At 31.0% G+C, this 61,614-nt stretch overlaps 6 protein-coding genes, 1 long non-coding RNA gene and 1 pseudogene across 19 annotated transcripts; 3 read left to right on the forward strand and 5 right to left on the reverse strand.

The window, feature by feature from the left end:
* LOC141697455 (oxoglutarate-dependent flavonoid 7-O-demethylase 1-like) overlaps positions 1–16 on the reverse strand; it is a 1,664-nt pseudogene extending 1,648 nt beyond the window's left edge.
* An 11,883-nt stretch (positions 17–11,899) lies between these two features.
* Positions 11,900–15,119, reverse strand: LOC141697458 (kinesin-like protein KIN-5A). 13 transcript variants are annotated; one of them, XR_012564730.1, is made up of 8 exons: positions 14,819–15,115; positions 14,583–14,623; positions 14,167–14,394; positions 13,969–14,022; positions 13,449–13,874; positions 13,258–13,359; positions 12,232–12,276; positions 11,900–12,155 (listed from the first exon to the last, which is right to left on the reverse strand). XR_012564730.1 is itself a non-coding variant. In XM_074501848.1 (8 exons), exons 1-5 carry the CDS (start codon positions 14,859–14,861, stop codon positions 13,615–13,617), a joined length of 243 nt encoding a protein of 80 aa, XP_074357949.1. In that variant the 5' UTR covers positions 14,862–15,119; the 3' UTR covers positions 11,900–12,155; positions 12,232–12,276; positions 13,268–13,359; positions 13,449–13,614. The 13 variants fall into 13 exon arrangements, 7 of the variants coding, with proteins under 7 accessions (XP_074357949.1, XP_074357946.1, XP_074357947.1 ...); XR_012564729.1 differs by having other exon boundaries at positions 14,583–14,633; XR_012564728.1 differs by having other exon boundaries at positions 14,583–14,671.
* Positions 15,120–17,674: 2,555 nt separating this feature from the next.
* LOC141697460 (uncharacterized) lies at positions 17,675–21,123 on the reverse strand. Its single transcript, XR_012564733.1, has 3 exons — positions 20,988–21,123; positions 20,102–20,205; positions 17,675–17,927 (listed from the first exon to the last, which is right to left on the reverse strand). It is a non-coding gene; the product is annotated as an uncharacterized LOC141697460 (long non-coding RNA).
* A 2,149-nt stretch (positions 21,124–23,272) lies between these two features.
* On the reverse strand, positions 23,273–24,816 carry LOC141697456 (oxoglutarate-dependent flavonoid 7-O-demethylase 1-like). The gene is made up of 4 exons (XM_074501842.1): positions 24,474–24,816; positions 24,120–24,367; positions 23,714–24,038; positions 23,273–23,612 (listed from the first exon to the last, which is right to left on the reverse strand). Exons 1-4 carry the CDS (start codon positions 24,714–24,716, stop codon positions 23,370–23,372), a joined length of 1,059 nt encoding a protein of 352 aa, XP_074357943.1. The 5' UTR covers positions 24,717–24,816; the 3' UTR covers positions 23,273–23,369.
* A 2,931-nt stretch (positions 24,817–27,747) lies between these two features.
* Positions 27,748–30,027, reverse strand: LOC141697453 (oxoglutarate-dependent flavonoid 7-O-demethylase 1-like). The gene is made up of 4 exons (XM_074501841.1): positions 28,960–30,027; positions 28,619–28,866; positions 28,215–28,539; positions 27,748–28,118 (listed from the first exon to the last, which is right to left on the reverse strand). Exons 1-4 carry the CDS (start codon positions 29,206–29,208, stop codon positions 27,876–27,878), a joined length of 1,065 nt encoding a protein of 354 aa, XP_074357942.1. The 5' UTR covers positions 29,209–30,027; the 3' UTR covers positions 27,748–27,875.
* Positions 30,028–31,835: 1,808 nt separating this feature from the next.
* On the forward strand, positions 31,836–33,663 carry LOC141696563 (putative disease resistance protein At1g50180). Its single transcript, XM_074500689.1, has 2 exons — positions 31,836–32,802; positions 32,888–33,663. Exons 1-2 carry the CDS (start codon positions 31,836–31,838, stop codon positions 33,661–33,663), a joined length of 1,743 nt encoding a protein of 580 aa, XP_074356790.1.
* Positions 33,664–33,893: 230 nt separating this feature from the next.
* LOC141696565 (putative disease resistance protein RF9) lies at positions 33,894–34,736 on the forward strand. The gene has a single exon (XM_074500690.1). It carries the CDS (start codon positions 33,894–33,896, stop codon positions 34,734–34,736), a length of 843 nt encoding a protein of 280 aa, XP_074356791.1.
* A 2,987-nt stretch (positions 34,737–37,723) lies between these two features.
* LOC141696566 (putative disease resistance protein RXW24L) lies at positions 37,724–42,447 on the forward strand. The gene is made up of 4 exons (XM_074500691.1): positions 37,724–37,843; positions 38,325–38,445; positions 39,123–39,992; positions 40,527–42,447. The coding sequence occupies exons 1-4, from the start codon at positions 37,724–37,726 to the stop codon at positions 42,398–42,400; spliced, it is 2,985 nt and encodes a 994-aa protein (XP_074356792.1). The 3' UTR covers positions 42,401–42,447.
* The last annotated feature ends 19,167 nt before the right edge of the window (positions 42,448–61,614 follow it).

Raw genomic sequence — 61,614 nt, forward strand, 5'->3', positions numbered from 1 at the left:
ATCTTATGACTTATGAGGGACATCAAACGGGTTACTATATATAGTAAAATGAGTAAATAAATATTCTTTAATTTGGTTCTGATAGCATACAAAAGAAACGTGTAAAACTGACTAAAAGTCTATATTTTCCAATTTACTTAAGATTTATCACGACTTCAATGATTTGGGTTGTTAGAATTGATGAACAAAATGACATCTGCATGTGATACAGACAACTGGTCTAAAGATTACAAATATTGATAACTGGTTTAGAGGCTACAATTATATATTCAACACATTCACCACTTGCTCACACTGGATCTTTTGGTTTTATACGGAGAGCCATTCATCTGCATTTCAACTACTAAATTTGTGCTTGGTTGTATTCAATCATCACTACAAGAAATCGGGCCATTTACGACGGTTTTTCAACGATCCAACCGTATGGATGTCAATAGATATATATTAGTGATATAGCCAAAATTTCATATCAAAATTATTTTATTTGGTTTGACATTTTAATAGTCAAGTATCAGTTTGACTAGTACATCTACCTAATATTGAATCCTGAATTGGTGTTTCGATTATTTAAAAAACAATCAACAATCCAACCGTATGGATGTCAATAGATATATATTAGTGATATAACCAAAATTTCATATCAAAATAATTTAATTTGGTTTGACATTTTAACAGTCAAGCTTCAGTTTGACTAGTACAGCTAACTAGTGTTGAATCCTAAATTAGTGTTTCGATTATTTAAAAAATATTTTTAAACGATCCAACCGTATGGATGTCAATAGATATATATTAGTGATATAACCAAAATTTCATATGAAAATAATTTTATTTGATTTGACATTTTAACAGTCAAACTTCAGTTTGACAATTACAACTAACTAGTGTTGAATCTTGAATTACTATTTCGATTATTTTAAAAATATTTTTCAACGATCCAACCGTATGAATTTCAATAGATATATATATTAGTGATATAACCAAAATTTTATATCAAAATATTTTTATTTGGTTTGACATTTTAATAGTCAAGTATCGGTTTGACTAGTACAGCTAACTGGTGTTGAATCCTGAATTACTGTTTCGGTTATTTTAAAAATAGTTTTCAACGATCCAACCGTATGGATGTCAATAGATATATATTAGTGATATAACCAAAATTTTATATCAAAATAATTTTATTTCGTTTGATATTTTAACATTCAAGCTTCAGTTTGACTAATACAGCTAACTAGTGTTATATCCTGAATTGGTGTTTCGATTATTTTAAAAATATTTTTCAACTATCCAACTGTATGGATGTCAATAGGTATATATATTAGTGATGTAACCGAAACTTCATATCAAAATAATTTTATTTGGTTTGACATTTTAACAGTTAAGCATCAGTTCGACTAGTACAACTAACTAGTAAATATTATATATTGACATTAATATGGTATATATATGGTTTGATTATTCATCGATACAACTGTATGGATGACAATATATATATATATATATTAGTGATATAATCAATGTTTCATAGTAAATTATTTTATCCAAATATTTAATTTTTTCTGAAATTCTTGAAATGTTACCCAAATAAATAAATGTTGACATTAATATGGCTGGATCATGAAATAATATTTTTTAAAATTGAAATTATCAAAAATCATGTTCTAATTTGAGAAAAGTCAAATTTACCGCCAATTTTTTTAGAAAAGTCAAATTTACCGCCAAAATTTTGGGGAAAAAGTTCAATTTCCTTCTTTGATAACTTACGACGAATTTTAATTTCCGTCGTAAATTGGTTGTTTCAATATTTTCCGTCACAAATATTTCGTCGTAAATTTAGATGAAATAATTTTTTATTTAATTTCACGTTAAAATTTTAATAAAAATATTAAACTTACGACGAAATGTTCAAATCGTCGTAAATTCAAATGATTTTTATTTCCCCGCCAAAATTTTTGGGAAAAAGTTAAATTTCCCTCTTTGATAACTTACGACGAATTTTAATTTCCTTCGTAAATTTGACGATCTGATTTTTTCCGTGGAAAATATTTCGTTGTAAATTTAGATAAAATATTTTTTTATTCAATTTCAATTTAAAATTTTAATAGAAATAATTAACTTACGACGAAATGTTTAAATCGTCTTAAATTCAAATAATTTTCATTTTTGTTTAATCGTGTCGTGCATAATTTTATTAATAAAATACTAAACTTACGACGGTTTTGGGTTTTGTCGTAAATATTTACGACGTTTTTGTCATTTTAACAGTCAAGCATCAGTTTGACTAGTACAACTAACTAGTGTTTAATCCTGAATTTATGTTTCGATTATTTTAAAAATATTTTTGAACAATCCAACTGTATGGATGTCAATAGATATATATATATATATATATTAGTGTAATAACCAAAATTTCATATCAAAATAATTTTATTTAGTTTGTTATTTTAATAGTCAAGCATCAGTTTGACTAGTACAACTAACTAATGTTTAATCCTGAATTGATGTTTCGACTATTTTAAAAATATTTTTGAACGATCCAACCGTATGGATGTCAATACATATATATATTAGTGATATGACCAAAATTTAATGTCAAAATAATTTTATCTGATTTGCCATTTTACCAGTCAAGCATCAGTTTGACTAGTACTGTTAACTAGTGTTTAATCCTGAATTTATGTTTCGACTATTTTCAAAATATTTTTCAACGATCCAACCGTATGGATGTCAATAGATATATATATTAGTGATATAGCCAAAATTTCATATCAAAATTATTTTATTTGGTTTGACATTTTAATAGTCAAGTATCAGTTTGACTAGTACATCTACCTAATATTGAATCCTGAATTGGTGTTTCGATTATTTAAAAAACAAATAAACAATCCAACCGTATGAATGTCAATATATATATATATATATATATATTAGTAATATAACCAAAATTTCATATCAAAATAATTTTATTTGGTTTGATATTTTAACAGTCAAGCTTCAGTTTGATTAGTACAGCTAACTAGTGTTGAATCCTGAATTAGTGTTTCGATTATTTAAAAAATATTTTTAAACGATCCAACCATATGGATGTCAATAGATATATATATATTAGTGATATAACTAAAATTTCATATAAAAATAATTTTATTTGGTTTGACATTTTAACAGTCAAGCATAAGTTCGACCAGTACAACTAACTAGTTTTGAATCCTGAATTACTGTTTCGATTATTTTAAAAATATTTTTCAACGATCCAACCGTATGGATGTCAATAGATATATATATATTAGTGATATAACCAAAATTTCATATCAAAATAATTTTATTTGATTTGATATTTTAACAGTCAAACTTCAGTTTGACTATTACAACTAACTAGTGTTGAATCTTGAATTAGTGTTTCGATTATTTTAAAAATATTTTTCAACAATCCAATCGTATAGTTGTCAATAGATATATATATTAGTGATATAACTAAAATTTTATATCAAAATATTTTTATTTGGTTTGACATTTTAACAGTCAAGTATCAGTTTGACTAGTACAGCTAACTGGTGTTGATACCTGAATTACTGTTTCGGTTATTTTAAAAATAGTTTTCAACGATCCAACCGTATGGATGTCAATAGATATATATTAGTGATGTAACCGAAATTTCATATCAAAATAATTTTATTTGGTTTGACATTTTAACAGTTAAGCATTAGTTCGACTAGTACAACTAACTAGTAAATATTATATATTGACATTAATATGGTATATATATGGTTTGATTATTCAACGATACAACCGTATGGATGACAATATATATATATATATATATTAGTGATAAAATCAATGTTTCATAGTAAATTATTTTATCCAAATATTTATTTTTTTCTGAAATTCTTGAAATGTTACCCAAATAAATAAATGTTGACATTAATATGGCTGGATCATGAAATAATATTTTTTAAAATTGAAATTATCAAAAATCATGTTCTAATTTGAGAAAAGTCAAATTTACCGCCAAAATTTTTAGAAAAGTCAAATTTACCGCCAAAATTTTGGGGAAAAAGTTAAATTTCCCTCTTTGATAACTTACGACGAATTTTAATTTCCGTCGTAAATTGGTTGTTTCAATATTTTCCGTCACAAATATTTCGTTGTAAATTTAGATGAAATAATTTTTTATTTAATTTCACGTTAAAATTTTAATAAAAATATTAAACTTATGACGAAATGTTCAAATCGTCGTAAATTCAAATGATTTTTATTTCCCCGCCAAAATTTTTGGGAAAAAGTTAAATTTCCCTCTTTGATAACTTACGATGAATTTTAATTTCCGACGTAAATTTGACGATCCGATTTTTTCAGTCGAAAATATTTCGTTGTAAATTTAGATAAAATATTTTTTTATTCAATTTCAATTTAAAATTTTAATAAAAATAATTAACTTACGACGAAATGTTTAAATCGTCGTAAATTCAAATAATTTTCATTTTTGTTTAATCGTGTCGTGCATAATTTTATCAATAAAATACTAAACTTACGACGGTTTTGGGTTTTGTCGTAAATATTTACGACGTTTTTGTCATTTTAACAGTCAAGCATCAGTTTGACTAGTACAACTAACTAGTGTTTAATCCTGAATTTATGTTTCGATTATTTTAAAAATATTTTTGAACAATCCAACTGTATGGATGTCAATAGATATATATATATATATATATATATATTAGTGTAATAACCAAAATTTCATATCAAAATAATTTTATTTAGTTTGTCATTTTAATAGTCAAGCATCAGCTTGACTAGTACAACTAACTAATGTTTAATCCTGAATTGATGTTTCGACTATTTTAAAAATATTTTTGAACGATCCAACCGTATGGATGTCAATACATATATATATTAGTGATATGACCAAAATTTAATGTCAAAATAATTTTATCTGATTTGCCATTTTACCAGTCACGCATTAGTTTGACTAGTACTGTTAACTAGTGTTTAATCCTGAATTTATGTTTCGACTATTTTCAAAATATTTTTCAACGATCCAACCGTATGGATGTCAATAGATATATATATTAGTGATATAGCCAAAATTTCATATCAAAATTATTTTATTTGGTATGACATTTTAATAGTCAAGTATCAGTTTGACTAGTACATCTACCTAATATTGAATCCTGAATTGGTGTTTCGATTATTTAAAAAAAAATATCAACAATCCAACCGTATGGATGTCAATAGATATATATATTAGTGATATAACCAAAATTTCATATCAAAATAATTTTATTTGATTTGACATTTTAACAGTCAAACTTCAGTTTGATTATTACAGCTAACTAGTGTTGAATCTTATTTTAAAAATATTTTTCAACGATCCAACCGTATGGATGTCAATAGATATATATATTAGTGATATAACCAAAATTATATATCAAAATATTTTTATTTGGTTTCATATTTTAACAGTCAAGTATCGGTTTGACTAGTACAGCTAACTGATGTTGAATCCTGAATTATTGTTTCGGTTATTTTAAAAATAGTTTTCAACGATCCAACCGTATGTATGTCAATAGATATATATTAGTGATATAACCAAAATTTTATATCAAAATAATTTTATTTCGTTTGATATTTTAACATTCAAGTTTCAGTTTGACTAATAGAGCTATTAGTGTTATATCCTGAATTAGTGTTTCGATTATTTTAAAAATATTTTTCAACTATCCAACTATATGGATGTCAATAGGTATATATATTAGTGATGTAACCGAAATTTCATATCAAAATAATTTTATTTGGTTTGACATTTTAACAGTTAAGCATCAGTTCGACTAGTACAACTAACTAGTAAATATTATATATTGATATTAATATGGTATATATATGGTTTGATTATTCATCGATACAACCGTATGGATGACAATATATATTTATATATTAGTGATATAATTAAAGGTTCATAGTAAATTATTTTATCAAAATATTTAATTTTTTCTGAAATTCTTTAAATGTTACCCAAACAAATAAATGTTGACATTAATATGTTTGGATCATGAAATAATATTTTTTAAAATTGAAATTATCAAAAATCATGTTCTAATTTGGGAAAAGTAAAATTTACCGCCAAAATTTTTAGAAAAGTCAAATTTACCACCAAAATTTTGGGGAAAAAGTTAAATTTCACTCTTTGATAACTTATGACGAATTTTAATTTCCGTCGTAAATTGGTTGTTCCAATATTTTCCGTCACAAATATTTCGTCGTAAATTTAGATGAAATAATTTTTTTATTTAATTTCACGTTAAAATTTTAATAAAAATATTAAACTTACGATGAAATGTTCAAATCGTCGCAAATTCAAATGATTTTTATTTTCCCGCCAAAATTTTTGGGAAAAAGTTAAATTTCCCTCTTTGATAACTTACGACGAATTTTAATTTCCTTCGTAAATTTGACGATATGATTTTTTCCGTGGAAAATATATCGTTGTAAATTTAGATAAAATATTTTTTTATTCAATTTCAATTTAAAATTTTAATAAAAATAATTAACTTACGACGAAATGTTTAAATCGTCGTAAATTCAAATAATTTTCATTTTTGTTTAATCGTGTCGTGCATAATTTTATTAATAAAATACTAAACTTACGACGGTTTTGGGTTTCTTCGTAAATATTTACGACGTTTTTGTTTTTTCCGTCGTAAATTGGGCGCGCATTTTTTTCCGTCATAATTGACCTATTTTGTTGTAGTCCATGATTTTAAAGGAGTTTTTTGGATTCTTGAAATCAAGAGTTATTTAATTTGGATTTTAAAAAATCGTTTGAAATATGATGGTATTCAATATAGATTAGAAAAAGTCTTTTAAAATCTGAGTATATTCAATTTAGATTTTAAAAAGTCTACTGAAATCTGGCGGTATTCAATTTGGATTTTTAAAAGTACATCAAATCTGATGGTATTCAAAAATCGGTGGATTTTTTTTATTTGAAAAAGTTGTGGATTTTACTTTTGAAATCTCTTTAAAATACATGAGATTTTGAAGGATTTGTGGAAAACTTCACAAAATCAACAAGGCTGTACAAGATTTTTCCATCAACTCCGTCAAAATCCACCCACAATTAAAATCAACGAAAATCTTCCAAAATCAATAAAATCTGAAATGAATACACCCCTAAAATGGTTCAAGCAATTGTGTCTGTCCTTGCAAAAAGGCTCAATAATATATTGTGGTAAAAAATTAAGTTCTGGTTCGTCTCTGGCTTACTCCCAATTTATCAGAACAAATTCTTAATTGATTATTTGATCAAAAAATTATACGTTACTTCTTTTTACAAAAACACTTATGTGAAGGAGGGAGTATAATTTTTTTAGACAAAGTCTTAAAATGGATATTACAATAAAAACTTATAAATTTATATTAGCAGTGTTAATTTATATCAATTAGTATATAGTATCTAAAAAGAAGTAGAAGATTAATATAATATAGGTAACTACCATACATTTACGTATTTTTTTTTAGGCAAATGACTATTTTGAGGAGTGAATTTTAAAAAAAAATATTAGAAAAATTTTAATAAACTATTTTTTTATTTATATTAAATCTTATTAACGAACCTTGCATTGGAATACGAACTCGCTCAACTAAGTTATGCCAGAAACAAAAAAAAATTAAACGAATACACTGAGATATTTTTACAAAAACAATTCGTAAATTAGGTTTGTGTAGTGTGTCCATGGTCACACTCTAACCATTGAATTTCATCAACTTTTGATGATTTGAATAACCATTACTAACAGAAGGAGCGAATTATATCATTATTAACAGAAGGACCAGATTGAACTTTTCCGCCAAACTTATTAATGTCTGTCCTCGGACATATACTAGAAAATCCGTTGTAAATATTATTATAAGTATTACTAACTTAAATCTTGTGCGATACAAGGGTTCTCGTTAATATTTAAATATTTTTAAATTTTTATTTATCCAATCATATAATAAATTTTAGAGTAAAGTGCGTTTTGTGTACGTGTATCATATGTGTTAGACCACATAAGATATTAAACTTTAAAACTCTATTTTGTTTACTTGTACTTAAAACATTTTTGTAATTTGTGTATTTCCGTCAATTCAGCCGAACTCCGTTACTTTTTTAAATGGTATTTCAGTCTTTTTACATTTATCTTCTTCTTTAACGTTATTTCCTCCAAGAATATCTATCATAACTATTTAGGTTAGTGTTACAAACTTCGTTCATAGGATCAATCGATGATTTTGAGTTGATATGAAAAGAAAAACACTTCAAATTTTTATTCTGATAGAAGCTCTTAATAACCCTAATTGAATCTTGCATCCAATCAATTTCAAAAGTTGGTGAAATTGGGGTTTTTTTTTGTTTCTAGAGGTTTTTCATTGGTTTTAATGTTATAAGTAGTTATATCTACTCATTTACAATTGATTCTTACCATTGGAAAGTAATTCTTGTGCTTTTTGGAGGGTTTTTTTGGCTTGTTTTGATAAATATTTGACATCGTATATGTTGATTGTGAGATGGAAAGATGTTTTGGATGGATTGCATACTGAAAAATGAACAAATTCATGTCGTTTTAAGCTCCCGAGCTTTATCGGAACTTAATAACTTAATAGGATTAGTTGAAGATCACCTGCTGGTTCTGAGTTCTGCATATTATTAGTAAATGACTGTTTTACCCCTGTCAAAGTAATGGCGTTAGCAGTATTTGACAGAAATACACAAACTACAAAAATGTTTTAAGTAGAGTTTTTAAAATTCAGTATCTGAAGTGGTCGGATACACATAGTACACGTACAAAAAATACACTCTAACTTACTCTAGATTTTAACTTTAATATGTTTATATAAATTTATTGTAATTTAAATTTATAATAAAAATAAAAAAAAATTAGGAAAGAGTTGTGTTTGTAATTTAGCAGGATGAGTTGTGGTGGTTGTAGTTTAGGATTATAGGGAGAATGTGTTTAGTAGTTTCGCAATTAAATAATTTATTAGTTATATAACATTATTTATTATTTATATTTAATAATCAAAATATGGGAATTATGATTGAACTAAATTTTACCTCATTCCTATTATTATCTTTTATAACATCAATCATGTGCGATGCACGGGTTCGTTAATATCCAAAAAAGTTTAAAATTTTATTTATCCAATCATATAATAACTTTAATTTATTTATATAAATATATAACAATTATATATTTATAATAAAATATTAAAAAGTTAGGAATAAGATGTGGTCGTAGTTCACTAGAATATGTTTTGTCGTAGTTTAGCGGGATAAGGAGACTAGAGAGTAACATGTATATAACACTATATATATATATATATATATATATATATATATAGGGTGGCAATCCATGGAGGACTCTCTGAGATAGAGGTCCGTAGAGAACAATTATTTAAAAAATATAAATACATAATCTATTTCATTTTTCATCATATATAGTTAAAAATTTTAATTACCAAATTAAAAAAGAAATTGCATAATTTTTTTATTTAAAAAATAATTGAAATTTGATGATATAGTTTAAAGTGGTTTTGTAGTAGAATTACAGTAAACTCACACTTGTTCAAAATTATTTTACAATATAATCAAATTTAAAATCAATTATTTTTTTCAAATTTCAGTTGTTAAGGATTTTATTTCATCTAAATATAGTTATTATTCTACATTAGCAACAAATTTGATGAAATTGTATAATAGAATTAAGATTTCTCTATGGTTCTCTATATAAGAGGGATCTCAGAGAGAGTTGGTTCAGTGAAGACGAATATAATTTGGAGACCTGGAGACCTATATAACTACGTTAAATTTTTGTAAGATTGATGAATACAAAGTGAGAGACGAGATTAATTTTACTTATAAACCTAAGTCAAAAATGTAATGTAACATGTATATAAATATTATGTTAAAAATATAAAAAAAAAACAGAGTGGTGAACTTTATAAATAGAGTGTAGTAGTTTAAATTGTAACATGATTAAAATCTTATGTGAAATTTTATTTTAAAAATAGAGTGTAGAACATATGGTACAACTTTATAAATATAGTTTAGTACTTCAAACTATAAAATTTAGTATTTTTAAAGGTAAATAAAAAATATAATGCAACATGCAGAATAAAATATTATGTGAAAAAATATATTAAAAAATAAAGTGCAGAACATATTGTAGAACTTTATAAATAAAAACTTAGTACTTTTAATCCTAAATAAAAAATATAATGCAATTTGTAGAATAAAATATTATGTGAAAAAACTATTAAAATAATATAGTGCAAAACAAATCATAGAACTTTATAAATAGAGTGTAGTATTTAAAATTATAACATTTAATAATTTTAAACCTAAATAAAAAATATATAATGCAACTTGCAGAATAAAATATTATGTGAAATATTTAAAAAAAATAGAGTGCAAAACATATTGTAGATTTTTTATAAAAAAAATGTAGTACTTTAAAATCTAAATAAAAATTATAAATTAAAATAAACAAATAATATGTGAAAATTATATTCAAAAATAGAGTTTTAATGCATAACTTAGCCTAATAAAAATTATAGTGTAATATATTTGATGTAGAGTAAATGATAAAAAAGATTTATGCATAAATAAAAAAAATTATATTGATTAAGGAAAAATAAACTACTTGGTGTATGTAAAGTATAATGCAGTTAGTTATGTAATATGAGACGTCCATTTCATCCAATCTAACTGACCTATAAACAGGACTCCAAGTCTCCAAATAAAAAACGGACTCTACTAAATTTTTGTCTATATATATATATAAGGGAATGATCAAATAGAAACTTGAAACTAATTTAAACCATTAGATCAATCTAATATAATGGTTAACACCCAACTAATCTACACCCTCCCACACCCAATCTCAACTTTTCCCCTCCGTTTTTAATTTAATTTTTCCCGTGAAACGGTAATTTTTTTTTTAAAATCCGACTTCACTGTATTTTTCTCTATCTCTCAACGATCGATTTGCATACTATATATGTTATGTTTCGACGTAATTATTTTTAAAAAAATTATTTGATTTCTAATTTCTATTCTAAAATGGTTTCTATTAAAGTAGTCCTATATATTTATTTATTTATTTATTTGTACTAATTAAAATAGGGGGATAATCGTTGAAACAAAATTATTTACCACATTCCGTTATTATATTATAGATAGTCACTACTAGAAATATGGGATCAGACATCGGTTCATAACCGATGTTAAAAAAAATCTGAACCGATGTCTTCGCGTGTGATGTTAAATGTCACCGGCCTTTAACATCGGTTAACAGCCGATGTCTGTTACAGTGCTATACATCGGTTTTAAGATTAAATGTGATGTATTTGCAATAAATTTTAGCTTATATTACAGTATTTGTAGGTGAATATGAGTATATTATAAGAAATTTATCCATTAAAACATGAAACCTACAAGCTCTAAAAACCATTTATTAAAATTCTTTCGAACAAACCGATGTGAAATGCTTGATCAGACATCGGTTAGATTAGTTGCCCGATGTTAAATATTTGATCAGACATCGGTTAAATTAGCCCCCTGATATGAAATGATGGATAAGACATGGGTGTTATTTACGAAACCGATGTTAAATCTTTTTGTTTAACATCAGCCAATTTCTCTAACCGATGTTATTTGACTTAAAATACATTGAGTTTTTTTCAGAACCGATGTCAAATGACTATTTCACATCGGTTTTTTATTCCTTTTTCATTTAATATTATTTTTTATGATGTCTTTTGTACATTTTTTACATCGATTTACATGTACCATTGTGATGTTAATGTTCAGTAAATTGCATGCCATCCTACAGCCATAGGGAACCAAAACAATGCAACATCCCAATAAAAACATCCAAACAGAAATATAAAGGTACTCATCCAAATTACAAGTCTAATACCAAAATATTACTCATACCATTCTATACATACATTTCAAATGAAATACAAGCATTCCATTAGCCAACTCATACTATACTAATTTTTAAGTACTAAAAGCAAAATCAACTTGCTTTGTGCTGCTATACCAGAAACTCACAGCCTCCTTCCTTTTCGACCACCGTTTCTGCGAGTGCTATCAGTGGGGATTGGAGTAACATCCTCTGAAAAAAGGCAAATAGAAAGTCAATAAATGTTAGAGACATAAGCTTCTGAAAATTGTCAGTTAACGATAATGACCTTCAAACGAGAGTTTGTGACATTGACATGTTCGTCCAAGTTATCCTGTAAAGCATAATAGTAAAATACATATTAACTTTAGTATCATTGCTTTACAAAAAGTAAAGAATTATATCCTAGAACTAAAGACATACAAATATATATGCGACTAAAGAAACAGATAAAACTAATAAGAGACTCAAAATGAAACTTCAGTACATATATGCGAACAAATATAAATCCCTCCGGAGTCACCAGAGACTTGTCACAGATGAAATATTTTAGCATATATCGCAACAAAAACAAAGGAGAGAAGAGATTAGGTAAATTTTCTACGATATAGAACTCCATCAGTACTACAAATAAAGAGATCTAATATGAACGTCGTCTAATAATAGATGCAATAGCATTCACTGGACGAAAACTCCTTCCAACAATTTAACATTTAGATGTAAATTTGAAGTTTCACAATTAGGAAACTCATTGTGCAGGCAAGAGCTTTTTGGGATATTTTCATGAACAATACAGGCCAAAGCTATAAGCCTATCATAAATTTATTACAGGACTCATCAAACATTCTTAAGAACTTATTGCACGAGGTATGTTGAATTGAATAGATGAGGTAGATAGCTAAAGGTTTACTGTCCAGCATAGATAATAACAGTTGTAGAACAAGTTACTGGATGTTATATGCGAGTCCTCAGTAAGGACAGAGAACTAGTTGCTAATTGATTAAATATCACAATATTGAACTGCCTACATTTTTCACTCTGCAGTAACCACATCCTGAATACATATATAAAGCAGTCGTAGAACAAGTTACTGAATGTTATATGCAAGTCGCGAGTCCTCAGTAAGCACAGGGAACTAGTTGCTAATTGATTAAATTCCATAATATTGAACTACCTACATTTTCACGCTGCAGTAACCACATTCCTGAATACATGTACAAAGCTAATAAAACTGCTAACTGGTAAGTGACCTAAAATTCAAGTGTTATAGGAATAAAACATACTGACATTTGTGAAAAAGTTCTAACGTTCATACGTTTGTGCACCTTAGGCATCTTATCAATCACTCAGTAGCACAAGCCTCCTGCACAGCCTCAACTGCACCTCGCAGAGCAACATCTCTTTTCCGTACCACTTCCTGCAGTGCAACTAATAGTTTTTAGTCACTCTTATTCATAATGTGATGTAGAAGGAAGTTCAGTTGAACAAATACTATAATATTTGTACTTTTCCAATCTTCAACAGGCTTGAAGGAAGAGAGTCCCATGAAATTTTAGTTTCTGCTCCTTTTAACTCATCAAGAGAGGGAAATGTTGTTGGATGTGAGTTTTCATCAACTCTAGCGGAAACAGGGACCTTGGATTTGTTAAATGTTTTAACTGGTCTTTTAGATTCACCTATGCTTAACTGACACCCCCTACAGAAGTACTAAAATTCAATCAAAACACACACAACATACTCAAAAAACAAACATAAGAGTTGGACGTCTTTCCTCAAACATAAGTAGTTTTAATATCTTAATGTTGCATACAGACCGATCTTGGTGAACAGGCTAGACACAAGTTAATACACCTCAGTTTTCTCTAGCTTATCACTTAATTCGGAAGTAAGTTGCAGCTGAGAATTGTGAAGTCCCTGGAGCTCCATAAATTGCTGTTAATAATAAAAGAAAAATTGTTAAGCAAAACTCAATCACTGCAAATTTATTGGTAGAAAGCTTTAAGAATGTCAAAAAAACATCAATTACCTTGTCTCTTGATTCAAAATCAAGTTCCATGCGCTCAATCTTTTCGGTCATTGCCTGTAAAAAAATTATCAACCAAACTCAATATCCCTTCGCCACCTACACTCATAGGTGAATTTAACCCCCTTGAATAAACTACCCGAACTAACCCCATTTTCTTTACAACAATATAATATATATGTACACACTTTGATATATTACCTATATTTTATACTTTTTAACTTGTTTTCCTTAATCGACTTTGGAGTTTTTCAATTGAATAAGCATTATCAATATACTGCCCCTCTCTTAGCAATTGCTACACCTCGCCATGAAGAATATCATTCTCTAAAAGCAGCACTCTACTAATTGCAGCACTCTACTAATTGCAGTCATCTTTTCAAACAATAATTTGGATAAATGGCTTCTTTTTTCTTTTCTTCAAGAAATCTGTAAAAGTAGAGAGAAAAGAAAATGCTATAATTGATCATCGACTAAAATTCTGAAAAATATGTCGGAACATCTTAACCTCACTACATATGAAACCCTATGAATATCAAGTGAATAAATCATGCATCTATACCTCTATAAATATACAGATTTCTTAGATTCACACATAAAAAGTTAGAACACCTTACCAACATAGATTTATCCTTGCTAACTTGTTGAATAGAGCTCCCTATAACAACCTAGCCAAACTTAACATTAATAATGCGAATAGAGAAATCTACAAAATAGAACCAAGAGAAAAAGTGAAAAATAGAAAAACGGAACAAGAGAGAAAGACGGTAAAAGAGGGGGAGAAACATCCAACTTAACCAACTATATAGGGCTCCTTTCAAGCTCCAAAGCTACTATTTAAGTCTAATCTTACCAATTTGAAACTCGATTTGGTGCTTGATGAGGTCCAATTTCATTGTCGATTTTGTACTAGTTATAAATTAGGGTTTTTGAGAGGGAGTGGTGAGAAAGGAGAGAAAGAGCAGAGAGGCGAGGGAGAGAGTTAGGTGAGAAAGGAAAAGAGCAGAGAGGCGAGGGAGAGAGTCAGAGTGTTTGAGAGAGAGAGGGAGGGGGAGAGGGAGAGAGATAGAGAGAGAGAGTTGTCGTCGTCGATGTTTGAGAGAGAGAGTCGGGTTGTGAGTAAAAATAGGGAATGGGAAATAGATCTGTAAATGGGGAAATAAAATAAGTAAAAGGGGGAAACAATTTTTTTGGTAGGGGGGGGGGGAATTTGTGTACCGAAATCGGGGAAAATTGACAAGTTAATTTCAAAATTTTAAAAATTGGCCATAGACAACAGGTTGTAAAAATGACCGATGTCAAAGTTAAAAATATGGATTTGATAGTTTTTTATTTGTGAACATAGACAACGGTTAGTATAAGAAACTGATGTCAATATTCTCATTCAACATCGATTAATTGAAAACTGATGTTAAAAATTCTTTTAACATCGGGTGCATTACGTACCGATGTCGTATGCACTATTTCTAGTAGTGAGTATTGATCATAGTTGGAATGTTATTATATTATAGTTAGTACTGATCATAGTTTACTGGACATTAGGCCTACTTTGTGCCCATAACTGTACGTATTTAGGTGAGCATTTTTCAAATATATAATGTCTAATAATTATTTATCTTATTTCCAAAGATAAAAAATATAGAAGAATTTTAAAAAATACGTTTTTTGAAGGTTTATGTAGAAATATAATTTTTTAAGTTTTTTTCAGAAAAAATTCAATTTTTCAAATATTTTTGAAAAAATACGATTTTATAACAAGATACAACCTCGAATGCAACCATATGTAAACTCGAATGTAACCAAAATAAATTTCAATCAATTTTTCAAGAAAACGTAAAGAGGCTGCATATGTGGTCTTTTCTGATCGCAAATCGCATTTTTACGATTATTTTCAAAAGACAGTAAAATTATAAACAAATTTAGAAAAAATAGTGTTCTAAAAATCGGCCGATTAATCGGAGTTTGGACTGATCCTGTCTCGATTAATCGTTAATTAGGTCAAAGTACGTTTTTTAAAAAATCGGTCAAAAGTCGGGCAGTTCAGGAAAAATTGGTCGATTTGGGTCAAAAATCGGTCGAATTGGTCAAACTTTGAAATTTTTTAAAAAAACATTTTTTTAAGGAAAATTTAAGTTTTTTGAATATAATAATTAACATTTAATATTTAATAATTAATATTAATAATAATATTTTAAATCTTAAGGTTTGGACATGTTGCCAATGTACACTTTTGATTGTTAATATATTTAATTTCGTATTAGTATTAAATATAAAAACTTCATTGTATTAAAGTACTCATAAATATGAATCTAACAAGATCACTCATGACTATATTTGATCTTATAGATTAAACGTAAATTAATATTCAATCGCTTACCATGAATAGTATAAAAAGTCAAAACAAGTAATGTTTTTTTGGACGGAGGGAGTAGTAATTTTCTAACTAGCAAGTAGTGACTAGTAAGTAATCACTAATAAATAATTAGTATAAACCACTTAAATATCAATTATGCACTAGTGGTCGTGGTTTTTTTAAATCTTACCATTTAAATATCAATATTAAATTAATGATATGTGGTTTACTAATCACATGGAAGATTAGTGAAATTTAAATAGAATTATTTATTATTATTTATTAAATAAATTTCTTCCGATTAATGCTCCGATTAATCAATCCGATTAATCACCGATTATCCAATTAATCACTCAAAGGTCTCTTTACCGAACAATTCCGATTTCCGCTTTTTAGAACACTGTGAAAAAGCAGGAGTTAGTATTAGGTATAGGAGTTCATCGTTGTGGTTGTGCAGCCCACCTTGATTTTGTTGTCCATCCTTTAAACTCCACCTAATTTTCATCTTGACCAGAGATATTTCAAAGTCAGATTTATTACTATCAAATTGTCAATGGGCGGTAATGTGGACAGGAGTTTGACTTTTCTATTAAAATACATCAGCACGTGCTAAATATGTTATGAAACAAGTCCAAAGTTGCTGATTGAATAGGAAAGTTCAGTCCTGTATAACCTGATAAGAGTTCATAGAGACTATAGAGTTGGCTCGCCTTCTATGGTTGAGTATCAGGGGCTGTAAGTTCTGTAATTATTCATTAAGAGGGCCTTTAGATTATGTTGACCGTGTTTACGACGACAAACAATTTTTTCCCAAGATATTTCCCATGTTACACTGCAAGAAAAATCAATTTCGAACACAGAAAATACGCTAAAATATTAAAAAAATTCATATCTGTTATCTGTGAAACCTAACCTGCCACCACCTAAACCATAGGGTTGACTCAATTGGTCAAAAAGGGGATAATTATCCTCTTGGTCACAGGTTCGAATCCCACGGGAGGAGAATTTATGATTATGCCTTCTGAACCAAAACCCGTCGCTTAAGTGCGGTTTAAACTAGTTCACGTACCGAAGGGTAGCGGTTGCGGATTTTCTACCATAAAAAAACATATAATTTGAGATACTACAAAACCATAACAAGATTTGTCCAATCAGTGCACGTCGAGATCGCTTTTGATTGAGAGGAAACTCGTTGTCCAGATTATGAGGGGACAAGCTGTCTCGATTTAAAGAAAACTCGTTGTCCATATTGTTGTCGAGATTGAGTGGTTATGCGCTGTCCAGATTGAGCATGTATACCGTATACGTTGTCCGGAATGAGCTGGTACGCCCTATCCAAAATGATCTGGTACTACATTTTCAGCAAGTTAAACTAGTTTCTAATTGCAAGCAAAGGTTGTAGTGTTCTAATGTTTGTGTATAGAATACCCCAACTTCAATTTGTCATCTCATAGTCTGGCAGTGTCCCAGTAGACTACGTAACTTAATGTTAATCTGCTTTAAATGAAAAACAATTCAATCTTTCCACACCATTTGGTATGATCTGCACATTTTTCCCAATGAACATTTCTGCTTCAAGTATGCCATTAATCTCTGTAGGAAACTGAACCTGCAAGGAGTAACCTCAACTCAAATTGCATATATATACATGTATAATAAACCTCAAGAAATATATCGATACTCAATTAATCTAGAGGGGTATTTCAGGGCTGCTTCCCATAAATGACACACTTTTACATTCAATTCATAAAAGTAGCACAACCTTCAAAAATGTACTAAAATGTCCTTATGATGTTAAAAAAATATTTCAAGGTGTAGTTTTTAAATTTTTTTATTAAATTTGAAAATTAATATTTTGTTTATAATTTTTTTAGTTGACAAGTGTTGTAAATCTATTTGAATCACCTATTTTTTATTCTAAATAAAAACTTAAACGTATATGATTTTTGCAGCTCGAGGAATGCCATCATGGAGTCTGAGTGTGATTTTTTTTTGGCAAAGTGTCATTTTCATGAATGTTAAAAATGTAGTTTTACAAAATATTTTTTTAATGTTGTTCGTTTAGACAAAAGTATATTTATATTACCTTGATTTTAAAAAATATAATTTGGAAATAATTTAACAGAAGATAAAAGAATTTTGAACCCAATATAATACCTTAAAAAAGATAAATAGAAGTTTAAGAATGACCCATTTGAGCGGCCACTGAAAATGTGATTCAAATAAAAAATTAAATTTATTTATTTGCTTGATTCGTAGTTTTCACAATAATATTATAGTAAATATATACATTTAATATTTATAAAGAATGGTCTATACATGCTCGAAAATGACTGAAAAGAACTGAATATTTATAATTGAGTACTGATTTTTTGGGTTTGCATGTTATTTAAGTGAGCTTTCAATAATATTTAAAATATTCAGTCATTTTCAAATAAGTATTTTTTTAAGTTTGTTTTTAATAATAGTTAATATTTTTTCATAAGTTTATTGGAAAGATTGGAATGTGCATTTTTTTTTAATTTTTCTTGAATTAGTGTATTTATGTTTTTTAGTTTTAAAAATCCTATCAACTTGCAATTTTTGAACTTATGTAAGTTAAAACATATATGCATAACTTCTTAATTACAATAAAAAAATACATGCTTAAATGCTTAATTATATAAGCACGTAGTTTTTATTCTAATAGAAGTTAGACATATATGATTTTCGTAACTTCAAACATGGTATTATCTATTATATCTTTACCAGCAGTAGTGAACACTCCTTAAAATTTGTAGTAAGAATGACACTTTGATAAATATTCATAACCCATATTTTTAAATTTGAACAGTGGGTCGACCCATATTCCTAAACATACTAATTTATATACAAATCAGCCGAGATTTATGGACTATCCAATATTTACATGGGTTTTAAAATAATTAAATATCAATATATCAGTATTATCAAACGTGTTATTAATATATATTTGTTATGATACCATATCAGTCATAGATCCATAATTTACATTAACATAAAAATTCAAAATCAGAGACATAATATCTTCTTTGTTACAGGCCATATTCATGAAACTCAACATTTGTATAAATCATCTTCTATCGAATTTGTATTACTGATGATATATTATCTATAGTGTAATCGTGTACATATTGTTGTTAATATTTTAACAAAACCTATTTTTATTATTTTACAGTAATGATTATCGCTGGACTAATTGCATAACATTGAAGCTATGAATAGGAGCAAACGTTCTACTACTTTTGAAGACAACGAGCCTGGTATAAATCTGAATAATCAAACAATGTCGCATCATGTTTTTTCTAAATGTTATAGCGTATTTAATTCATAATTGGTATTGATAGTTTATAGTCATCGTTGTCACTTTTATTATTTGTTTTAGCTGTTAAGCGATGAGGTCGTGGACAGATATGTGATCCGATTCTCCAAGTAGATAATAATGTAACAATTAGAAATTGTATCCTGCAACTTTAAAAATGGGTTAAGTAAGACAAACTAATGTAAGAGAAGCTTATGTATCAACCATCTAATAATAAAATTAGGTATATTGTTTAGGCATAAAGGTTGGGAAAATGACATCCTAAATCAGGATAAAATGGTGTCAACATAAATTTTGTTACGTTTTTTTAGTAGAAACCATCTTATATGACTGTTTCTTGCAGGAAAAAAGCACCATACAAAGGGAAAGCCGCGAAAAGGAAGGGAGAGTATCAAAAGCTTATAATAACTGGCTTATAATAAGAAGCAGGTAAACCACTTTACCTATATATTAAGCTGTGCTGATGTTTCATTCAAGTGTTTTGGGTTGTTGCTTGCTCATTGTAATATGAAACAGGACATCACAACTAATGATGGTGATGAGAAATCTGAAAAACACGATGATGAGCATTAATCAGAAACCAGTCCATATCACGTTCTAATTATTCCAAATATAATCAATTTCTTCTTGGCTATCTACAAATATGTAGCAACACAAGTTAGGATATGATTCCAACAACAATAATATTGAATGAAAATAATGACATACGATCATAGCTAAAAATAAACCACAATTTTAAGCGCATACCTTGTATTAAAAAAACCAAACACCATACTCAACAAACGAGTACCCAGAGGCAAATACACATGTCATATATAGTATAAATTGTAGTGAGTTGTTTCATCATGAAAGAGAGTAATATAGACTGTCCTGTGTTAATCAACATGTCTACTCACCTATCCCAACTGAATTAACAATCAAAAACACTCTCAAATCCTCTCAAGTTATATTTCCATGTTTCAGGAAAAGTAAACAAGAAGAACGTCGTGCAACCTCATGTGACGAGAAACACAATTTATGTACCCTTAGGAAAAATAGAAATGTATCAAGAAAAACTATATGCCTAGAACACTATACACAAATATACAAAAACATATATAAAAAGTTCTTATAAATGAAAACCCCCTAATTGGAGCGTACATAAGAACCCTAAATTGATACACAATAATTTATCCTAAATTAACAAAAAAATAACTAAAAAACATCAAGACAAATAAATAAACCGCAAATTTAAACTCAAAATAACTTACCCCAAATCAAAACACTATAATTAATTCCAAGAATTTGTTAGGGGAAAAAGCTTAAACAACGATTGAGATAAGTGCTTGCCTTCTTCAAACTTCAGTCTTTTTCTCTCTTGAATTGTCGAGTTTGAGTCTTTTTCTTCTTCGAGCTTGCATAGTTTTTCAGACTCTGGTCTTCGTTTGTCTTCCCTTTCCTATTTCACCTCTCATTTTAATTTCTCTATTTTTATGTTTTTTGTAAGTTGAAATGTTATTATTTTAATAAAAAAAATTATTATTACTTTTGTGGTACTGTGCTTGTTTGGAGATCCTGAGCAAAAAATATTCGAGAAGCCCGCCAAAGAATTGACCCAAAAAATTTAAATCAATGTCAATGTTTTAAATATTCTTGGTGATATATATATCAAATTTTATATTTTACAACACTTCATCAATGCAATTGTAACACTTACCCAAAGCATTATAATATCTCTAGATTTGCCCAAACTTGGTAAGTAATAGAAAAGTTTTTTAGCAAAATTCATCAAGTTTAGTTACGAAATCCAATCTATGATATAATGTATTAAATATTTAAAATTACATTAGGGGTTCAGATACTAATGTGTTTAGAAAATTAATGGTTGTACTGAGTTCTCTAAAATAAGACAACTCAATTTCTTGAAAAAACTATAGTTGTTATCCAGATTAAATGCGGCATTTAATCTGAGGGGTTAGTCATAGAAAAGACCATATGAAATATAGCGAACGAGTTACCCGAAATCACAAAAATGATAAAAAAAATCGAAAATTTCGAGGCACGTGAAAATCACGCTTTCCTTAAAACAGATAAGCCCCTCCGACGTTGTGCTTGAAAGTTTTGTGACTTTCGTTTTCTTGGATACAGATAAGCACTTGAGACCCACCTCCTACGAACCAAATAAACATAAATATTATCTACGTGATCCTAGAACTCTATAAAGAATGTAAAAAATCATAGGACAACTTGTGTAATCTTTTATATATCCCAATAATGATAAAAAAAAACTCTTTATAGAATAGTACCAAAATATGTAACTTAGAAAGCCAATAAATATTGTAACCTCCACCGTCATAATAAATATTTTAATATTATTTCATTAAATAGGAGTTACAATATCATTAGTAAAGAAGTTAAAAAATAAAATTATAAATATAAAATTCAACTTTATTCAAATTCTAACAATCCCTCATATGAATAAAATTGACATTGTAAAAGACTCTTTGACATGGAGATAAATAGTCATAGTAGAAACCAGCTTAAAATAAGTAGGGATTACTCCTTAAATCTTCCTTGAAAGAATATATTTATATTTCTAAAATTTCAGTATTCGCGTTAACCTTGAACTGCTATTTTGTATTGTGAAATGATGATATATTCCCAACAATTGTCTTTCCGATATTTGTTCATTTTTCAGTATTAAGCCCATTTTGGTCCTGAACTTTAGCCTGTGAGTTTTACCCGGAATTGCCCCCCACAATTTTTTCTTGAAACGGCCCCACTTCACTCACATAGGTGATTTCTTGAGTAATACCAATATATTATTTGTTCGATATATCGACACATAAGGATCATGAAAAGTATAATTTAGTCTTTTCCGCATTTTATCATTGTTTTCATTATAAGAATGGACCCGAGAATAAAAAAACTCCACGGTGATCTCACTAAGTCTTTACAGTAAGGTTGTCCATTGAACAAAGATCTTAGGATCTTCAGTCTAAGTTTCCTTTGTAGCGACTTTTATTACGGGCTTTAGTCGCAATTTTCTCGATGATTCTCAACTATCTCTCTTGTTAACCCTTTGGTTAGCGGATCCACATTGTTATCATTTGACTTGATGTAGTCCGTAATGATAACTCTAGTTGAGAGTAGTTGTTTTATAGAATTATGTTGACGGCGAATATGTCTCAACATTCCATGGAAATTCAAAGAGTACTACGGACTTGTCATCATACAGATTTCAATCTATAATTAATATTACTAACTTTCAGCGTCCCCGAAAATTATCAATTTCCATTCACCATATCACCAAATTTGTGCATCTTCATATTGACAATTCACCTTAATTTAGTTTCTCAATTTGAGCGTTCTAAAACTAGCAACTTAATCGTACATGTTAAAACCATTGATTTTGACAAAGTTATATATTGTTACATTCTTATGAATCTCGCACTTTAGATTCATGCACAAGATATAATCAGACTTTATCGTTGTTTATTTATTTAGGGGGAGCGACGAGCCGAAACCGAACCAAGCCGGAATCGAAAAAACCGAGAATCGAAATACATACCGTAATCTCCACCTTCATAATAAATAATTCAGTATTATTTCATTAAATAGGATTTACAATATCAGTAGTAAAGAAGTTACAAAATAAAATAATAAATATAAAATTCAACTTTATTCAAATTCTAACATGGACAACCACATGAACCAGAATACTAGATAGGTTTATATTCTCAGAGTGTCTAGGTGACATCTCCCAGCAAGCTTCTGAGCAAAGTACCCTTTAAAGAAATCTGCAGCACCAATCCTTTTAAACTTTGGAGGAGCTTGGGATGAGAGAAGGCTCGGTGCAGGACCAAATTCTCCATCTAGCTTAGGGCTTAAAAATGTAGCAATCGACATTCTTTCCTTCACTGGGTTAACAACGCCTCTATGCTCAACGCTACGATATATTCCATTGGTTACAACCTACAAATTAAATCATGTAATGCATTACATTAAGGTCAAGGAGTCTAGGATAACATATATATGTGCAAACAATGAAATTATGTTTTCATAATTAATTATACCTCCACAACATCTCCAATGTTTATTACAAAGGCAGAAGGCAGCGGTTTCACTGGAATCCAATCACCGTCCTTTCTAATATGGAGGCCTTCGATTTCATTAAGTTGAAAAAGGATAGTGAGGCCAGTAGCATCACTGTGGGGCGCGAGTCCAATAACTTGGTCTGCTTGAGGGCATGGAGGATAGTAATTAGTCCTCATTGATTGCATGCCTTCTTCAAACAGTACTTTAAAATCCTCAGGATCCATTTGAAGTGCCTTTGCCATTAGGTTGAGAATTTTCATCGCCAAGCTTTTCAACTCCCCCGAATAAGCCTCTATAGCATCTCTGCATGTTTATTATCTTCTTACTTGAGCTTGATCTAAGTTGGTCAGCGTATATGGTACACGTAGTGATAGAAATTCATACCTGAATGATTGAGGTAGCTGTGGCAACAAGTGCGGTTTCCTGATTTCTGCAGGAAGGGTGATCATGTAAAACATATCAGCCCATTCAAGCTGCTGTTCCTTCGAGACTACGAAGGCTTGTCCATATCCCTCAATATCTCCCTCAAGTTGACCAAACTTTTTCTTCTCTTCCAGTGGCAGCTTAAAGAACTCCTCGATCTCTGTTTTCACTTTGTCCAGCAACGAATCGCTAACCCCATGGTTTATCAACTTGCAAACAAAAAGTACAAGTAAGATCACGATAAATACCTGAAATAAGTATATCATCAAGTAGCATTTTAACAAATAAGTTTTTCTGAGAAATCGCGATAAATACCTGAAAGAAACCCCACTCTTTACACGCTTGGTGTAATTTGTTTAGCTCATCAGCGTCCACTGAACCACCATCATGTAAGATCTCCAAATCAATAACGGGGACTTCCTGTAAATTTGTTGAACTTACATTCACAGGTTCATGATCTGAACTCAAGTACCGTATCGGTACCGTGGCAGATTTTTCCTTGATCAGTTCTTGCACTGAAGGTACTTGGAGGGAGGTACCAATCTTTTTTACTTCCATTTTTTCTCTATCGAATGCTCAGAGCGCTCTCTTCCTTATTGTGAAGTGATCTTGTGAGGTAAATCGAATGATTATTAGTATATATAGTAAATTGAGTAGAAAATTATTCTTCAATTTGGTTGTAATAGCGTACAAAAGAAACACGTAAGACTTACGGAGAGACAAACCAATTTAAGATTTGTTAAGATCAACTGTGATAGCATACAAAAGAAATACGTAAAACTGATTAAAAACAAATCAATGATTGAAATGATAAAGTTGCTAAAATTGATCAACAAAGTCAAATCTAATGTCCCTTACGTGACAAATTGATATTTGAGCTTGAAAGAAAGTGGTTTAAAAGAGTACAAATATTGAAAACTGGTTTAGAAGCTACAATTATTCATTAGACCATCACCAGGTCGCTTTACAATGCTGGATCTTTTGGTTTTACAAATAATAGGCATTTTATCTCCATTTCAGCTATTAAATTTTGTGCTTGGTTTCCAAAATTTTGTGCTTGGTTTACACAATTCTGGATATTTTGTAATTCTTCTTTCCAAGTAAATGAATAATTTTTTATTTTCTTTATTTAGGTTAAATTGCAAAAGTAAATATAATTACACTAAGCAATAAGTCAAATAGAGTTTAGAATTTAATTTTTCAATTTGATATCGAATTTTACATTTAACAATATAATTAATTATAATTTTTAACACCTATCCGAAGTCATTATCTTTATTTCTAATTTTTTTTATATTCATATATTAAAATTATTAATTAAAGTAATTTGTAATCTTTATTTAATTTTGTTTGAAAAAAATTATAACCTATAAGTTACTATTTAACAAACACCTTATCAACTTATAAACATCTAAATAACTTATAAGTTAATATTTTCATATCACGACACTCTTCAACTTTAAATCTTAAGTTATATTTCTATATATCAAAGGGGCTAAATATTTGGCCTTTAACATTTTCCAACATAATTTATATTCTTTATTAAAAAGTAAAGCAGAAATCCCTCTTAGTGTTATGTTATGCCATGTATATTGCGATATGCAACTAAAATAATAATAATAATAATAATAAAAATAAAAATATTAAAATTATATACGAGGGCATGTTAACTAGAAGCTGAGAATAAAATATATTTAATTAAAACTGAGAATATAAAATAATTTATACAAACCCCGTTTTATTATCTTGCGGATGTTAATAAAATATCGCATCAAAATTTTAATTAATAAGATATTAATGAAATATTTTACTAGAAGTTTATTAAGTTTTGAGAATGAAAATCTAGAATATAATATTGTTTACAAAAAATTCATATTCATTAAATTTTTTATTTAATATAATAATCATAATGATATAAGTTATATACTAGGAATCTATTAACTAAATGACGAGAATAAAATATGAGAATCTATAATATATAGGGATTTTTTCAAAAATATCCAAGTTACAGAAATATTTGCAAAAATACGGATCAACCTCATATGCAACCACATATGCAACCGTTACAAACTCATATGCAACCCGCGTCCGTATTTTTGCAAATATTTAAAAAGTAGTATTTTTGATAAATTCCCTAATATATATTAATAAAGAAAATACTATTTCAATGGAACACAGTGTTACTAAAGTAGATTTATTTATTAATTAAATTAATCTAATAATAATAATAATAGTGGTAGAAGTAATATACTAGGAGTCGGTTAACTAAAAGACGAGAATAAAATAAGAGAATTTACAATTTTCATTAAGGGAAATATTATTTATATGGAATACGGTGTTACTAAAGTAATATAAGTTATTTACTATGAGTCTATAATTTGAAGGAGCGGTGTTATTATAATATCAAAATATCAAATGATTAGATTTAATGACCTTTTGACCCTTAAATTATAGATTGTTCTAACTATCAGCTCCCAATATATGAAGTCCTACCTTTTAACCACCAATATATGAGATTTCCTATCTTTTAACCTTTTTTACTAGTATAAATCAGAGGGATAAAAAAGACATTTACCCTCAGAGTTGTAAAAACATTTCACATATCCTGAGGGTGAAAAGTTACATCATAATTTAGTTTAAGGGCTAACAGATATATACGGATTATTTTATGAAATTTATATATACTTTTGATGGTATCACTTTTGTCGTATCCACTTTTTTGCTCCTCGTATGGTCATATATAAACGAATTATATAGTGCATTTATAAGTTGCAATGTAGGTCCTTATATAATAAAAACAGGCAACATGAGAAATAAATGCTACAAATACAAAATTTAGTATAGAAATATCAAACGTGAAACACAATCTAGTAATTTGAAAGAAGGCCCCACTGACATAAGCAAACATTTGTAAAGGAATCTCTTTCCAGCAGAGACACCAAAACTGGGATTCTAAGTCCAGCAGAGACTGCTTCAGGTATTGTTTGTTAAGTGCACCTCCTTCACATTTCCACATCTTTTCATATGGCTTCATACATTTGGGGTGATGAATATAACAACCTATATTTTAGGGACCAAAAGATCATTAAGTCTAATGATTATCACTCCTTAATCTAATTAATTAATTTCAATTCAAACTCAAGTTCGATTTCACGTAACTACGTAGTTATACACAATTTTTTTATTTAATTTTTACTATAATTTCAGGTTTAATACGCCATAGCAACATAATTACTATATTAAATAACGATGGAATAATACTAAAATATCAAATTTTTTGTTATCTCTACATAATCTAATAATTAATTTCACTTTAAATTCGGGTTTTATTCCCCGTAACTACATAATTACACAAAATTTAATTATTTAATTTCACTTATTGAATTTCATCATAATTTCGGTTCCGATTCCCAGTAGCAATATAATATAATTAAATAAAATGTATTACTAATAATTAAATACTAGGAATCGAATAATATAATTAATCATTCTCGATGTCAGTCCGTTCCTTGCACGGTTATCGACAAGTATACATTTAAAACACAAAAATAAAAAAAAATTAACCAAATTTACAAAACTACAAGGGTCATACTTGAATACTAAATGAGAGCAGGACTGATCGATTCCAATGCTAAACACATGAACTAAATATTTTTAGTGCTAAACACATACACTGAAAACATTGACGGAATTAAAGAGACTAAAAATAAGGGCTCCTCATATTCTCAGAGTGTCTAGGTAACATTTCCCAACAAGCTTCTGAACAAAATATCCTTTAAAAAAATCTGCAGAAGCAATCCTTTTAAACTTTGGAGGAGCTTGGGACGATATAATGCTCGGTGCAGGACCAAATTCTCCATCTAGCTTCGGGCTTAAAAATGTAGCAATCGACATTCTTTCCTTCACTGAGTTAACAACGCCTCGATGCTCAATGCTACGATAAATTCCGTTGGTTACAACCTGCAAATTTAAATCATGTAAATGCATTGTGTCAACGAGTCTATGATAACTTATACATGTTCAAGAAATGAAAATATAGTTTCATAATTGTTGTACCTCCATAACATCTCCAATGTTTATTACAAAGGCAGAAGGCAACGGTTTGATTGGAATCCAAATACCGTCCTTTTTAATCTGGAGGCCTTCGATTTCATTAAGTTGATGAAGGATAGTGAGGCCAGTAGCATCACTGTGGGGTGCAAGTCCAATAACATGTTCCGGTTGAGGGCATGGAGGATAGTAATTAGTCCTCATTGATTGCATGCCTTCTTCAAACAGTACTTTAAATTCCTCAGGATCCATTTTAAGCGCCTTTGCCATTAGGTTGAGAATTTTCATCGCCAAGCTTTTCAACTCCACTGAATAAGCCTCTATAGCATCTCTGCATATTTATTTGATTCTCACTTCAGCTTGATTTAAGTTGGTCAGTGTCTACTGTAACGTTGAGAAAATGTCGTTACCTGAATGATTGAGGTAGTCGTGGCAACAAGTGCGGTTTCCTGAGATCTGTAGGAAGGGTGATCATGTAAAATATGTCAGCCCAATCAAGCTTCTGCTCGTTCGAGACTACAAAGTGTTGTCCATATCCCTCAATGTCTCCCTCAAGTTGACCAAACTTGTTCTTGTCTTCCAGTGGCATCTTAAAGAACTGCTCAACCTCTGTTTTCACTTTGTCCAGCAACAAATTGCTAACCCCATGGTTTATGAGCTTCAAAGTGAACAAGATAAACAAGTGCTGTAATTGAGTCTTCCATTGAGTAGAACTTTAACAAATAATTTACTTTAAAATCGCGATACATACCTGAAAGAAACCCCAGTCTTTACACGCTTGGTGTAATTTGCTTAGCTCAGCGTCCATTGAATCTCCATCAAGTAAGATTCCCATATCAATAACGGGGACTTCAAGTAAATCGGTTGAACTGAGAACTACAGGTTCTTGATCTGAACGTATGTACCGTATAGGAACCATGACAGATTTTTCCTTGACCAGTTCTTGAACTGAAGGTACTTGCAGAGAGTTACCTAGCTTTGTTAAGTTTGCTGCTTCCATTTTTTTTTTCTATCGAATGTTCAGAGCACTTCTCTCTTACTTTATGTATGTGTGTGTGAAGTGAATATCTAACTTCATCTTACAGCAATTTCTTTTAAGTGTATTTATAGCTGAATTGAGAATATGTTTGTTGGCCAGTTCTTTTTTATAGTTTGCTTGCTTGCTAGATCAACCGTTTATTATTAAAATTAATTTAAATCTCAGTATGTTGAGGAATCTGCTGAATTGTTTACAATGCTGTCCGCAACCTTCTCCTGGATCTCGAATGAAAAGTAAACTCTGATTCTCAATGGAAAGTAATTTAAACAAAGACAAATTGGAATGTACTCATGTCAACCCTCAAAGTTTACGCTAATGAGGTGTTTATGGTTGTTGTGATCAACTTGTTATTTGTATATACCACAATGCCCAACTGAGAACATGCTTATATGTAAGTTTTGTAATTTTTAAAAAACCAAAAACAAGGTTGACTATTGAATAAAGTTTGTGTCTACTTTGAACAATTGAAGCTACACACCCTGGAGTTGAGAAATTATATATTAAAATCACAGACAAATTTGATAAACAACATTTTGTTCTGCAGTTCTCTAACTTAACTTTATATGTACAGTAGTGATGATGTACAATGTTAATGTAAGGGATAAGTTGTTGTCCAATCAGATTGACTTTATTTTATTTTTTTTGTCGAGAAATTGAGTTTATCTTAATTCTCTGATAGAAGAATGTCTTCTCTGGAGAGTTCAACTGAGCAAGGCGGAGATGATCATAATGATCAGGCAGAATCTCGACCAAAGATTCTAACTGACGAAGAAAAACTCGAGCCAGTGGCCAGTAGTCTGAAGCCAGAGAAAGAGGGCATTAGTCAAGAATTGTCAGACACTAAATTGACAAATCAAGTAGTCGAGCCAATGAGCAGAAGTAATGATAAAGAGATGGAAACTTTAGAAGAACAGGCAGTGAATGGTGAAGTGAAGACTAACATTAAAAAAGTACTAGATGATGTAAGGAATCTCACCAGAGATGGTTCAATGAATCCTCATCCGGGATTCTTATTATGCTTTTTCTGCTGTGCGTTTTGCCATGAAGGATGTGCATTTGTTCTGTGTCTTCCTTGCTTGGCTGTTGCCAAGGTTCGGAGCTGCATTGTGAGATTTGGTTAATTGTGCCATCAATTACTGTTTCTCCATCCTGAGCTCAGACTATTAAGCTCTTGTGTGACGTCTTTTGTCCATGTATTATTTCAGATCTGATTAAACTTTTATCATTAAAGAAGATATACATTCTTCTGTGTGATCAATCAAGATATGTTATCGGATAATTACTGTAAACTGCTATGTTCTTCATTCGATCATCATTCGTTATCATCCATACTTCTTCTTATGTATCTGATTATAAATTTGATCTCAGAGCATATTTGATTAAATGCAGAATGGCATTCTTAATCAAAATCGTCTTAACGAAACCACAAAATGTAATCTGTGGCTCTGTGCTCAGCACGTTTTTCTTTTATGTTTGGCTAATATAAATTATGGGTTTTCTTTGCCTCTTTAATATAAAAAATGGGTTTTCTTTGCCTCTTTAATATATGCTGTAGATCATATTGTCGATACTCTCAGTGGTCTTAATCCCGATTAGTATCCAATATCCCAAAATCGCAGTTATTAGCTAACACGAATGATTTGGCAAATTGATTGTCGATACTCTCAGTAGATATAATGTGCCTATCACTGCACACAGAGACGATAAAAATTAGTATAGTATGCAGACTCTCCCTCTTCCTGTGTCCAATCCATGATGAAGTACAGCACATATTACGAGAGAAGCAAATCTTGGTTGAAGGTCTGATGGGGCCTAACTCTACATTAGTATGATATTCTCTGATTTGGGCCGAGCTCGAGTTTGTTTTTGGGTTATTCCCAAAAGGCCTCACTGACTGCTTATGCTTATATTCTAACAAACTGCCCCTCCCACAAACGATGTGGGACAACTCCTAACAGTACCTTGCTTCGATATATACCAATAAATAATTCCAGTCTGTTTACATTGTAAATTGTATGATAAAAATCTCATAACTGTTTGTTCAATAAAAATGCATATCAACTGAGTTGCATGCCAACTGTTTCAAGATAGCTGAGTTAAGCATTATGTAAGTGAATGTTGAACCATAGCAGGAAGCATCTTGGTACACTTGAAATTTATAATGAGGCCTAACACTGTTACAGCATGGCTCCTCCCCTGCTCTCCGGTGTACGATTAGTAGATCAGAATAATACTCATACAACAATTCTAACAACTTTTCTTTAAGACCCTGTAGGAGGTCTCAACTTGTTAATGCAGAATCAATTAGTTATTGTTTAACGAATTATTGAACAGCGAGAGGTAATCGATTGCTGAACATGCACACACATGCTTATATTAAAATGCCATCTGAATCTAGAAATTACTTAATAGTCAACTATCCGAAAACTACTCACCAGCTCTCTACATTTCAACTACATTTTTCATTTCTGTCAAGGGAGAAAAATACACTCTGACATCGGCATATACGTTCAGTTGTCCTTCTTCACAATTGAAATCAACTACATTTTTTGTTTCTGTCGAATAAGAAGATTATTATAGAATTTTATATGGCTGAAGCAATTGTGTCCTTGGTTGTGGCAAGGCTAAGTGATTTATTGAATGAAGAAGCTCATCTTCTTGTTGGAGTGAAGGATGAAATTCAACAAGTGGTGACCGAGCTCAGCCGGATGAAGACATTCTTACCAGATGCCATTTCTATGAGCCATGCTCAAGATGATATCCGCGTTTTAGTTGCAGACGTAAGAGAGCTTGCCTATGATGCTGAAATTGTTATTGAAACTTTTCTTCTCAGAGTTTCATCCACTGCAAGAAGCAAAAAGAGAAAGATGAGAAGTTTACAAACAAAGATCTCTCTCATCTTTGATCGCTTTGGTTATCATCGAATTAGATCTACCCTTGATTCCCTACCTGTAACACCGGAGAAGCTACAGAGGTTTCACTCTCACGCTACTGTTGAACCAGATATATTTGTTGGATTTGGGGGAGCCATTGATAGCTTAGTCGGGCATTTGGTGAACGGAAGTGATGATTGTTACCCACTGATATCGATTTGTGGAATGGGAGGTTTGGGTAAGACGACTCTCGCTGAAAAAATATACAATCACCCTACAATTAAGACCACTTTTTCTGGTTTAGCTTGGGTTTCAGTATCGCAGAAGTGGCAGGCAAAACTTGTGTTGCGACGTATTCTTATATGTCTTGTTCCAGAGAAGAAAGAGGAAATTCTTACCTTCGATGATGACAAGCTAGTGATGAATCTGCTACAAATTCAAGAGAAGAAAAAATGCTTGATAGTCCTTGATGACATATGGACAATTGGTGCATGGGATTCTATAAAGAAGGCCTTCGCAGCTGAAAAATCTTTAAGCAAACTAATGCTTACAAGTCGCAATGTTGAGGTTGCTAGGCATGTAAATCCGAAAGGACTCATTCACCAACCAGAATGTCTTGACCCAGAAGAGAGTTGGAAGCTACTTAAGTTTAAGGCACTTCCCAAAGGAGGGGATGCTCTAGGTAAATGTTCATTTCAAATGCATTTATTATGTTTCATACCGCCTTCTATTAAAGTATGGTTTCTGATTCCTGTTTTGTGTTGCAGACATTACCAGAGATGTTAAAAGGATGGAGCAATTGGGAAGAGAAATGGTCAAATATTGTGCTGGTCTTCCGCTAGCTATAGTGATGCTGGGGGGAATTCTTGTAACGAAACCTTCTTTGATTGAGTGGGAGAAGGTACACGATGATGCTAAGTCATCTCTGGAAAGGGGAAAAGCACTGGGAGAATCTTATCAAAGTCAATTATTGGACGTTTTGGTATGGAGTTACAATGATTTGCCACCTCAATTGAAGCCATGCTTTCTTTATCTAGGTAAGTTTAACGAAGACGAATGGATAGAAGTGGAAACGTTATATCAGCTATGGATCGCTGAAGGAATGGTACTGTCAAGTGACAAAACGAAGGGGGAAACAATGATGCAAGTGGCTGAATCTTATATGGGGGAGCTGGTCCATAAAAGTATGGTTCAAGTGAAATATAACAATGTGGAGTCATCGCTCACAAAGTTCAAATCTTGTTCTCTTCATGACCTTATGAGAGAGCTATCTCTAAACCAAGCAAAGAAGGAAGATTTATACAAAGTTGTTGATCTCCGAGAAGGAGATAATCATCTTAAGGCTACTGTGGACATGAGGTCTGCTGACACTAGACAACTTGTAGTTTATTTTGATGAGAGACATACAAGCAAACAAGTTAATCACTACTTTGGCAAGAAAGCCAATCAACAAAGATACCGATCAGTGTTACTATTCAATGAGTTTAGAACAGAAGTTTGCCACCAGTGCTGGGGTCAGATGTTGCCAATTTTAGGTTCTTAAGAGTTTTTGCTTTGGAAGAAGTCCAGTTTGATAAACAAACTCTTTCCGGTACCCTTTTTCGTCTTAATTTTGGAAGAGTATTAAGCAGCCTCGTTTACTTACGATATCTGAGTGTTAGGAAAACTAATTTATTGCTTTTGCCATCCATACAAAATTTGGTGCTCCTACAAACACTCAAATTAGACCTACAGAATGATATATTTTTTCCGCCATGGCTGTCAAGAAATATCATGGGCAATTTGCGACGTTTAAGGCATTTGTATCTACCGGACTGGAAAGTTCACAGCTTAGGGAAGAAAGCAAAGTTACGGTTTGATGGATTGAGCAAGTTAGAGACACTGGAGAATTTTAACTCCGATTGGTGTGAGGTTAAGGATCTACCCAAATTAACCAGTCTCCGCAAACTTGTCCTAAGAGTCGATAATAGTTGTGATCATGTCGAAGAGATGATGAAGTACTTAACAGCTATAGCCTTGTCAGCAACTTCATGTCTGCAGTACTTGGTCCTCACTGTCTGTGAATGTGATCTAGGATCTCGAAATGGTCCAGATATCTTGAGAAAGTTGTTGTCGGATCATAAATACAACCTTAGGGAACTAAAACTAATTGGTCAACTCCCGGAGTTGGCTCAGTTATTTGAGCAACAACTTCAGAATACTCATACTGATGTATCCTTAATTCATATTACGCGTTTACATTTAATGGTGTCATGCCTAGAAGAAGACCCGATGCCAGTACTGGAGAAGATTCAAACGTTGCGCGAGCTCTTGTTACACAGAAAGGCATTTATGGGACAGGAGCTAGTGTGCTCTGCTATTGGTTTCCCGAAACTTACCCATCTTGTACTTCGGAATCTTCCCAACTTCATGAAATGGAGGGTGGAGGAAGGAAGCATGCCTGTTCTGTCACATTTGATGATTCGAAATTGTCCGAAATTGGAGGAGCTTCCGGAAGGAATCAAAATTTTCCATTCCCTACAAGAATTACGGGTAGAAGTAATGCCTTTAGATTTCTATAAAAGGCTTAGAGTGGTAAATGGTGCCAAGTATTCCATCATTGTCGACATTGATTAATCTGTGCTTCAACAACTTTAATTGTTCTACACGCCCGTAAGGGTTGACTCAATTGATTAAAAGAGGGGATAACTATCCTCTTGGTCACGGATCCACATGCTCCGTTGTTGAAGCCTGGATCCACATGCTCATACTTTAATATTGTATAGTCAACTACGATTGCTGATTAATGGCTTTAAACATTTCAACTACATTTATAGTTCATTTTTGTAAAACAAAAAACAATTCAAGAAACATATTTTTTTATCGTAGGTAACCCGCATCCGCTACTTTTCGGGTGCGCACCGGATAAACCCTACGCTCACGTAATAGCCTACAAATCATATGAACCAAAAAACTATATTTTTATCAAAGCCAACTACATTTGTTATCAATATCCCTAAATATTTCATCTAGATTTCTGGTTTCTGACAAATAAGAAAATAGAGAATTCTAGAAATGGCTAAATCAATTGCATTTATGGTTGTGGGAAGGTTAAATGATTTACGGTTAAACGTCATAAATGAATACACCTAAGACCGGTATATTTTATTCATTTAAGAAAATTATCTATTTATTAAAATTAAAAATACATATTGAGACCGGAAAAATTATTCATTTGAAAAGGTTATAAACTTATCGAGGTTATACCTAGATTTACTCGTAAGGAACCTCACCTTCTTGAGAGATGAAATGCAGCTAGTGGTGATTGATGAGCTCATGCATAGGGATGGGCATATTTATCCCTCGACCCCGATCCGATACGTAGATTTACTAATAAGGAACCTTACCTTCTTCATCAAGTGAGATGAAATGCAGTGGTGATTGATGAGCTCATGTGTAGGGATGGGCATATCTATTTCGCCCCGCTCGACCCCGATACAATCCGGGTGGGAAATCGGGAATTTTTTCAGCCTCAAAAATCGTTACTTCTCCTTTAGCTTTGAAAGTTTTACCGTGAACATGATGATTCCATTAAATTATCATGTGCAGTTCCGTTGTTGAAGCATGGATCCACATGCTCATACATTAATACTATTGTACAGTCAACTCCGATTACTGATCAACGGCTTTATACATTTCAACTACATTTATGGTTCATATTTGTAAAACAAAAAAACAATTAAAGAAACTATATATCAGTATTGATCCAGATTTATGTCAAAGCCAACTAAGGGTGTGTTTGGTATTACTGTTGCATACAGCAATACCAGCTTAAAACTGTTTGGTAAAATTTAAAAGCTGCTTTTCGGAAAAATGTTTTTGGCCTAAAAGCTGCTGTTAGAAAAAGTAAGTTCACCCATGCTTTTAGAAAAAGCTGTTTTTCAGCTGTTGCGGGAAGCAGATACTGATTTCACCATCAAAGTTTACCAAAAGCATCATTATTTTTAATTTTTTGCATCAACACATATACGTATCAAAAAAATTACCAAACAGTCATCTATTTTTTACAACAGCACTTTTTCTAACAGCACAGCAATTTTTAACGGCAATCCCAAACAGAGTTTAAGATTTGTTATCAATATCTCTAAATATTTCATCTATATTTGTGGTTTTTGACGAATAAGAAAACAAAGAATTCTAGAAATGGCTGAAGCAATTGCATTTATGGTTGTGGGAAGGCTAAATGAGTTACGTTTAAACGTCGATAAATGAATACACGACCATGATATTTTATTCATTCAAGAAAATTAGTTTTTATTAAAATTAAAATTACAATATCTCTATCATGTTGAGACCGGAATGGAATTGAGACTGGAAAAATTATTTATTTGAAGAGGTTATATATTTATCGATGTTACACGTACATTTACTCACAAGGAACCCCACTTTCTTCATCAAGTGAGATATGAAATGCAGCTAGTGATGATTGATGAGCTCATGCTTATGGATGGGCATATTTATCCTGCCCGTCCGACCTTGATCCGATCTTCGCCGAGAATTTTTCGGGTACGGGAGGGGATCATAATTCAGTGTCCACCAGCTAATCTGTAGCTGAAATTTGCATATGCTCATAAAAAACTTGTTCATGCTTGCCATTTTTTGAGTGAATGTATTGAACTTTGCACGTTCTAACATGCTCATAAAATACGGAACAAAGATAAGTCTCTAAACATTTTCTCTATACATTTGTGGTTTCAGTCAAATAAGAAAACAAAGATTTCTAGAAATGGCTGAAGCAATTGCATTTATTGTTGTCGCAAGGATAACTGATTTAGATTTACTGATTCAGGAACCTCAACTTCTTCATGAAGTGACAGATTGACGAAATCCAACAACTAGTGACTGAGATCAGGCGGATAGATTAAAACATTCTTACGGATCGACGAAATCCAACAACTACTGACTGAGCTCAGGCGGATAGATTAAAACATTCTTACAGATCGACGAAATCCAACAACTACTGACTGAGCTCATGCGGATAGATTAAAACATTTTTACGGATCGACGAAATCCAACAACTACTGACTGAGCTCAGGCGGATAGATTAAAACATTTTTACGGATCGACGAAATCCAACAACTACTGACTGAGCTCAGGCGGATAGATTAAAACATTCTTACATATCGACGAAATCCAACAACTAGTGACTGAGCTCAGGCGCATTAAAACATTCTTACAGATGCCAAATAAGGATAAGTTAAGACCGAATTCCCATTTTCCTTGCGGAGGTACAAGATCTTGCCTATGATGCCCAACATGTTTCCTGCATAACAAGCTCTCTACATTGCTGAGCTGTTTCCTCCACTTTATTGAATTGTTAAACAGCGATGAACTCATCACATTGCACCCCATACGGAGTACAGACTAGCTCATTATATTTCACCTACTTTTTGCTAGTAGCTGCAATTTTTACTCATTTTTTTGAGTAAAAATTAATCTGACATAACTGTGTCAGATTTATATCAAAGTCAACTACAATTAGCATTCACAGTGCTCTTTATACATTCCATCTTTACATTTGTAGTTTCTGTCAAAGAAACAAAAAACACAAAGTAATTCTCGAAATGGCTGAAGCAATTGTGTCAATGGTTGTGGGAAGGATCACTGATTTGTTGATAGAGGAACCTCAACTTCTTCACCAAGTGAGAGATGAAATTCAACTGGTGGTGACAGAGCTCACACGGGTGAAAACTGTTGGAATAATCTTAAATTTAGTTATTAATTATTTGTTTATTTAATTATTAGATATTTAACAATAGATTAATTATTAGAGAAAAATATTATTTTAGAATTGTTTAGTAGTGGGGTAGTGGAGTTATGGAGTAAATTATGGACATGTAATTTACCCATTAATTAGTAGTGGTTAGTTTTAGTAGTAGTTAGTTTTAATATGTTTGTAAAGCCTATATAATGGCTAGTTTACATTGAGTTTTATAAGAAGAAAAAAAAACAAGAAATATAGCAGTACAAGTTCTCTGCAAAAAAATGTAGGTGTCTTTTTTTTTCTCTAAGTTTTTCCAACATGGTATCAGAGCTATATGTTCTAGGGCTTGTGAGACTTTTATAAAAATACATAAATTTATATATATATATATATATATATATTAAGTATTTATGTGTGATTTCAAATGACATTAAAAATTTCTCCATATATATTTAGTGAAGTATCAAGATGAAATGATAGGTGGAAAAGAAAAGAAAAGCAAGAGATCAATGAGGGAGGAAGAAATTGGAGGAAAAAATGAGGGACTGCTATTAGCTAAAGGTTTATCCTCAAAAGGCACAGGTAACAAAGTTCAATGCAACCATTGTCATAAGATGGGACATGAAGAAAAAGACTGCTGGTACAAAGGAAAGCCACAATGCTACAAATGCAAAAAAATATGGGCATGTGTCAAAGAATTGTAGATTTGAGAATGATGAAGAAAGGATGACACAATTGATCGAGAGAGAACCACTCCTTTAGAGTTGTGGAGAGAAAGTGCTCCAAAGTGTTTTTGGAGAGAAAGTGCTCCAAAGTGTTTTTGATGAGATAGTGCATCAAAATTGATGGTGGTGAGAAGTGCATCACATGCGAAGAGAAAGTGCTTCGTAAATTTAAGATTATGGGGGTGAATGTTGGAATAATCTTAAATTTAGTTATTAATTATTTGTTTATTTAATTATTAGATATTTAACAATAGATTAATTATTAGAGAAAAATATTATTTTAGAATTGTTTAGTAGTGGGGTAGTGGAGTTATGGAGTAAATTATGGACATGTAATTTACCCATTAATTAGTAGTGGTTAGTTTTAGTAGTAGTTAGTTTTAATATGTTTGTAAAGCCTATATAATGGCTAGTTTACATTGAGTTTTATAAGAAGAAAAAAAAACAAGAAATATAGCAGTACAAGTTCTCTGCAAAAAAATGTAGGTGTCTTCTTTTTTCTCTAAGTTTTTCCAACAAAAACATTCTTATCAGATGCTGATTCAAGGAACAATGAAGAAAAAGTCCGTGTTTTGCTTGCTGAGGTACGAGAGCTTGCTTATGATGCTGAACATGTTGTCGAAAGATTTCTAGTCAAAGCTATTTCAACCCCTGGAAAAACAATCAAGTGGATGAACACAAGGAAGTTTTCAAGAATGATTAAAGATGTTCAAAGAAAGATGTCTCTTCTATCCAACCGGTTTCATGATTATAATATCAAATCAACATTAGAAACCCCTGAATCATCAAATCCATCTTATGGAACAAGGGGAAAGCTAAAGCGATTTCACAGTTTCACTACTGTTGAACCAGAGTTTTTTGTTGGATTCCATGGAGATGTTGATCGCTTGGTGGGACATCTAGTGGATGGAAGTGATGAATCTTATCCGCTGATCTCTATTTGTGGAATGGGAGGACTTGGTAAGACCACTCTCGCTGAAAAAATATACAATCACTCAACCATTAAGACTCACTTTTCTGGTTTAGCTTGGGTTTCCATATCGCAGAAGTGGCAAACAGAACTTGTGTTGCAGCGAATTCTGATATGTCTCGTGCATGAGAAGAAAGAAGAAATCCTTATGATGGACTATGACAAGCTTGTGGAAAATCTACTACTAGTCCAGCAAAAGAAAAAATGCTTGATAGTCCTGGATGACATCTGGTCAAAGGATGCTTGGGATTCTATAAAATTGGCATTCACAACTGAAAACTCAATAAGCAAATTAATGCTTACAAGTCGTAATGTTGATGTTGCAGAGCATGTAAATCCAGAAGGATTCATTCACCAACCGGGACTTCTAAGCGCAGATCAAAGTTGGGAGCTACTTAAGTTGAAGGCACTTCCTAGAGGAGGAGATGCTCTAGGTACATATGCAATTATTATGTTTCATTCAATTTTTTTAGGTAACCTGAAATTCATATCAGAAAGAACTGCAAAGATATGACACCTCTGATGAACTTCGGCTTATAAATCCAATAAGCACTCTAGCAACATAATAAGCAACTTAGCAACATAAAGAACTGCATTTATTATGTTTCATTTAATACTTTTTTAGGTAATTTGAATTTCAACAACATAAGGAACTGCAAAGATATGATCCTTCTGATGAACTTCAGCTAATTTGTATAGTCTAAAAACTGGAATATGAAATCCAATAAGCACCGTGAAACATCTGTTGCTAGAAACAAATATTGTTGAATCATGTTCTGTGAAATGTAATAGGGAAAGGAAGTAGAAAAATATGTTACCATTAATCTCAGTCAAATTAGAGTCTCACCTATTCATAAGGGTCTGTTATTCTTTTGACTTGATTAGGATGTCTATCTTGATATATACATTTATTGTTGTTTTGTCGGAGTAGCTTATTTGTTTTATTTTTTGTTCATTGCCCAATTTAGATATCACCAGAGATGTAAAAATGATGGAAGAACTGGGAAGAGAAATGGTAAGAAATTGTGGCGGTCTTCCACTAGCTATAGTGACTTTCGGGGGAGTTCTTGTCACTAAACCTTCATTGATAGAGTGGGTGAAGGTACATGATGATATCGCGTCATCCCCAGAGAGGGGAAAAGGATTGGGACAGGATTATCAAAGTCAAATATCTCATGTTTTAGGTTGGAGTTACAATGACTTACCCCCGCAGCTGAAGCCATGCTTTCTATATTTAGGTAAATTTATGGAAGATGAATGGATCGATGTGGAAAATTTATATCAGTTATGGATCGCTGAAGGAATGGTACTGTCCAGTGACAGAAGGGAAGGAGAAACAATGATGCAAGTCGCTGAATCTTACATGGGAGAACTAGTCCATAGGAGTATGGTTCAAGTGAGATTTAATGATTTGAAATCAACGTTTACGAAGTACAAAAGTTGTTCTCTTCATGACCTTATGAGAGATCTATCTTTATCCCAGGCAAAAGCAGGAGATTTACATGAAGCAATTGATATTCGAGAAGGAAATGATTTTCATCTCAATCGTTCTGTAGTCTCCACGGTTGCTAACACTAGACAGCTTGTCGTTTATTATGAAAACAATTTTTGGAGCAAACAATCTCATTCGTACTTTATCAGGAAACCCAATCACCGACAGTACCGATCTATTTTACTTTTAAATGTGGATGGACAGTTCAGCTATTCACTAAAACTTGGATCGTATTTTGCCAATTTTAAGTTATTAAGAGTTTTGGCTCTTGAAAACTTGTGGCATAGTAGGCAATCTGGTCTAGGTACCCTTTTTGGTACCAATATCGGAAGAGTATTAGGCAGCCTTGTTTACTTGCGATATCTTAGTCTAAGGGGTTCTAAGATGGAAAATTTTCCATGGGTACAGAAGTTGGTGCTGCTACAGACTCTCAAACTAGACGTACAAGATAGTAAAATTAAACGACCTGTCTCAAGAAATATTTTGTGCAATTTGGCACATTTGTCCAATTTGTGTTTACCAAATTGGCCGGACTCAAGGTACTCAGATTGGAAGAATTTCAAATTAAGGTTCAGTGGGTTGAGCAAATTGGAGACGCTAGAAAACTTTACCACGTGGTGGTGTGAGGTCAAGGATCTACCAAAATTAACCAGTCTTCGGAGACTAAAGCTAAAAGTAGTGGGCGAAAATGATGATGTGAAGGAGATGTTCAACTACTTATCTGATTTAGCCTTGTCATCAAATTCGTGTCTGCAGTACTTGGCCCTTGACATTAAGATGTACGGTGAAGGGTTCAAAAATGAGCTAGATATGATAAGGCAGTTGTTTTGGAATCGTAAGTTCAACCTGCAGGAACTGTCATTATTTGGACGTCTCCCTGCAGAGTTGGCTGAAATATTCGAGGTGCAGCAACAACTTAATCATACTCATATCGATGCATCTTTGATTTGTATCACCAAGTTAAAATTATGGGGTTCAAACCTAAAGGAAGACCCGATGCCAGTACTGGAGAAGATTCCGACTTTGAGGGATTTGAAATTAGCATTTTTAGCTTATAAAGGAAATGAAATGGTGTGCTCAGCCATGGGTTTCCCAAAACTCACCCGTCTTCGGTTCTTATTTCTTAACGATTTGGAGAAATGGAGGGTGGAGAAAGGAAGCATGCCCATTCTTCAGCAATTGAAAATTAATGGTTGTCCAAAGTTGGAGGAGCTTCCACGAGGACTCATATTTCTCAAGTCCCTTCGAAAACTAGTGTTGCGAGATATGTCTTCCCTCTCTGACAGGGCCTGTGAAGAAGGACCTGAGTTTTACAAGATTGCTCATGTCCCTGATATCACCCTGAGTTAGCTAGCTCAATTTCTTTCATTAATGTTTTCATTTGATTGATTTCTTGTGTTTTGTTTTTTAATAACATTCGACTTTTTCAAAATTTGAATATTTGTCAATTTCTTTTTGCTAAATTTCATCTATACTCTCTAAAAGTACCAAAATACCACTTACCTCATATCTGTATAAACTTTGTTTTTAATACAAATCGATATTCCATTCTTTTAAATTTTATTTTCTTTGCAAACTACTAATTAAATTACTAACACGAATTAACTTATATTCTCTGTAAAATATATTTATTTATAAATTACATTAAAAATTTATTAAGTTACGTAAAATTAAGTAAAATAAAATATATTTACTTTTATTTTGAAAAACTACTAATCATAAAAAAACTATTAACACGAATTGACTTTTATTCTCTGTAAACTTTATTTTCTGTTAGTTAGTGTCAATCCTAGTATCAGTTTACTTTTAAATTTGATAATATAATTTTAAAAATAATTGAATAATAGCAAATGACTTTAGTAACATTTATTAACTTTTAAACTGAAAATTATTGATTTAACAATCGTATTTGTTAATGCAAAACTAAAATTATAGTGAAAAATTTCATAACTGATTCGATTCTTTATAACCACATAACTATTTTTTGCAAGTACCAATTTAATATTTGATATTAATATATTAATTTTAATTCGTGTTTCGCACATATTATGAATAATTCTCTTCAAATATTAATTCAATATTTTTACTCTCGGACCCGTGTTTCGCACGGGTTATCAACTACTAAAAAATTATACAACCATTTTTAAAATTCTATGTAATATTATCTCAACTGACAAAAATTAACTTCTACTCTCTGTAAATTTTATTTTACAATTACACTTAACTTCGATTTTTTTTAACTACAAATTTTAACAGGATTTATCTATTATTTTTAGATTTGTATTTTGCACGAATTATGAGTTTCAGTTTATACAAATAGTAATGTGATAATATTATTTTTAATTTGAGACCTATGCACGTGTTACCAACTTGTATATATTAGAAAAAGAAAAGAATGAACATGAGTGCTAACACAATCTCCCTATGACAGGCCATAAAGAAGACTATCTATAAGCAATCTACTCAGCATAGATTGAATATAGAGAGCAAAGAGGGCAAAAGCTCTTATCTACAAAAAATACAGAGGTCTGATCCAGTACATGAAATAGCAGAGAATCATAAGGAACTATAAAGCTTAGCTATAACATCAGCTATAATACCATCCAACAGTTTCAAAGGGCCAAAACATCCTCGGTCGTGCGCCCTAGCATTACACTCCCTCCAGATATGGTACAAATGTACTTGAGCCACAAGAAGAACAATCCTTTTTTCTAAAATATCCTGAATTCCCAGAAGGTAATATAACCAGGACACGCCCTGAACATACAACCCTAACATAGATAAAAGTTTTGCAAGAACAAATCTGCTGTAATAACAATGGAGGAATAAGTGGTTATTTGTTTCTGGAGCACCAATGCACAAGTAACATTGCTGAATAACTTCGAGGCCAAACCGAGCAAGCCTGGAAAGGGTACTCAATCTTCCATGACACAGCAACCACTGATGATGGTCATATCGATTAACGCAAGGGTTGGCTAAAACAGGATAACTATCCTCATGTTACATGTTAGAATTCTACCTTCTTGGGTCCCACCACAAATTGATTTCACCCTACCATTTAAGTTTTTTTTTCATGCATGCAATTAATTTTTATGAGTAACTGTTTATTTTTGTTAAATTAAATTTGTCAATTTTAATTATTAGATATTCACTATATTATTATGGGTTCTTATTTTCAATTTGTTTAAATAATTAGCAGCTGAACAGGTGTTAACTTCAGATGATATTTGATTTTTTTTCTTAGCTTACGTTATTATTTTACTTTGTGTTTTTGGAATGTAAATTTTTAACACATTAAAAATTATATTGTATTTGTTTAAACCTAACTTTTTTATAAATCCAGTAACATTAGGAATTTATTTATTTTTGAAAATTAGCTTCACTAAATTTATTTCTGACTGTTCCATAAATTTTGGTTATGACATATGCTTGTAGTAAAAGAATAGTTCAAACTGTGTAAACTTTGTTAGAGCATCTCCAACGCTAGTCACCTGTTAGGTATAAATAATATTTAGCTGTCACTCTATTATACCTAACATGTAAAATATACATCACTCCAATGATATCATCTGGTAGGTATAATTTTAGATAACGAGAAACTAGCCACATCTGTTGATTCATATCCCATAATCTATATTAATCCACGTCATGTATTTACTTAAATTCTTATATGTAACCCTAATTATATTTCATTATAAAGTTTTTGTTATTTATAATATATATAACATGCTATTTTAAGTCATTTTTTCAATATTTAAGGTACTTTTCAAATACTTAATTATGATTATAAAAATTATGTATATATGTCATTATTATTATATGTATTGATGTACTATTTATATTTTATTTATAAAATATTAATGTTATGTAATATTAAGTATAAAAACGTTCCTTTATTTTTAGCTAAATCTAAACAATTCTAATATAATAATATTAAGATATTTTTTCTATTAATTTTTAAGTATTTGAATATATTTTCAACCAATCATAATAATTTTTTATTCTTATTTTATAATATTTACTTTAAAATATTGACATATATATAATAATGTTAATTAATTTACTTTCAATAAAATATATTTACAATTAATAAAAAATTATTATTTTGAATATAGCTAATAATATAGCTAATACCACTGAAGTAAAAACTTTTACATATATAATCATATTTTAGCTAATCATATTTTAGTTAACAGTTTTGACTATTATCCTTGGAGATACTCAACTCTGTACTTTCTTGAAAACGCCAAAATTGTCGAAAAAACTGAATAGTTCAAACTGGTTATAACATATGCTTGGAGTTTTGAAATATTCGATATCCATTTTCTTGTTCAGAGTTAGGTTGCTGACAAGAATAGTAGATCCTCTTTTTTTATCTAGTACTCCCTCGGTCCCTTAATACTATTCTTGTTTACCTTTATCACACTACAAGAAAAACGACCATTTCCTACCAGCGTTTTGGTAGGAAATGGGCTATTTCTGGTAGGAAAAGGGGGCAATTCCTACCAAAAGGCTTGGTGGGATTTGCTCCAGTCGGAATTGCTTTGTGGTAGGAATTGGTGTTTGTATCTCAAATGGTCCCACTTGCCAAGTGGCCGACCATGTGGCACGCCACATGGGTGGCCACGTCACCTGCCATGTCAGCTGCCACGTCATACAAATTGGGGTCAGATTGATGAGTTGGCATGTGGGACCCATCCACGTGTCCTGCCACGTGGCAATTGACACAGAAAAGACCTTTTTCCTACCAAAATTGGTAGGTTTTGAGTGAGTATTTCCTACCATAACTGGTAGGTTTTGATTGATGAATGGTAGGTTTTATGTCAGAAGACATGAATATCAGCATTTCCTACCAACCATTTCCTACCACTGTTTAGCTTGAATGTGGTAGGAAATACCTTGAATGTGGTAGGAAATGGCTTGAATGTGGTGGGAAATGTTGGACAGTTTTTTTATAAAAAAATTTATTTCATTGATAACAATGTAGAACAAGTTGGACATAAATTAATATCTAAATCATAAGTATACAACAATAACCAAAATTGAAAAATTCATCATAAATCACAATCCGGACATATCACCATTATAACATTAAAAAAAAATTACATATCCGTGATAATTGCATATTAGAAATAATAATTCATTACAACAATTAATAGATGTTTCAAAAGTTAAGACTAATCATCTTCAAGTTCTCATCATTGTTGAATCATTTGCCTTCATTCTTTGTAATTTCTTCATTATCGTTGTTGAATAATTTGTCTACATTCTTTGTGAGTTTTCCATTTTCGTTTTTGTTTGTTTCATTTCCTTGGTCTCGAGTGAATAAAATCTACATAAGAAGAGATTATAAATGTTAGTAGTCATTAACGTACATGAACAATTAATACATGTAGTAAAAACAAATAAGTAATTATATGAACGAATTAAGATAAAAAATATGTTAAAAATATTGAAATGCATACATATATATGAGATGGTTTAAATGAAGAAGATGAAGATATTTACCAAAAGATAAGAAGAGGATGGAGAAATTATGAAATGAAATTTTGGTGGAGTAGATGAAATTGAAAGTGAAAGAGGAAGAAAGTGGTTTATAAGTTCAAGTCACCTATTTCCTACCAATATTGGTAGGTTATGGGTTTAGGCGGAATTTTCAAATTTTTAAGTTTAATTTTGGCTCTATATTTGAAATTTTCATTTTTGATTTTGGCTCCATATTTGAATTTTTTGTGAAATTAAGGTTCATTTCCTACCAATACTGGTAGGTTTTAAATTTGACGAAAATTTTGAATTTTTGGTTTTGGCTCCATATTTAAAACTTTTAGTTTTGGCTCCATATTTGAATTTTCGTGAAACTAAAGTTCATTTTCTACCAATATTGGTAGGTTTTGAGTTGGACTTTGTTTTTGAATTTTTGGATTTCACTCCAATTTTAAAAAATTTGAATTTACTTTCATGTTTAAAATTTTCGTGAAACTACAACCAATATATGTAGGTAATGGGGTTTAACGGTTTTTTTTTAATTTTTAGTGTGAGTGCAATTAGTAAAAAGTAAATTAAATATTTACAAAAAATTTAAATATCAATATAGGACTAAATACTAGTAAACCAAATATATTTATTTTTTTTTTCTAAAAATTTTATCATATCCCTAAAATATATAGAGAAACAAACAAATATATCTTAGTTAAAAAATTGGATAATATTTATTAAAAATCGAATATTATACGAAATTGTTAAAATAACAATTTAATTACTATTTTTAGGTGATGCCTTTTCCTACCAATTTTAGGTCTATTTCATACCAAACTTGGTAGGAAATACCCAACTAGGAAAAGGACAAACAATTTTTTTGGGCAAAACCTACCAATTCCGGTAGGAATTAAAAGTTTGTTTTATGGATCTATTATTAAAATATAATAGCTTAATTTTTAAAAATTCAATATTTCGACTACATGTATAAAATTCATGTATCTAATCATCCTAAGGTTGGATTATTAAAAAATAAAAATAAAAGAATCCAAGTGTGTAATCCTAAATATCCCCGACACTTTGAGTTGAAAACCTAACTCAAGCTTCGAACAATCTCGACGTTCTGTTTTCTAAACGATTTTCTTAGTCATAATTGTTTTCTTACCCAATTTTTTTTCCTAGTTTTATTTCACTATAAATTGACATTTCACATTAAAAGTTTTAATTTATCGAATCATTTTCATATTTAATATTTTTTTCGTAATATTTATAATTTTCCAAAAAACAAATGGAAACACGGGACTATAATTGTAATCAACTAACTTTTAGAGTTCCACTATTAAAATTAATTGATGTTTATGTTTTTAGAGTTTGATAAACGAAAATGTGACAAACAATGGGCGAAAAGTACAAAAAATATATTTTTAGAGTTTATAAATGAATACTTTATTAATATTGTTTGTCACATTTTCAATATTAAAATGAATACAATGAATCATTTTCATATTTAATATTTTTAATACTTTATTAAAACTCTAAATATATTTTTAGAGTTTTAATTTATCGAATCATTTTCATATTTAATATTTTTTTTCGTAATAGTTATAATTGTCCAAAAAACAAATGAAAACACAAAACTGTAAGTGTAATTAACTAACTTTTAGAGTTTCAGTATTAAAATGTATAGATGTTTATGTTTTTAGAGTTTGATCAACGAAAATGTGACAAACAATAGGCAAAAAGTACAAAAAATATATTTTTCTTGCAGTTTTTTTCTATAGATCTATTATAAAAACATAATAGCTTAATTTTTAAATATTCTATATTTCAATTACATGTATAAAACTCATATATATAATCATCTGTAAGGTTGGATTATTAAAAAAATCCAAATGTTTAAACCATCCCCGAAATTTTGAGTTGAAAATCTAACTCAATCTTCGAACAATCTCGATATTCTATTTTCTAAACGATTTTCTTAGTCATAATTATTTTCTTACCCAATTTTTTTTCCTAGTGTTATTTCACTAGAAAATGATATTTCACTTGAAAAGTTTTAATTTATCGAATCATTTTCATATTTAATATTTTTTCGTAATAATTATAATTATCCAAAAAACAAATTGAAACACGGGACTGTAAGTGTAATTAACTAACTTTTAGTGTTTCACTATTAAAATGAATAGATATTTATGTTTTAGAGTTTGATCAACGGAAATGTGATAAATAATGGGCGAAAAGTACAAAAAAAATAATTTTCTTGCAGTTTTTTTCTATAGATCTATTATAAAAATATAATAGCTTAATTTTTCAAAATTCTATATTTCAATTACATGTATAAAAATCATATATCTAATCATCCGTAAGGTTGGATTATTAAAAAAAATCCAAATGTCTGACCCATCCTCGAAACTTTGAGTTGAAAACCTAACTCGATCTTCGAACAATCTCGACGTTCCGTTTTCTAAACGATTTTCTTAGTCATAATTGTTTTCTTATCCAATTTTTTTCCCTAGTTTTATTTCACTATAAAATGACATTTCACTTGAAAAGTTTTAATTTATCGAATCATTTTCATATTTAATATTTTTTTTCGTAATAATTATAATTGTCCAAAAAACAAATGGAAACACGGGACTATAAGTGTAATCAACTAACTTTTAGAGTTTGAGTATTAAAATGAATAGATGTTTATGTTTTTAGAGTTTGATCAACGGAAATGTGACAAACAATAGGCGAAAAGTACAAAAAATATATTTTTCTTGTAGTTTTTTTCTATAGATCTATTATAAAAATATAATAGCTTAATTTTTCAAAATTCTATATTTCAATTACATGTATAAAAATCATATATCTAATCATCCGTAAGGTTGGATTATTAAAAAAAAATCCAAATGTCTAACCGATCCCCGAAACTTTGAGTTGAAAATCTAACTGAATCTTCGAATAATCTCGACGTTCTGTTTTCTAAACGATTTTCTTAATCATAATTGTTTTCTTACCCAATTTTTTTTCCTAGTTTTATTTCACTATAAAATGGCATTTCACTTGAAAAGTTTTAATTTATCGAATCATTTTCATATTTAATATTTTTTTTCATAATAATTATAATTATCCAAAAAATAAATGGAAACACGGGACTGTAAGTGTTATCAACTAACTTTTAGAGTTTCACTATTAAAATGAATAGATATTTATGTTTTTAGAGTATGATCAACGGAAATGTGACAAACAATGAGGAAAAAGTGGAAAAAATACATTTTTCTTAGTTTTCTCCCATTTCCTACCAATATTGGTAGGAAACGACCTGAATTATTGATATTTATTTATACTTCAAAAAAATGTTATATATTCTTAACAATACGTGGCATGCTGATGTGGTTGGTGGGGTTATTTTCACATTAAGATTCTACCAAAACCTACCAACCTTGGTAGGAAAAACTTTCCCACCAAACTTGGTAGGAAATGGTCTCGGATTGATGATATTATTTCTTTTTTCATAAAAAAAGTTTAATCAATAAAATAAGTGAGGGCTGATGACGTGGTTGGTGGGACCATTTCGGTATCAAATTTTGGTCAAAACCTACCAAAATTGGTAGGTTTTGAGTTTCCCACCAATATTGGTAGGTTTTGGTGCTTGCGTGTACAAAATCTGGGTCCCACCTAGAGCAATTCCTACCAGTTTACGGGTTGGAAGGAAATGGTAGAGCAATTCCTACCAAATTTTTCTGGTTTGATTTACTTGGTAGGAAAAAGCCGTTTTTCTTGTAGTGTCACATTTACCAACGCATATTTTTGATAATTAATATTTTTAATTTCGTATTAATATAAAATATAAATATTTCACCGTATTAAAGTACTCATAAATATGAATATGAATCAAATAAGATCACACGTGACTATATTTACTCTTACAGATTATGCGTAAAATAATAATTTATCTTATGTTATAAACAGTCCCGACATATGAAACGAGAAAACTAATAAGGTATGGAGGGAGTACACGTTTGTGAAGTTAATCCCTCCCTAATATTTTGCGGTCCTCTATCACATTAACTAATTATCTAATTATGTCATATATGGAGAATGCATGCCAAGTCACATTACGCATATCTAGAATATGCTTATATTTACAATATTCCATTTCAATGTACGTATTTAAAAAACATATATCACAATGAAGAATGCGTATCATATATTATCCCATTATCAAACATGTATTGTATCGGTTAAAATTGGCACTTATTTACAATTGGTCATTTTAATCATTTTTATTTAAAAATAGGTTATTCTTGTCCATCACCGGAGAAAATCCAAACTAAAGATTAGAAAAAATGAGTAATTGGCAGTTTATAACCCACTTTTATTTTCATATTTACAATTTGGGTCTACATTATTTTCTAGCATCCCATGAAATTAATTTCGCTTCTATTTGCACCTCACTGACAACTTTCCATCCAAGATAACCGTTCACTTTAACGGAAACTAGGGCATTTCAATCAATTACTAATTAAAATAGAAGAAAATAAGAGAAATTGGCACTTTATAACCCATTTTTTTGGGCGTTTTTTCAATTCGGGTCTATATTATTTTTACCTACAAATTGCACCTTTAATTTTGAATATCGTTTTGTTTTACACCCTTGGACTGTTTTTAACTTTTATATCAGGGGTAAAATCAGAAATTTCTGGTCTCCAAGAACAAATCTCCAGATCCTTCGATTTCCCAATCCAAACCTACAAATAAATACATGAATCGGTTGCAAATAACAAGGAAAAGCTATCTATAGTATCAAATTTTATGAAAAATGCCTGGAAATCAAACCCCCGATTCGGAATTAGAATCATAGAATCTAGTTTAATTTTTATTTTAGCGGATATGGATCAACATATTAAATATTCGATCCAGGATTCGATCCGATTAAAAAATCCAATTATAAATAAAGCGAATTTTTAATAGGTTGATCCATATTCGCTAAAATAAAAAATTAAACTCGATTCTCTTATTCTTAATTGGGGGTTTGATTTTCAGGCATTTTTCATGAAATTTGATATTACAGATAGTTTTTACTTGTTATTTGCAAATGGGGCTGAGTATTTGGTATCATTTTTTCTTGGACCGACCAAATTGTATTATCGACCAAAGCGAACCGAACCGAAATAATTCGGTTCGGTCCGGTTTTTCTATTTCGGTTTGGTTTTGCTCAGCCCTATTTGCATTCGATTCATGTATTAATTTGTTAGTTTTGATTGGGAAATCTAAGGATCCAGCGATCAAACTCAATAAATACAAAAACTTAAATAAAATAGATTTTTATTCAATAATTCAAAATATATAAGGAAGGTCAAAGCAGCGATCAAACTCAATAATCAAACTCATAAAAACGGAGACGCAGCTCCACAAATCGAATAATAATTGTCTAACCAAATATCAAATTTATTCTCTAAAAATAAAATTTTTATTCTAATTCAAATAGCATGAAACTAAGCAACACATGTCTCCACATAGTTCTCATTCCTTATTCTTAATATGCTCCAATTCTGAACTTGAACTATTAAAAGGGTTGAGTTACAAAGCTCAGCAAGTACAAATTGACTAACTATTTAACTGAAAAACAACGGGGGTTTTAATAAAAACAATTTTTCTCAAATCAATAATAATTTTGCAAAACATTTTGTAAAATAAATCCAACCTAAAGTTTTATATTTTTTTAAAATTCAGAATTTAAAACAGAACAAAATAGAATTTATAACGGAGCAGAATAGAGTAAAATGGAACAAAACGATAATTCTTATAAATTACCACAACCTTGATCTACAACCACACTTTGCCAGTAGCCGACATCTTATTCTTATTCTTATTCTTTTTGCCACAGTTTACCAGTGGTCGGCATCTAAAGTTCAATAATTACACGCCTTTAATAAGTATATAAAGTTGCACACTTGTGCGCCTACTAAGGGTATCTAAGGCTAGTTTCGAAACTACAACATAAATTACAAACGAGTTCGAAAACATAGAGACTGGGTTCTAAAATTCACAAATACTTATATCTTATAATTTCGAAATCAAAGTTCTTATATCTTATACAAAATCAAAAAGTAAATTTAAATATCTTTTTCGAAAATGGAAAGTAAGTCAAAAATAATTAGCTCAAAGTCGATACTTAAAATCCGAAATTAATAACACGAACATGTCCTATAATTTTTAAGTAGAGCATAATCAATTACTTAGCCTATAAACAAATGTTCTACGTACACTACTACTAGAAACTGAACCTGACAAATACTTTAGCCTTTAAAAGTCACAGAAGCCGTAATTTTAATACTAATTTAATATTATGCAAGCAAGCTAGGCAAACTGTACAGTATTATTTAACAAGCAAAACAATTAAATCAAATAGGCCTTAAAGGCTAAAGCCCAGTGAGCCCACAGTTAACACACTAATTTATTTATCTTAACCTACATGTAATGGAGCATGACAAACATGCAAAATATCATTAAATAAATAAACCCCTAAACACACAACACATGATGTTAGTTAATGTGATCATCTGGATAGTCAGAACAACCAGATCAATTTATTCATGGCCAAACCTTGTCATCTAAATCAATTAAATAATCAATTCATTAAACCAAACATAGAGGCATAATAAAACAAAAGTATGGAACCATATATATCAATTTAACGAATAGATAATAATATAAATCGAAGGCTTAACACCGTCGTACTTGCTAGTGTTTGTGCCCTAGCACTACTAGAAAAAATAGAATAGACATCGGCTAAAAACCGATGTCTATGAACAAAAAAATCTGATATCTTCGTGGGTGATGTTAAAGACCCCCATTTAACATCGGTTTTAAACTGATGTTAAAAAAGACGTATAACATCAGTTTTTAAAGATGTTGAATTTCTAATGAATATATTAATCTTCATATATTATCATAATATGATAATTTTATCAGTTTAAACATATGTGAGATAAGCAAAATATTTTCATTTACCCATTAAATTGATGTTACTAATACCTGTAACAACGGTTTTCAAGATAAACCGATATAAACATAACATTTGACATCGGTTCTTTATTTCAAACTGATATCTATTGGTGACAAACCGATGTCTATAAAACTTAATAACATCGGTTTTCTGTTTTAAGATTTTTTTTGTTGTAGTATTTAACATCAGTTTCAATCGATATTACTGATGTCAATGTTCAACTAAAACTGATGTATTAACCTTTGACATACATCATTTTTTTTATTTTGCAGCTGATGTTATATACTACTAAAACTGATGTTATTATGTTAAAATAACATCATTTTTCATTAAAATAAATGGTGCACATTTTAAAAATATGGATGCCAAAAAACTTGTCAAAAGAAGAAACTATTAAGATTAAACTCTAATTATCATTACCAAATCAAATCGATCAAGTCCTACAACGATGAAAAAACTGAAAACTTGTAATTCCCATAGCTATGCCTATAATATCATTCATACATCTATGTAATAAGTGACAACCGATTACCCACGTATCATTTGCCAATTAAATTACGGAGGCTTTGTCGTGGAATGTTTCCAAAATTTGTACTCGGTCCACATGGAAACGAGGATGTTCTTGACCGTGACGTTGCACAATCTCTTCTCTCCATAGGCATCTTGATACATGCAGAAGACTGTCATGAAAGAGAGAAAAAACATTGCACTATATATTATGTCAAGCAGAATGAACTTACCACAACAGCAAAAAACTGTAATCAGCTATATTTACCTTGTACATTTTTCTATAAATATCTACGACAGTTCCATGAGAAAGTAGAACATTGTGACCTATCCCATGGCTGTTTCCCTATGAAGCCTGCATCTGAAAGGAGATATAGAGAGAGCAATTGAGCAAAGAGAGAGAGATGGAGCTGTTTTTCGGTCGACGAGAGAGGAGAGAAAGGAGAGTTTTTGATTTGTTTGATTTTATGTTTTATATTTCATGATTTAAGAGTTTATGAATTTTAATTTTTAATTTTAGTTTACTCTTATGTTGAAAAGAGGGGGAAGATTTGTGACTTGAAATTTTGGCTAAGGAAAAAATGAGGGGTAATTTTTACGAGGGAATGAATTATTTGGATAAGGGGGGAAACTGGGGGAGGCGCGCTAGATCAATTTTTTAAAACAGACTTATAACATCAGTTGGGGATGTAAAAACACGTTTTACATCGGTGCCAACAGCAACCGATGTCTAAGAGTCGATGTCTATTCTACTTTTTCTAATAGTGTAGAGATAACACTATGATGTTTTAGTTTAAGACATTTGGATTATTAATATTTATGTTCTATCGATTTTTCCTTTTACAATTTATTAATTTTTAATTTACTGCGATATAAATGTTAGATTAAAAAATGTCCTTGGAATATGATATGCAATTCTATATCTCTAAGTACGTGACTTAGAAATGAGATTATGAGAATAGTATAAATAATCCTAAAGGTCACTAGTCGAGTAATATTAATTTATTATAGGGGACAATAATAATGCATTAAGACCAATATGTTTGTTGACTGTTGATCACATCTCATTGATCATGAGATTACTAAAGTCAAAATACCGGTACATGTATTAGATACATGGTGCTTGATTGACCCGTTGTGAGATACTACATGTTATAGTGTCATAAGTTGTTCTCACAGTGATAATGATGTAATGGTCCTTATACCTGAAGTCATTATATTTTTATACGAGAATTAATATACTTTGATTCCATTAAAAGTTATCATTGACCGAGTAATGATAAAAGTGGACATTGGGTATATTATGAATTGTATGAGAAATATGAATGATCTAGATGGGATTGAACCCTCCTATTTTAGGAGTGATATTATTGGCCTCTTGTGTGAGCTAGACTATGAAATGCGTGATCACGCTCAAATGTTGATTTGATATGATAGTCTACTCATTGATCAAGGAAACTTGGATTAAATTATGATGAGGATGACACATTACATGCCTAATTTAATCTATAATATTTGGTTAAAAAGATTATATTACATTGTACATTATCACGAAAGGTTTAATCGAATCACCGATTTAATTACTATTACTTGGGTAACAATGATGTATTACTAGATGCCGTTCATTATTTATAGTTTTAATATGAGATATTAAAATTATTGTCAACGTAATAATAACCTACAGAGTCACACACAAAGAACGCTTGAAGTAGAAATAATTTAAATTATGAATTTAAATTAAATAAGTAATTTATTTTATTTATGATATCAACTAAGTATAACTTAAATAAATAAATAAATAAAATAGAGAACTACTTAAACTAATTCCGAAATAAGTTATTAATTAATTAAGTGTGACTTAATTAAATAGTAAATTGGGATTTCGGATTAGTATTAATTATAATTAGATTATAATTAGAAAACTCATTCTTCACTCTATACAACTCTTTGAGGGCTGGTTTATACAAAAGGATACATGGTTTACAAAACCCTATCCGTTCAAGGAGAAAGAGGAAGAGAGGTAGAGTTGAAGTTTTCGGGTGTTAGTACACATCAATCATTCAAGGAAAGTGTTCGTGTGCATATCATAGAGCGTAGATCGTGATAGCGGGATACATGGTGATTCAACAAGGTTTGGAACTCCAATATTAATCATCTATTAATGAACTCTTAAAATTTCTTTAAAGTAAAGATTCTTACTACAAATTAAATATCTATTTTCGCATGGATCCTGCGTAGGGTTTCAATTTTATTCTGCTATTAATTTAATTTTACATCATTTATGTTGCGTTTATGTGCGCGAAACCCTTCAGTACTTTCGTAAGAATTGACGAGCCCGTACTATTTTTTGTTATTATCTACAGGGTCCATATATAGGCACACGAAAACCTAATTTCAACTATGAAATAATATAACCTCTCCAGGTAAATTTCTAAAATAAATTATTTGTCATACACAAATACCCAAATTTTAAAAAAAAACCAATTTTCTAATTTATTCTCACACTTATTTCCACAAATAAAAAATCTGTTACCAACTCAAATAACTTACACAAAAAAAATTCTGAAGTATTCTAAATTAAAATATTTATCTAAACGAAATAATATTTAATATCTAATAAATAAATTAAAAAAACAATTACGGATTTTACACTAAGAGACTCGGATAGTAGATTGTCTCACTGAATCAGATCAAACTTTTTACTGTCAATAAAGCGCTTACCTGATCAAGAACGTTATTATCGGGTCCGGATGGTAGAACCTAGAGTCATGCCTGAGATTTTTTCTGCCCTGTGCCAAATCTGTGCCCCGAAGACCAGGAAAAATAAGTATATTATTAAATAATAAAAAATAACTAATAATAATAATTTATATTTATAAAATATTATAGTAAATTAGATTTGGAAAAAAAATATCTTACAAGTGCAATAATAGTAAGATATAATTATTATAAACAAAAAAATAATCACATAAAACATAAATTATATGTAAAATTATTTAAATTTATATATAAATATTAATTAAAAATATCTTAAATAACTCTTTTAATTGAATATGTAAATATTCAATATAAATATAACTTAAAATAAATTGATAACCTAGCAATTGAATTATTAGCCAGCCACCACATTAGCCAGCCAGTCAAGGTACTCGATTTCTTCGATAAACTTGGCTTCCGACAGCTTTTCCCCTTCGGCCTCAATAACCTTCTATCGTTCGGCTGCAAAAGTCCTCTTCTTCTGCTTAACCGGTTTGGCATCAGGCTGCATATTTATGCAATATTTAGTCGTCTTGGGATCCGAACCGGACATGTCCTCTGGCCACCAGGCGAACACATCATGGTATTGTCGAATGACCACGATATATTTCTCTTTGATCAGATCATTTTCCATGTTCCTCCCGAAACGAACCATTATGCCTGAATGTCCAGCATACAGTTCAACTTCTTCGACTTCGGCAGCTGGTTCGGCGATCGGACTTGAGAGATCCGTCCCGAATTTCTCTAGTTCAATATTCAGAGTCTCTCTGCTTCCACTTGGTTCGGCTTCAGACCACTTTCTTTTCACAGTTTCATCCGGTTTTTCGTAGGCCTGATCTTTCTCCAAATCTTCCAGCATTATTATTATGGTAGTCTTCTGATCACCTCGCATTTCTCCTACCCCTTTCTACGTTGGAAATTTAAGCTTAAGATGGGGTACATATTCCATCACCTCGAAAGTTGACAAGAATGGCCTTCCCAGGATTGCATTATAGGGACTCTCGATCCGAACCATACAGAATTTCACAGGTTTTTTGACAATATATGACAATTTACCCAAAATAACATGAAGAGTGATTGTACCTTCGAACTGTATTGGGTGTCCGCCGAAGGCGTAGAGAGGGGTTTCGTCGCAAGGTTTCAATTGTTCACCCTCCAAATTCATCTTACAGTATGACTTGTGGAACAGAATATTGGCCGAGCTGCCAGTATCTACAAGTATTTTCCAGATTTTGTTTTTCCCAATTAGAGGATTGATGATGAGGGGGTCTTCGTGTCAAAGGATGACTTCTTCATAATCCTATGTGCTAAAGGTCATCGGCATATGGGGCTTCGCCTGACTAAACTGGTAGAGGTTGTACAGTTGTCTGGCGTACTTTTTCTTTGCTGTCTTACTATCTCGGTCTAGTACATTGTCCCCTGAGATGGTTTTAACTTCGCCCCTTATAATGTCTCTTCGTTCAGGCTCTTTGTCTTCTTCCTCTTCCTGATTATCCTTCGGCCCTAGTCTATCACTTAGATCTCGAACGAACTGATTGAGTTCGCCTTTTTTGATCATTCGTTCAATGAGCTTCTTAAGGTGTTAACATTCAACAGTTTTATGTCCTTTGTCCATGTGGTAATCACAGTACTTGTCATGATTTTTCTTGTGATTCGGGACATTCATTTTAGCTGGCCGAATAAACCCATGCTACCCTTTGATCTCGTGGAGAATTTTGGAGATTGGCGCATTCAAAGGAGTGAATACAACCGAATCTTTATATCGACGTTGTTCGGCCCCGTGATCTATCTCTTTCCTTTTCATTATCCCTTCGCTCACCAACAGACCTTGAGTTGTCATACCTCTCAGTTCGCTTCGGACGGTCATCCCTTCGAGAATCTTTTTAACCTCCAATACTCCATTTTCCTCCGGATATTCTCGCCCCTCACATAGATATGATTGAGGGAATTTGGGGGGAAAATCATAAAGAGAGGAACGAAGCTTTTACCTTTAGGGTTCTAGCCCCGTCGTAAAGAAACCCATTGCTTTGACCTTGTCCAAGTTAGGAAACCCATTCCAACTTCTTCTTTAAACCAAGCCAGGTAATCCTCAAGTTCTTCGTTCGCCCTCTGCCTGTAGTTGACGAGGGCTTCAGTATCCTTCGCTTTTCGACATAGATGGGAATAGTACTTCAGGAATTTTCTCTTTAATTGCTCGTATGAGCCGACGAACCAGGTTTGAGGGACTTGTACCACATCAAAACTGATCCCTTTAGGTAAGTTTTGAACATTTTACAGAGCATGATGTCGTTATGACCCATCATTATCATCAGTAGTTCGTATTTTTCACAGTGGTCTTCCGGGTCGCCCTTTCCATCAAACTCACTCGTCTTCGGGAATTGCCTCTTTTCACCTGAAGGAGGTCGGTACTGGTCAATCTTCTCAGTCACGATCGGCTCTCGGTCGACCACCCTATTACCGAACATGGCCTTTTCTAGCCGAGTCAGTCTAATGCAGGACCCATCGAGTTCTTCGTCCGAATCAGAGGAATGTTGTTGCTTCGTTCGATTCCTTTTGGGGTTCGAATCAGAGTCAGACTCATCTTCTTCGTCATATCCCTTTCAATCTTTTCTTGGCCTGGAAATTATCACTGTTTCATCAGCCTTTAACGCTTCACGAAGTGCCTTCTCTTGTACCTCAATCTCTTCTTTCTGGAGTTGTAGAGCTTTTAATTGCAGTGCATTAGCCTCCCTTCGCTTCGCCCTGCCCTCCGCCTCCTTTTCGGGCTGTTCATTTTCTTTGGCCTTGCCTTTCTTCGCGGCTAATTTGTCTTCCCGAATCCTTAGAATCAAAACTTCCTCTTCGGGAGTCAACTTAATGACTCCATCAGCATTAACCAAGAAAAATGTTTTCCCCCTCATCGTGAGGAGTGAAACCAGGTGATGGTGATTGTTCATGGATTGGGTTTGTCATTTTCTCAGTATCTCGTCACAATTCTAGTTTTTCTCACAAACAACGCCAAATTTTACGCCCAGATTCCTTCGGCTTGAAGAACAGGCTTCGGCCCTCCAAGAACAGCCTTCGGCTTTAACTTGAAAAGGAAAAGAATGCGAGGGATTGTCCCCCCGATTCACCTACGGCGTGATAGTAAGTAGTTTGAATGTAGAATGGGTTTAGCAATATAAGATGCAGAGGGACTTTTAGAGTATTTGTGTGTCTAGTTGTATGATTGCTTACATTTCTTGGGGTATTTATATCCCCAATACTGCAATTAATGTTTGTCCGTTACACGGGAGATGCAGACGAACATTAGAGAGACAAAGGGGGTGTTTTGATCGAGGTGGATTCTCAATGATAGAGTGAAATATTGGATCTTCAGCCTAGAGACTGTGTGGGCCTTCGGCCCCAAAGGCCCTTTGCAGGTTGGGCATGCATTTATTGGGCCTTATTAGGCTCATAGCTAACATTGATTAATAATACAATAAATGTATTATATTTTATTTATTTCATCCTAATAAAACAAGTACATCGACATCATTTCTTATATAAATTTTAAAAATAAAAAATGCAATAGAAATATTTTAAAAATTTATAAAATTACGTTATTTTTGTAACTCGTTATGCTTATCATTAAAATATGACTTCAATATTTCAATTATTTTATTAGAAATAATATAGAATTGTAGATGAGATTTAAATCTTGAGGTAAAAAATTGAGGTGTAATCAAGTTAGGTATGAAAATTTAATTTAAAAAAATAGAGAGTTCGCTTATTAATAAAAATTATTTTATTTATGTAAGATTATTTTAAGGAAAGTGAGGAAATTTAATATAAATGATAGACACATTATTTATGCGTAAGTTTATAAGAAAAGAAATTTTACCGTAATATGATATCAATAATTTTATTATTTTATTAAAAAATAATATATAATCTCATGTAAAATAGAGATTTAGGGCCTAAACAAAAATTGACTTGAACAAATTTCACACCCAAAGTACTATTCCAAATAGGTTTCCCTTCTTAATGATTATAGATGTATAAATAATAGATGCAATTCAAAATTTCGTTTATTTCAAAAACAAAAATGAAATTGAGTAAAAATCAAGAATTCCTGTACAAATTCCAAAATTTGCATTTAGTCAGGGTCATGGATCTGGACATCATCCACTTGTTTTCCGTTAACGTACAAAAATAATTCTAGTGGTCCTATTCTATTTTGTCTCTTAATTTTTCTGCGACTGTACAAAATATCATTTTTATTTTATTTTTTTCTAAATAAAAGTTTATATTATATATTTTTAAAAAAAAATTAAAAAATATATATTTTTAACTATATGATCAAGTACTTAGAAATGAGTGCATAAGAGTCAAACGACTATTAAAAAAAGGAGTATTCCATTATAATTATGAGCAACCAAGTATGACATTTATTATAATATTAAAAAATATACACCTCGAATACAAAATACATATTTAACTTTATGTAATAATTCAACCTCATTGTCACCCTCATGGCCACATGCATGCATAATTATTTTCCTGTCAAACAAAAGTCGCTTGTTCACCCTTTTGAATTCCACCGGAGCAATATTTATGATTATACCTCCTCAGTAAGAGCCTGTCGCTTAAATGCGGTTTACCTTAATTCAACTCAGTGCGCACCCGAAGAGTAGCGACCGCGGGTTACCTGCGATGAAAAAAGTCTTGCTTGGGGTAGTGCTGGCTAGTGGGAGGGTCCGTGCAGGCTCGTGAAACATGAACACTGAACTGGCACACAGGATTCACAAATCGTGTAAGGCGGACTCGAGTAATGAAAATAACACTCGTAATTGGCACAGATTTGCGA

The sequence above is a fragment of the Apium graveolens genome, chromosome 11, assembly GCF_009905375.1.
Source record: "Apium graveolens cultivar Ventura chromosome 11, ASM990537v1, whole genome shotgun sequence".
NCBI lineage: Eukaryota > Viridiplantae > Streptophyta > Magnoliopsida > Apiales > Apiaceae > Apium > Apium graveolens.

What these genes read in the sequence shown, in the direction of transcription:
- LOC141697458 (XM_074501848.1), bottom strand. Translation starts at nt 14,861, where the DNA reads ATGAAATTGGACCTCATCAAGCACCAAATCGAGTTTCAAATTG. An exon ending in GCAAGGATAAATCTATGTTG is followed by an intron (nt 14,023 to 14,582) that starts GTAAGGTGTTCT and finishes ATTTTTTTACAG; the next exon opens with GCAATGACCGAAAAGATTGA. An exon ending in ATAAGCTAGAGAAAACTGAG is followed by an intron (nt 13,639 to 13,793) that starts GTGTATTAACTT and finishes GTACTTCTGTAG; the next exon opens with GGGGTGTCAGTTAAGCATAG.
- LOC141697456 (XM_074501842.1), bottom strand. Translation starts at nt 24,716, where the DNA reads ATGGAAGTAAAAAAGATTGGTACCTCCCTCCAAGTACCTTCAGTGCAA. An exon ending in AAGAGTGGGGTTTCTTTCAG is followed by an intron (nt 24,368 to 24,473) that starts GTATTTATCGCG and finishes TTTGTTTGCAAG; the next exon opens with TTGATAAACCATGGGGTTAG. An exon ending in ACATTGGAGATGTTGTGGAG is followed by an intron (nt 23,613 to 23,713) that starts GTATAATTAATT and finishes TTTAATTTGTAG; the next exon opens with GTTGTAACCAATGGAATATA.
- LOC141697453 (XM_074501841.1), bottom strand. Translation starts at nt 29,208, where the DNA reads ATGGAAGCAGCAAACTTAACAAAGCTAGGTAACTCTCTGCAAGTACCT. An exon ending in AAGACTGGGGTTTCTTTCAG is followed by an intron (nt 28,867 to 28,959) that starts GTATGTATCGCG and finishes TTCACTTTGAAG; the next exon opens with CTCATAAACCATGGGGTTAG. An exon ending in CGACTACCTCAATCATTCAG is followed by an intron (nt 28,540 to 28,618) that starts GTAACGACATTT and finishes ATAAATATGCAG; the next exon opens with AGATGCTATAGAGGCTTATT.
- LOC141696563 (XM_074500689.1), top strand. Translation starts at nt 31,836, where the DNA reads ATGGCTGAAGCAATTGTGTCCTTGGTTGTGGCAAGGCTAAGTGATTTA. An exon ending in CAAAGGAGGGGATGCTCTAG is followed by an intron (nt 32,803 to 32,887) that starts GTAAATGTTCAT and finishes TTTGTGTTGCAG; the next exon opens with ACATTACCAGAGATGTTAAA.
- LOC141696565 (XM_074500690.1), top strand. Translation starts at nt 33,894, where the DNA reads ATGGGCAATTTGCGACGTTTAAGGCATTTGTATCTACCGGACTGGAAA.
- LOC141696566 (XM_074500691.1), top strand. Translation starts at nt 37,724, where the DNA reads ATGGCTGAAGCAATTGTGTCAATGGTTGTGGGAAGGATCACTGATTTG. An exon ending in TTTATCCTCAAAAGGCACAG is followed by an intron (nt 38,446 to 39,122) that starts GTAACAAAGTTC and finishes CATTCTTATCAG; the next exon opens with ATGCTGATTCAAGGAACAAT. An exon ending in TAGAGGAGGAGATGCTCTAG is followed by an intron (nt 39,993 to 40,526) that starts GTACATATGCAA and finishes TGCCCAATTTAG; the next exon opens with ATATCACCAGAGATGTAAAA.